General features: G+C 46.6%; 1 protein-coding gene across 2 annotated transcripts; it reads right to left on the bottom strand.

The window, feature by feature from the left end:
* Nucleotides 1–18,552: 18,552 nt before the first annotated feature.
* Nucleotides 18,553–70,957, bottom strand: LOC139374405 (rab11 family-interacting protein 5-like). 2 transcript variants are annotated; one of them, XM_071115456.1, is made up of 6 exons: nucleotides 70,267–70,957; nucleotides 34,965–35,482; nucleotides 32,124–32,628; nucleotides 22,891–24,270; nucleotides 20,528–20,672; nucleotides 18,553–19,177 (listed from the first exon to the last, which is right to left on the bottom strand). In XM_071115456.1, exons 1-6 carry the CDS (start codon nucleotides 70,650–70,652, stop codon nucleotides 18,920–18,922), a joined length of 3,192 nt encoding a protein of 1,063 aa, XP_070971557.1. In that variant the 5' UTR covers nucleotides 70,653–70,957; the 3' UTR covers nucleotides 18,553–18,919. The 2 variants fall into 2 exon arrangements, with proteins under 2 accessions (XP_070971557.1, XP_070971558.1); XM_071115457.1 differs by lacking the exon at nucleotides 22,891–24,270 and having other exon boundaries at nucleotides 70,267–70,847.
* Nucleotides 70,958–72,089: the final 1,132 nt, after the last annotated feature.

The following is a 72,089-nucleotide window of genomic DNA, read 5'->3' as shown; positions in this document are numbered from 1 at the left end:
ACCAGGGACGTTCTCTGTTTAGTGAGTCCTCCAGATCAGAGGCAGTAGGGATGACCAGGGATGTTCTCTGTTTAGTGAGACTGACAGATCAGAGGCAGTAGGGATGACCATGGATGTTCTCTGTTTAGTGAGTCCTCCAGATCAGAGGCAGTAGGGATGACCAGGGATGTTCTCTGTTTAGTGAGTCTGCCAGATCAGAGGCAGTATGGATGACCAGGGATGTTCTCTGTCTAGTGAGTCCTCCAGATCAAAGGCAGTAGGGATGACCAGGGATGTTCTCTGTTTAGTGAGTCCTCCAGATCAGAGGCAGTAGGGATGACCAGGGATGTTCTCTGTCTAGTGAGTCCTCCAGATCAAAGGCAGTAGGGATGACCAGGGATGTTCTCTGTTTAGTGAGTCCTCCAGATCAGAGGCAGTAGGGATGACCAGGGATGTTCTCTGTCTAGTGAGTCCTCCAGATCAAAGGCAGTAGGGATGACCAGGGATGTTCTCTGTTTAGTGAGTCCTCCAGATCAGAGGCAGTAGGGATGACCAGGGATGTTCTCTGTTTAGTGAGTCGTCCAGATTAGAGGCAGTAGGGATGACCAGGGATGTTCTCTGTTTAGTGAGTCCTCCAGATCAGAGGCAGTAGGGATGACCAGGGATGTTCTCTGTTTAGTGAGTCCTCCAGATCAGAGGCTGTAGGGATGACCAGGGATGTTCTCAGTTTAGTGAGTCCTCCAGATCAGAGGCAGTAGGGATGACCAGGGATGTTCTCTGTTTAGTGAGTCCTCCAGATCAGAGGCAGTAGGGATGACCAGGGATGTTCTCTGTTTAGTGAGTCCACCAGATCAGAGGCAGTAGGGATGACCAGGGATGTTCTCTGTTTAGTGAGTCCTCCAGATCAGAGGCAGTAGGGATGACCAGGGATGTTCTCTGTTTAGTGAGTCTGCCAGATCAGAGGCAGTATGGATGACCAGGGATGTTCTCTGTTCAGTGAGTCCTCCAGATCAGAGGCAGTAGGGATGACCAGGGATGTTCTCTGTTTAGTGAGTCCTCCAGATCAGAGGCAGTAGGGATGACCAGGGATGTTCTCTGTTTAGTGAGTCGTCCAGATTAGAGGCAGTAGGGATGACCAGGGATGTTCTCTGTTTAGTGAGTCCTCCAGATCAGAGGCAGTAGGGATGACCAGGGATGTTCTCTGTTTAGTGAGTCCTCCAGATCAGAGGCTGTAGGGATGACCAGGGATGTTCTCAGTTTAGTGAGTCCTCCAGATCAGAGGCAGTAGGGATGACCAGGGATGTTCTCTGTTTAGTGAGTCCTCCAGATCAGAGGCAGTAGGGATGACCAGGGATGTTCTCTGTTTAGTGAGTCCACCAGATCAGAGGCAGTAGGGATGACCAGGGATGTTCTCTGTTTAGTGAGTCCTCCAGATCAGAGGCAGTAGGGATGACCAGGGATGTTCTCTGTTTAGTGAGTCTGCCAGATCAGAGGCAGTATGGATGACCAGGGATGTTCTCTGTTCAGTGAGTCCTCCAGATCAGAGGCAGTAGGGATGACCAGGGATGTTCTCTGTTTAGTGAGTCCTCCAGATCAGAGGCAGTAGGGATGACCAGGGATGTTCTTTGTTTAGTGAGTCCTCCAGATTAGAGGCAGTAGGGATGACCAGGGATGTTCTCTGTTTAGTGAGTCCGCCAAATCAGAGGCAGTAGGGACGAACAGGGATGTTCTTTGTTTAGTGAGTCCTCCAGATCAGAGGCAGTAGGGACGACCAGGGATGTTCTCTGTTTAGTGAGTCCTCCAGATCAGAGGCTGTAGGGATGACCATGGATGTTCTCTGTTTAGTGAGTCCTCCAGATCAGAGGCAGTAGGGATGACCATGGATGTTCTCTGTTTAGTGAGTACTCCAGATCAGAGGCAGTAGGGATGACCAGGGATGTTCTCCGTTTAGTGAGTCCTCCAGATCAGAGGCAGTAGGGATGACCAGGGATGTTCTCTGTTTAGTGAGTCTGACAGATCAGAGGCAGTAGGGACGACCAGGGATGTTCTCTGTTTAGTGAGTCTGACAGATCAGAGGCAGTAGGGACGACCAGGGATGTTCTCTGTTTAGTGAGTCCTCCAGATCAGAGGCAGTAGGGACGACCAGGGATGTTCTCTGTTTAGTGAGTCCTCCAGATCAGAGGCAGTAGGGACGACCAGGGATGTTCTCTGTTTAGTGAGTCCTCCAGATCAGAGGCAGTAGGGATTACCAGGGATGTTCTCTGTTTAGTGAGTCCACCAGATCAGAGGCAGTAGGGATGACCAGGGATGTTCTCTGTTTAGTGGGTCCACCAGATCAGAGGCAGTAGGGATGACCAGGGATGTTCTCTGTTTAGTGAGTCCTCCAGATCAGAGGCAGTAGGGATGACCAGGGATGTTCTCTGTTTAGTGAGTCCTCCAGATCAGAGGCTGTAGGAATGACCAGGGATGTTCTCTGTTTAGTGAGTCCTCCAGATATGAGACAGTAGGGATGACCAGGGATGTTCTCTGTTTAGTGAGTCCTCCAGATCAGAGGCTGTAGGGATGACCAGGGATGTTCTCTGTTTAGTGAGTCCTCCAGATCAGAGGCTGTAGGGATGACCAGGGATGTTCTCTGTTTAGAGAGTCCTCCAGATCAGAGGCAGTAGGGATGACCAGTGATGTTCTCTGTTTAGTGAGTTCTCCAGATCAGAGGTAGTATGGATGACCAGGGACGTTCTCTGTTTAGTGAGTCCTCCAGATCAGAGGCAGTAGGGATGACCAGGGATGTTCTCTGTTTAGTGAGTCCTCCAGATCAGAGGCTGTAGGGATGACCAGGGATGTTCTCTGTTTAGTGAGTCCTCCAGATATGAGACAGTAGGGATGACCAGGGATGTTCTCTGTTTAGTGAGTCCTCCAGATCAGAGGCTGTAGGGATGACCAGGGATGTTCTCTGTTTAGTGAGTCCTCCAGATCAGCTGTAGGGATGACCAGGGATGTTCTCTGTTTAGAGAGTCCTCCAGATCAGAGGCAGTAGGGATGACCAGGGATGTTCTCTGTTTAGTGAGTTCTCCAGATCAGAGGTAGTAGGGATGACCAGGGACGTTCTCTGTTTAGTGAGTCCTCCAGATCAGAGGCAGTAGGAATGACCAGGGACGTTGTCTGTTTAGTGAGTCCTCCAGATCAGAGGCTGTAGGGATGACCAGGGACGTTCTCTGTTTAGTGAGTCCTCCAGATCAGAGGCAGTAGGGATGACCAGGGATGTTCTCTGTTTAGTGAGACTGACAGATCAGAGGCAGTAGGGATGACCATGGATGTTCTCTGTTTAGTGAGTCCTCCAGATCAGAGGCAGTAGGGATGACCAGGGATGTTCTCTGTTTAGTGAGTCCTCCAGATCAGAGGCAGTAGGGACAACCAGGGATGTTCTCTGTTTAGTGAGTCTGACAGATCAGAGGCAGTAGGGACGACCAGGGATGATCTCTGTTTAGTGAGTCTGACAGATCAGAGGCAGTAGGGACGACCAGGGATGTTCTCTGTTTAGTGAGTCCTCCAGATCAGAGGCAGTAGGGACGACCAGGGATGTTCTCTGTTTAGTGAGTCCTCCAGATCAGAGGCAGTAGGGATGACCAGGGATGTTCTCTGTTTAGTGAGTCCTCCAGATCAGAGGCTGTAGGGATGACCAGGGATGTTCTCTGTTTAGTGAGTCCTCCAGATCAGAGGCAGTAGGGATGACCAGGGATGTTCTCTGTTTAGTGAGTCCTCCAGATCAGAGGCAGTAGGCATGACCAGGGATGTTCTCTGTTTAGTGAGTCCACCAGATCAGAGGCAGTAGGGATGACCAGGGATGTTCTCTGTTTAGAGAGTCCTCCAGATCAGAGGCAGTAGGGATGACCAGGGATGTTCTCTGTTTAGTCAGTCCTCCAGATCAGAGGCAGTAGGGATGACCAGGGATGTTCTCTGTTTAGTGAGTCCTCCAGATCAGAGGCTGTAGGAATGACCAGGGATGTTCTCTGTTTAGTGAGTCCTCCAGATCAGAGACAGTAGGGATGACCAGGGATGTTCTCTGTTTAGTGAGTCCTCCAGATCAGAGGCTGTAGGGATGACCAGGGATGTTCTCTGTTTAGTGAGTCCTCCAGATCAGAGGCTGTAGGGATGACCAGGGATGTTCTCTGTTTAGAGAGTCCTCCAGATCAGAGGCAGTAGGGATGACCAGGGATGTTCTCTGTTTAGTGAGTCCTCCAGATCAGAGGTAGTAGGGATGACCAGGGACGTTCTCTGTTTAGTGAGTCCTCCAGATCAGAGGCAGTAGGGATGACCAGGGATGTTCTTTGTTTAGTGAGTCCTCCAGATCAGATGCTGTAGGGATGACCAGGGATGTTCTCTGTTTAGTGAGTCCTCCAGATCAGAGGCTGTAGGAATGACCAGGGATGTTCTCTGTTTAGTGAGTCCTCCAGATCAGAGACAGTAGGGATGACCAGGGATGTTCTCTGTTTAGTGAGTCCTCCAGATCAGAGGCTGTAGGGATGACCAGGGATGTTCTCTGTTTAGTGAGTCCTCCAGATCAGAGGCTGTAGGGATGACCAGGGATGTTCTCTGTTTAGAGAGTCCTCCAGATCAGAGGCAGTAGGGATGACCAGGGATGTTCTCTGTTTAGTGAGTCCTCCAGATCAGAGGTAGTAGGGATGACCAGGGACGTTCTCTGTTTAGTGAGTCCTCCAGATCAGAGGCAGTAGGGATGACCAGGGATGTTCTCTGTTTAGTGAGACCTCCAGATCAGAGGCTGTAGGGATGACCAGGGATGTTCTCTGTTTAGAGAGTCCTCCAGATCAGAGGCAGTAGGAATGACCAGGGACATTGTCTGTTTAGTGAGTCCTCCAGATCAGAGGCTGTAGGGATGACCAGGGACGTTCTCTGTTTAGTGAGTCCTCCAGATCAGAGGCAGTAGGGATGACCAGGGATGCTCTCTGTTTAGTGAGTCTGACAGATCAGAGGCAGTAGGGATGACCATGGATGTTCTCTGTTTAGTGAGTCCTCCAGATCAGAGGCAGTAGGGATGACCAGGGATGTTCTCTGTTTAGTGAGTCCTCCAGATCAGAGGCAGTAGGGACAACCAGGGATGTTCTCTGTTTAGTGAGTCTGACAGATCAGAGGCAGTAGGGACGACCAGGGATGTTCTCTGTTTAGTGAGTCTGACAGATCAGAGGCAGTAGGGACGACCAGGGATGTTCTCTGTTTAGTGAGTCCTCCAGATCAGAGGCAGTAGGGACGACCAGGGATGTTCTCTGTTTAGTGAGTCCTCCAGATCAGAGGCAGTAGGGATGACCAGGGATGTTCTCTGTTTAGTGAGTCCTCTAGATCAGAGGCTGTAGGGATGACCAGGGATGTTCTCTGTTTAGTGAGTCCTCCAGATCAGAGGCAGTAGGGATGACCAGGGATGTTCTCTGTTTAGTGAGTCCTCCAGATCAGAGGCAGTAGGCATGACCAGGGATGTTCTCTGTTTAGTGAGTCCACCAGATCAGAGGCAGTAGGGATGACCAGGGATGTTCTCTGTTTAGTGGGTCCACCAGATCAGAGGCAGTAGGGATGACCAGGGATGTTCTCTGTTTAGTGAGTCCTCCAGATCAGAGGCAGTAGGGATGACCAGGGATGTTCTCTGTTTAGTGAGTCCTCCAGATCAGAGGCTGTAGGAATGACCAGGGATGTTCTCTGTTTAGTGAGTCCTCCAGATCAGAGACAGTAGGGATGACCAGGGATGTTCTCTGTTTAGAGAGTCCTCCAGATCAGAGGCAGTAGGGATGACCAGGGATGTTCTCTGTTTAGTGAGTCCTCCAGATCAGAGGTAGTAGGGATGACCAGGGATGTTCTCTGTTTAGTCAGTCCACCAGATCAGAGGCAGTAGGGATGACCAGGGATGTTCTCTGTTTAGTGAGTCCTCCAGGTCAGAGGCAGTAGGGATGACCAGGGATGTTCTCTGTTTAGTCAGTCTGCCAGATCAGAGGCAGTAGGGATGACCAGGGATGTTCTCTGTTTAGTGAGTCCTCCAGATCAGAGGCAGTAGGGATGACCAGGGATGTTCTCTGTTTAGTCAGTCCACCAGATCAGAGGCAGTAGGGATGACCAGGGATGTTCTCTGTTTAGTGAGTGCTCCAGATCAGAGGCAGTAGGGATGACCAGGGATGTTCTCTGTTTAGTGAGTCCTCCAGATCAGAGGCAGTAGGGATGACCAGGGATGCTCTCTGTTTAGTGAGTACTCCAGATCAGAGGCAGTAGGGATGACCAGGGATGTTCTCTGTTTAGTCAGTCTACCAGATCAGAGGCAGTAGGGATGACCAGGGATGTTCTCTGTTTAGTGAGTGCTCCAGATCAGAGGCAGTAGGGATGACCAGGGATGTTCTCTGTTTAGTGAGTCCTCCAGATCAGAGGCAGAAGGGATGACCAGGGATGTTCTCTGTTCAGTGAGTCCTCCAGATCAGAGGCAGTAGGGATGACCAGGGATGTTCTCTGTTTAGTGAGTCCACCAGATCAGAGGCAGTAGGGATGACCAGGGATGTTCTCTGTTTAGTGGGTCCACCAGATCAGAGGCAGTAGGGATGACCAGGGATGTTCTCTGTTTAGTGAGTCCTCCAGATCAGAGGCAGTAGGGATGACCAGGGATGTTCTCTGTTTAGTGAGTCCTCCAGATCAGAGGCAGTAGGGATGACCAGGGATGTTCTCTGTTTAGTGAGTCCTCCAGATCAGAGGCAGTAGGGATGACCAGGGATGTTCTCTGTATAGTGAGTCCTCCAGATCAGAGGCTGTAGGGATGACCAGGGATGTTCTCTGTTTAGTGAGTCCTCCAGATCAGAGACAGTAGGGATGACCAGGGATGTTCTCTGTTTAGTGAGTCCTCCAGATCAGAGGATGTAGGGATGACCAGGGATGTTCTCTGTTTAGTGAGTCCTCCAGATCAGAGGCTGTAGGGATGACCAGGGATGTTCTCTGTTTAGTGAGTCCTCCAGATCAGAGGCAGTAGGGATGACCAGGGATGTTCTCTGTTTAGTGAGTCCTCCAGATCAGAGGTAGTAGGGATGACCAGGGACGTTCTCTGTTTAGTGAGTCCTCCAGATCAGAGGCAGTAGGGATGACCATGGATGTTCTCTGTTTAGTGAGTCCTCCAGATCAGAGGCAGTAGGGATGACCAGGGATGTTCTCTGTTTAGTGAGTCCTCCAGATAAGAGGCAGTAGGGACGACCAGGGATGTTCTCTGTTTAGTGAGTCCTCCAGATCAGAGGCTGTAGGGATGACCAGGGATGTTCTCTGTTTAGTGAGTCCTCCAGATCAGAGGCAGTAGGGATGACCAGGGATGTTCTCTGTTTAGTGAGTCCTCCAGATCAGAGGCAGTAGGGATGACCAGGGATGTTCTCTGTTTAGTCAGTCCACCAGATCAGAGGCAGTAGGGATGACCAGGGATGTTCTCTGTTTAGTGAGTGCTCCAGATCAGAGGCAGTAGGGATGACCAGGGATGTTCTCTGTTTAGTCAGTCCGCCAGATCAGAGGCAGTAGGGATGACCAGGGATGTTCTCTGTTTAGTGAGTCCGCCAGATCAGAGGCAGTAGGGATGACCAGGGATGTTCTCTGTTTAGTGAGTCCTCCAGATCAGAGGCACTAGGGATGACCAGGGATGTTCTCTGTTTAGTGAGTCCTCCAGATCAGAGGCAGTAGGGATGACCAGGGATGTTCTCTGTTTAGTGAGTCCTCCAGATCAGAGGCAGTAGGAATGACCAGGGATGTTCTCTGTTTAGTGAGTCCTCCAGATCAGAGGCTGTAGGGATGACCAGGGATGTTCTCTGTTTAGTGAGTCCTCCAGATCAGAGGCAGTAGGGATGACCAGGGATGTTCTCTGTTTAGTGAGTCCTCCAGATCAGAGGCAGTAGGGATGACCAGGGATGTTCTCTGTTTAGTGAGTCCTCCAGATCAGAGGCAGTAAGGATGACCAGGGATGTTCTCTGTTTAGTCAGTCCACCAGATCAGAGGCAGTAGGGATGACCAGGGATTTTCTCTGTTTAGTGAGTCCTCCAGATCAGAGGCAGTAGGGATGACCAGGGATGTTCTCTGTTTAGTGAGTCCTCCAGATCAGAGGCAGTAGGGATGACCAGGGATGTTCTCTGTTTAGTTAGTCCACCAGATCAGAGGCAGTAGGGATGAACCAGGGATGTTCTCTGTTTAGTGAGTCCTCCAGATCAGAGGCAGTAGATGACCAGGGATGTTCTCTGTTTAGTGAGTCCTCCAGATCAGAGGCAGTAGGGATGACCAGGGATGTTCTCTGTTTAGTGAGTCCTCCAGATCAGAGGCTGTAGGGATGACCAGGGATGTTATCTGTTTAGTGAGTCCTCCAGATCAGAGGCAGTAGGGATGACCAGGGATGTTCTCTGTTTAGTGAGTCCATGACGTACTATATGTTACACATTTGTTGTGGTTAACCTGACACTGTAGTGGTTACTACCAGTCTAAACCTCCTAACCTGACACTGTAGGGGTTACTACCAGTCTAACCTGACACTGTAGTGGTTACTACCAGTCTAACCTGACACTGTAGTGGTTACTACCAGTCTAACCTGACACTGTAGTGGTTACTACCAGTCTAAACCTCCTAACCTGACACTGTAGTGGTTACTACCAGTCTAAACCTGACACTGTAGTGGTTACTACCAGTCTAAACCTGACACTGTAGTGGTTACTACCAGTCTAAACCTGACACTGTAGTGGTTACTACCAGTCTAACCTGACACTGTAGTGGTTACAACCAGTCTAACCTGACACTGTAGTGGTTACTACCAGTCTAAACCTCCTAACCTGACACTGTAGTGGTTACTACCAGTCTAACCTGACACTGTAGTAGTTACTACCAGTCTAAACCTCCTAACCTGACACTGTAGTGGTTACTACCAGTATAACCTGACACCGTAGTGGTTACTACCAGTCTAACCTGACAAAGTAGTGGTTACTATCAGTCTAACCTGACACAGTAGTGGTTACTACCAGTCTAAAACTCCTAACCTGAAAATGTAGTGGTTACTACCAGTCTAACCTGACACTGTAGTGGTTACTACCAGTCTAAACCTCCTAACCTGACACTGTAGTGGTTACTACCAGTCTAACCTGACACTGTAGTGGCTACTACCAGTCTAACCTGACACTGTAGTGGCTACTACCAGTCTAACCTGACACTGTAGGGGTTACTACCAGTCTAACCTGACACTGTAGTGGTTACTACCAGTCTAACCTGACACTGTAGTGGTTACTACCAGTCTAACCTGACACTGTAGTGGTTACTACCAGTCTAACCTGACACTGTAGAGGTTACTACCAGTCTAACCTGACACTGTAGTGGTTACTACCAGTCTAAACCTCCTAACCTGACACTGTAGTGGTTACTACCAGTCTAAACCTGACACTGTAGTGGTTACTACCAGTCTAAACCTGACACTGTAGTGGTTACTACCAGTCTAAACCTGACACTGTAGGGTTACTACCAGTCTAACCTGACACTGTAGTGGTTAATTCCAGTCTAACCTGACACTGTAGTGGTTACTACCAGTCTAACCTGACACTGTAGTGGTTACTACCAGTCTAACCTGACACTGTAGAGGTTACTACCAGTCTAACCTGACACTGTAGTGGTTACTACCAGTCTAAACCTCCTAACCTGACACTGTAGTGGTTACTACCAGTCTAAACCTGACACTGTAGTGGTTACTACCAGTCTAAACCTGACACTGTAGTGGTTACTACCAGTCTAAACCTGACACTGTAGTGGTTACTACCAGTCTAACCTGACACTGTAGTGGTTACTACCAGTCTAACCTGACACTGTAGTGGTTACTACCAGTCTAAACCTCCTAACCTGACACTGTAGTGGTTACTACCAGTCTAACCTGACACTGTAGTAGTTACTACCAGTCTAAACCTCCTAACCTGACACTGTAGTGGTTACTACCAGTATAACCTGACACTGTAGTGGTTACTACCAGTCTAACCTGACAAAGTAGTGGTTACTACCAGTCTAACCTGACACAGTAGTGGTTACTACCAGTCTAAAACTCCTAACCTGAAAATGTAGTGGTTACTACCAGTCTAACCTGACACTGTAGTGGTTACTACCAGTCTAAACCTCCTAACCTGACACTGTAGTGGTTACTACCAGTCTAACCTGACACTGTAGTGGCTACTACCAGTCTAACCTGACACTGTAGTGGCTACTACCAGTCTAACCTGACACTGTAGGGGTTACTACCAGTCTAACCTGACACTGTAGTGGTTACTACCAGTCTAACCTGACACTGTAGTGGTTACTACCAGTCTAACCTGACACTGTAGTGGTTACTACCAGTCTAACCTGACACTGTAGAGGTTACTACCAGTCTAACCTGACACTGTAGTGGTTACTACCAGTCTAAACCTCCTAACCTGACACTGTAGTGGTTACTACCAGTCTAAACCTGACACTGTAGTGGTTACTACCAGTCTAAACCTGACACTGTAGTGGTTACTACCAGTCTAAACCTGACACTGTAGGGTTACTACCAGTCTAACCTGACACTGTAGTGGTTAATTCCAGTCTAACCTGACACTGTAGTGGTTACTACCAGTCTAACCTGACACTGTAGTGGTTACTACCAGTCTAACCTGACACTGTAGAGGTTACTACCAGTCTAACCTGACACTGTAGTGGTTACTACCAGTCTAAACCTCCTAACCTGACACTGTAGTGGTTACTACCAGTCTAAACCTGACACTGTAGTGGTTACTACCAGTCTAAACCTCCTAACCTGACACTGTAGTGGTTACTACCAGTCTAACCTGACACTGTAGTGGTTACTACCAGTCTAACCCTCCTAACCTGACACTGTAGTGGTTACTACCAGTCTAACCTGACACTGTAGTGGTTACTACCAGTCTAAACCTGACACTGTAGTGGTTACTACCAGTCTAACCTGACACTGTAGTGGTTACTACCAGTCTAACCTGACACTGTAGTGGTTACTACCAGTCTAACCTGACACTGTAGTAGTTACTACCAGTCTAAACCTCCTAACCTGACACTGTAGTGGTTACTACCAGTATAACCTGACACTGTAGTGGTTACTACCAGTCTAACCTGACAAAGTAGTGGTTACTACCAGTCTAACCTGACACAGTAGTGGTTACTACCAGTCTAAAACTCCTAACCTGAAAATGTAGTGGTTACTACCAGTCTAACCTGACACTGTAGTGGTTACTACCAGTCTAAACCTCCTAACCTGACACTGTAGTGGTTACTACCAGTCTAACCTGACACTGTAGTGGCTACTACCAGTCTAACCTGACACTGTAGTGGCTACTACCAGTCTAACCTGACACTGTAGGGGTTACTACCAGTCTAACCTGACACTGTAGTGGTTACTACCAGTCTAACCTGACACTGTAGTGGTTACTACCAGTCTAACCTGACACTGTAGTGGTTACTACCAGTCTAACCTGACACTGTAGAGGTTACTACCAGTCTAACCTGACACTGTAGTGGTTACTACCAGTCTAAACCTCCTAACCTGACACTGTAGTGGTTACTACCAGTCTAAACCTGACACTGTAGTGGTTACTACCAGTCTAAACCTGACACTGTAGTGGTTACTACCAGTCTAAACCTGACACTGTAGGGTTACTACCAGTCTAACCTGACACTGTAGTGGTTAATTCCAGTCTAACCTGACACTGTAGTGGTTACTACCAGTCTAACCTGACACTGTAGTGGTTACTACCAGTCTAACCTGACACTGTAGAGGTTACTACCAGTCTAACCTGACACTGTAGTGGTTACTACCAGTCTAAACCTCCTAACCTGACACTGTAGTGGTTACTACCAGTCTAAACCTGACACTGTAGTGGTTACTACCAGTCTAAACCTCCTAACCTGACACTGTAGTGGTTACTACCAGTCTAACCTGACACTGTAGTGGCTACTACCAGTCTAACCTGACACTGTAGTGGTTACTACCAGTCTAAACCTCCTAACCTGACACTGTAGTGGTTACTACCAGTCTAACCTGACACTGTAGTGGTTACTACCAGTCTAAACCTCCTAACCTGACACTGTAGTGGTTACTACCAGTCTAACCTGACACTGTAGTGGTTACTACCAGTATAACCTGACACTGTAGTGGTTACTACCAGTCTAACCTGACACAGTAGTGGTTACTACCAGTCTAACCTGACACTGTAGTGGTTACTACCAGTCTAACCTGACACTGTAGTGGTTACTACCAGTCTAACCTGATACTGTAGTGGTTACTACCAGTCTAAACCTCCTAACCTGACACTGTAGTGGTCACTACCAGTCTAACCTGACACTGTAGTGGTTACTACCAGTCTAAACCTCCTAACCTGACACTGAAGTGGTCACTACCAGTCTAAACCTCCTAACCTGACACTGTAGTGGTTACTACCAGTCTAACCTGACACTGTAGTGCTTACTACCAGTCTAACCTGACCCTGTAGTGGTTACTACCAGTCTAACCTGACACTGTAGTGGTTACTACCAGTCTAAACCTCCTAACCTGACACTGTAGTGGTTACTACCAGTCTAACCTGACACTGTAGTGGTTACTACCAGTCTAACCTGACACTGTAGTGGTTACTACCAGTCTAACCCTCCTAACCTGACACTGTAGTGGTTACTACCAGTCTAACCTGACACTGTAGTGGTTACTACCAGTCTAAACCTCCTAACGTGACACTGTAGTGGTTACTACCAGTCTAACCTGACACTGTAGTGGTTACTACCAGTCTAACCTGATACTGTAGTGGTTACTACCAGTCTAACCCTCCTAACCTGACACTGTAGTGGTTACTACCAGTCTAACCTGACACTGTAGTGGTTACTACCAGTCTAAACCTGACACTGTAGTGGTTACTACCAGTCTAACCTGACACTGTAGTGGTTACTACCAGTCTAACCTGACACTGTAGTGCTTACTACCAGTCTAAACCTCCTAACCTGACACTGTAGTGGTTACTACCAGTCTAACCTGACACTGTAGTGGTTACTACCAGTCTAAACCTCCTAACCTGACACTGTAGTGGTTACTACTGAGCAAAACCATCTCTTAAGTTTCACTATTTTAATTGTCCAAGCCTATCCATATTTTTCTGTCTGTGTGTGTGTGTGTGTGTGTGTTAAAATAAAGTTGAACAGCCAAACATATAGTGAGCAAGAAACACAAAATCATTTTATTAAATATATAAAATTTGTGAAACAATTGTATCACGAATTGTAAACTTTCCAATCTTTGACTAACTTATGCACATTCCACCAGCTAAAACAGAGACAAAATACACAATCAGTTGAAATGAACTTTAAAACGGAAGACAAGGAGGAAGACGAAACATTAGCAGTTTAGAAAAATGCAGAGTCACATTTAATGTCTGCAGCTAAAATGGCACCCTAAAATATAGTGCACTACTTTTTGCCAGGGCCTACAGGGCTCAGGCCAAAAGTAGTGCACTAGGGAATAGTGTAGACCCTGCATTCATAAAGCAGAACTTGAGATGAGGCATTATTATACTATTTCAGAATCAATGTGCTTTAAACTGGATAGAAACCTTTTTTTGGCTAAGCAACTTCTTGAGATGTCATGTCAAGAAGAAGAAGCCCAGTGAGACAGAGGGATCGGCAGGAAGTCGACCCATGAGTATTAATACAGGGCCTTCAGGAAGTATTCAACCCCCTTGACATTTTTCACATTTCGTTGTTACAGTCTGAATTTAAAATTGATTAATTGAGATGTTTGTGTCACTGATCTACACACACAATACCCCGTTAAGTCCAAGTGGAATTTTGTTTGTAGATTTTTGTTAAACAATTTAATATCACATTTAATATCTGAAATGTCTTGAGACAATAAGTATTCAACCCCTTTGTTAAGGCAAGCCTAAATAAGCTCAGAAGTAAAAATGTGCTCAACAAGTCACATAATAAGTTGCATGGACTCCGTGTGCAGTAAGTTTTTAACATGATGGTTGAATGACTACCTCATCTCTGTACTCCACACATACAATTACCTGTAAGATAGGTGCGGCAGGAGGCCTCGTGGTTAGAGCGTTGGACATTAACCGAAAGGTTGCAAGATCAAATCCCCGAGCTGACAAGGTACAAATCTGTTGTTCTGCCCCTGAACAGGTTAACCCACTGTTCCTATGCAGTCATTGTAAATAAGAATTTGTTCTTAACTGACTTGCCTAGTAAAAATAAAGGAAAAATTAAAAAAGACATTTGAGAAGTGAATTTCAAACACAGATACAACCACAAAGACCAGGGAGGTTTTCCTATTCAGGAAACCGCTCAGTGATTTCACCATGTGATATATATATTTTTTTTTTTTGAATTTTACCCCTTTTTCTCCCCAATTTCGTGGTATCCAATTGTTGTAGTAGCTACTATCTTGTCTCATCGCTACAACTCCCGTACGGGCTCGGGAGAGACGAAGGTTGAAAGTCATGCGTCCTCCGATACACAACCAACCAAGCCGCTGCTTCTTTAACACAGCGCACATCCAACCCGGAAGCCAGCCGCACCAATGCGCCGGAGGAAACACCGTGCACCTGGCCACCTTGGCTAGCGTACACTGCGCCCAGCCCGCCACAGGAGTCGCTGGTGCGCGATGAGACAAGGACACCCCTACCGACCAAGCCCTCCCTAACCCGGGCGACGCTAGGCCAATTGTGCGTCGCCCCACGGACCTCCCGGTCGCGGCCGGTTACGACAGAGCCTGGGCGCGAACCCAGGACTCTGATGCCACAGCTGGCGCTGCAGTACAGCGCCCTTAACCACTGCGCCACCCGGGAGGCCCTTGGCCAATGTGATTTTAAAAGAGTTTAATGGCTGTGATAGGAGAACTGAGGATGGATCAACAAGTGTGGTTACTCCACAATACTAACCTAACTGACAGAGTGAAAAGAAGGAAGCGTGTAGAGAATAGAACATATTCCAAAACATGCATCCTGTTTGCAATGAGGCACTGAAGTAATACTGCAAACAAATTGGTAAAGAAACAAACGTTTTGTTCTGAATCAAAAGCGTTTGGGGAAAATCCCACACATCACTGAGTATCACTCTTTATATTTTCAAGCATGGTGGTGGCTGCATCATGTTGTGGGTATGTTTGCCATAAACACAGGCAAAATCCTAGAGGAAAATCTGGTTCAGTCTGCTTTCCACCAGAAACTGGGAGATGAATTCACCTTTCAGCAGGACAATAACCTAAAACACAAGGCCAAATCTACAAGAGTTGCTTACCAAGACGACATTGAAGGTACTTGAGTGGCCAAGTTAAACCTTTTACTTAAATCAGCTTGGAAATTAATGGCAAGACTTAAATGGTTGTCTAGCAATGATCAACAACCAACTTGACAACCAACTTGACAGAGCTTGAAGAGTTTTTAAAAGGATAATGAGCAAAATGCTGAACAATCCAGGTGTGAAAAGATTTTAGAGACTCAAAGACTCCCAGCTGTAATCGCTGCCAAAGGTTATTCTAACATGCATTGACTCGGGGGGTTCAACACTTACCAAATCAAGATCGAAGGTTGAAAACTTTCTTAAGGCTCTGTATGTTCTGACCATTCTATTTCTACGCTTCTGAAGAGGAGGGTAGTGTAAGAACATCTAGAAATGCTGTAACAGTTTAGCCTGGAGAAATCCAGTCCGTTTGTGCTGACATTCCACTATGACAAGGAAAGGGAATGACAGCTCAACAAACTGGAACCCATTTAGCAACAGTGGCTTCATAATTCAATAACTACAGTGAATCAAACCTCCATATGTTCATTAGGGTTCAAGGTTTGGCTTTTTGGCATTCCACAGGTAATCATCATCTGCTCATACATAACCTGTTAGTATGCACACAATGGGGTTTCTGCTCATAACCTGTTAGTATGCACACAATGGGGTTTCTGCCCATAACCTATTAGTATGCACACAATGGGGTTTCTGCTCATAACCTATTAGTATGCACACAATGGGGTTTCTGCTCATAACCTCTTAGTATGCACACAATGGGGTTTCTGCTCATAACCTGTTAGTATGCACACAATGGGGTTTCTGCTCATAACCTCTTAGTATGCACACAATGGGGTTTCTGCTCATAACCTGTTAGTATGCACACAATGGGGTTTCTGCTCATAACCTGTTAGTATGCACACAATGGGGTTTCTGCTCATAACCTATTAGTATGCACACAATGTGGCTTCAGCTCATAACCTGTTAGTATGCACACAATGGGGTTTCTTCTTGTGTGATGAACTAAACAACAACTAAATAACATTGCAACAAAGCAAAGCGTTGTGTCCTGTGACAGAATAACAGTCACGGGACAATGGCTTGACTTTTTCTTCATGTGTCCCAATCTCCTTTAGGTGAAATGAAGTGCTATTCTGGAACCAAACTGTGAACTGGAACATTAAGGATAAACAATAAGGCAGCATTTGGCATTTCAATATGGCATATACAGCTGTAGATACGTTATATATCCCTTTAGTAACACACCTGACAGCATTATTAGTAGTAGTACGCATGCTTTAGCTCAAGCGCAGGGAATGGGGGGGACATACAGGGGCAGAGAGACAGGCAGAGGGGAGTCAAGTGCCAGTATGTTTCTAAGCATTGTTTTGTTGCTATAAGAAATCATGTTTCTAAGCATTATTTTGCCTCTATAATAAATTGTGTTGATTTAATAATGCACAGTGGAAGGAAGGAGAAGCGTGTTGGAGAAGCAGTGTCACCCAGACAGTTCTTAGCCTGGTATTAACAATACATCTGAAACAGTACAGAACATAGCCTGGTATTAACAATACATCTGAAACAGTACAGAACATAGCCTGGTATTAACAATACATCTGAAACAGTACAATACTTTTCCCGACCGTAACATCTGAAACTACGGTTTCCCAACATGCTTTTTATTTTCCAGAAGTCCTTGTTGGAGGATTCCGGATTTCCTACTTATTCCCTTCTGAATCCCGGAATTATCCAGCCTGGATTTCTGGAAAACCCGATCAGAATTTTTGCCACACTATCTGAAAAGGTACAATACTTAACCTGATCGTATCAATACATTCTGTGCACGTCTATCTGCACTACACAACACTCAATTTCTTAGCCTGGTAGTATCATCTGAAACAGTACAGTATCTAGCCGGGTAATAGGCCTAACACTGAGACCTACAGTACTTATCTTAATGGTATCAACACATTATGTCTGTCTGCCTGCCTGCCTGTCTGTCTGCCTGCCTGACTGTCTGTCTGTCTGTCTGCCTGCCTGTCTGCCTGCCTGCCTGTCTGTCTGTCTGTCTGTCTGTCTGTCTGCCTGCCTGTCTGCCTGCCTGTCTGTCTGTCTGTCTGTCTGCCTGCCTGTCTGCCTGTCTGTCTGTCTGTCTGCCTGCCTGTCTGCCTGCCTGCCTGTCTGTCTGCCTGTCTGTCTGCCTGTCTGTCTGTCTGCCTGCCTGTCTGTCTGTCTGTCTGCCTGTCTGTCTGCCTGTCTGTCTGCCTGTCTGTCTGTCTGCCTGCCTGTCTGTCTGCCTGTCTGTCTGTCTGCCTGTCTGTCTGCCTGTCTGTCTGCCTGCCTGTCTGTCTGTCTGTCTGCCTGTCTGTCTGTCTGCCTGTCTGCCTGTCTGTCTGTCTGCCTGCCTGCCTGTCTGTCTGCCTGTCTGCCTGTCTGTCTGTCTGCCTGTCTGCCTGCCTGTCTGCCTGTCTGTCTGTCTGTCTGTCTGCCTGCCTGTCTGCCTGTCTGCCTGTCTGTCTGCCTGTCTGTCTGCCTGCCTGCCTGCTTGTCTGCCTGTCTGCCTGTCTGCCTGCCTGTCTGCAATACACCACGTTAGAAGCAGCATATTGTAAGAAATGAAAGAAAAAGCAAATCAAGCTGAACTTCGCATCAAAGATCAAACTATTCATCTGTTTGTTTTTGTAAGAACACTTTTGAACCTAAAACCACTTCCCATCCATTCATTTGCACATCATTTTTTCATCCTAAATGGCACCCTATTCCCTACATAGTGCACTACTTTAGGGACACAGCCCATAACACATGAGTGATAGTTCCTATCTCTCATTTGGTTTGTAGCTTGACAACTGTGGTAGGTGCACTTGTCTGCAGGGCAAAATGTCTAGGTTGTGAAGTGACTGGGCCTGCATTCCAAATGGCACCCTATTCCCTATATAGTGCACTACTATTGACCAGAGCCCTATATGGGTTTCCCTTTGGGCCCTGATCAAAAGTAGTGCACTACACAGGATCTAGGGTGCCATTTTGGATGTAGCCTAGGTGATGAAGAGGAAGTCATTCAATATCGGAGTGATCTGGGTTTGATCTCTTAGCTCAATACCAACTGGGTATACCTGAAACAACCTGAGGAGACTCTTGTGTAACCCCACGACCTCTACCAAACCATAACCTTACAAACCACAACCCACCACCGCAACCCAAACCCAAACCCACCGCAACCCAAACCCCTTCAAAACCAGGGAGGGCACCTTCCAATACAAGTGAAGTCAATTCCAAACCATCCCCTTTGTCAGTGCTGTGTTCTCTAGCTACAGTATTATGTCAGAAGCACAGCAGTGAACAGACTAATAAAGAAGACAGCTATTGTTGTTGTGTTGTTATGGGGGCGGTCAGAGTAGAGGTTGTTATGGGGGGGTCAGAGTAGAGGTTGTTATGGGGGGGGGGGGGTCAGAGTAACGAGGTGCAAGCAGGGTTGCAAAATTGCGTCAAACAAAATTCTCAGGTTTTCCCAGAAATCCCAGTAAGAGTATTCCTGGATTCCGTGCTTATTCCCTCCGGATTCCGGGAATCTTCCAACCAGGATTTCTAGAAAACCTGGGAATGTCACAACCCTAGGTGCTAGTTACCCCCATTCCATCAGTCCCTCTCTCGGTCACTTGAGCTTGGTGCCGACCTGCAGGATGGTGGGAGTCTGCTCCATAATGCGAACCAGCAGCGTGTCTATGTAGTCCTCCAGATCCCTAACCTGAGGCTTCATCTTCTTCAACTCCGCCTCCCGCTTTGCTAGCAACGCCCCCTGGTGGTCAAACTCCACCCTCTGCCGGTGTAGGTCTGCCTCCCGTTGGAGGAGGAGGGCGACCAGCTCACTGTGGGTCAGGTGGTAGTAAGGTCCAGCTCCCTCCGTCAGAGACTTGGAGAGAAAGAAAGAGGGGGAGAGAGACGAGGTAAAGACAACGAGAGAGAGAGGGGGAGAAAGGCGAGGTAAAGACAACGAGAGAGAGAGGGGGAGAAAGGCGAGGTAAAGACAACGAGAGAGAGAGGGGGAGAAAGGCGAGGTAAAGACAACGAGAGAGAGAGGGGGAGAAAGGCGAGGTAAAGACAACGAGAGAGAGAGGGGGAGAAAGGCGAGGTAAAGACAACGAGAGAGGGGGAGAAAGGTGAGGTAAAGACAACGAGAGAGGGGGAGAAAGGAGAAGTAAAGACAACGAGAGAGGGGGAGAAAGGAGAGGTAAAGACAACGCGAGAGGGGGAGAAAGGCGAGGTAAAGACAACGAGAGAGAGAGGGGGAGAAAGGAGAGGTAAAGACAACGAGAGAGAGAGGGGGAGAAAGGAGAGGTAAAGACAACGAGAGAGAGAGGGGGAGAAAGGCAAGGTAAAGACAACGAGAGAGAGGGGGGAGAAAGGAGAGGTAAAGACAATGAGAGAGAGAGGGAGAAAGGAGAGGTAAAGAAAACGAGAGAGGGGGAGAAAGGAGAGGTAAAGACAACGAGAGAGGGGGAGAAAGGAGAGGTAAAGACAACGAGAGAAGGGGAGAAAGGAGAGGTAAAGACAACAAGAGAGAGAAGGGGAGAAAGGCAAGGTAAAGACAACGAGAGAGAGAGGGGGAGAAAGGAGAGGTAAAGACAATGAGAGAGAGAGGGAGAAAGGAGAGGTAAAGAAAACGAGAGAGGGGGAGAAAGGAGAGGTAAAGACAACGAGAGAGAGAGGGGGAGAAATGCGAGGTAAAGACAACGAGAGAGAGAGGGGGAGAAAGGAGAGGTAAAGACAACGAGAGAGAGAGGGGGAGAAAGGCGAGGCAAAGACAACGAGAGAGAAAGGGGGGAGAAAGGAGAGGTAAAGACAACGAGAGAGGGGGAGAGAGGAGAGGTAAAGACAACGAGAGAGGGGGAGAAAGGAGAGGTAAAGACAACGAGAGAGAGAGGGGGAGAAAGGAGAGGTAAGACAACGAGAGAGAGAGGGGGGAGAAAGGAGAGGTAAAGACAACGAGAGAGGGGGAGAAAGGAGAGGTAAAGACAACGAGAGAGAGAGGGGGGGAAAGGAGAGGTAAAGACAACAAGAGAGAGAGGGGGAGAAAGGAGAGGTAAAGACAAAGAGAGAGGGGGGATTAAGTTAAACAGAGAAACTGCCAATTGCTTCAGTTTGTGCTTTCTGTGTGGTAGTTCTGTGTGGTAGTTCTGTATGGTAGTTCTGTGTGGTAGTTCTGTGTGGTAGTTATGTGTGGTAGTTCTGTGTGGTGTGTGCCAGCTAGTCACTGCTGTACCTTTTTCTTCTCAGGCTGCTGCTCGGTGGGCTGGCTGCTCCTCCCCGGGTGGATAGAGGACTTAAGTTTGTCCAGCACCGACCGCCCCTCGGAAAGTTCCGCCCGCCTCTTCTCCTCTGGGGTCAGGGGCTTCACTGGGTGAGGACTGTAAAAGGGACATACAGTAAGACGCGTCACTGATAGAAAAGGGTACAAAAATAAAAGTCCACCTTTCAGTCTCCAGACTTGAACCTGTCCACTTTGAGACGACATACTGAAGATGTCACAGAGAAAGCTGTTATTGAACCCTGTGCTCCAGTACTCTCCCTCCTAGCTGTTATTGAACCCTGTCCTCCAGTACTCTCCCTCCTAGCTGTTATTGAACCCTGTCCTCCAGTACTCTCCCTCCTAGCTGTTATTGAACCCTGTCCTCCAGTACTCTCCCTCCTAGCTGTTATTGAACCCTGTCCTCCAGTACTCTCCCTCCTAGCTGTTATTGAACCCTGTCCTCCAGTACTCTCCCTCCTAGCTGTTATTGAACCCTGTCCTCCAGTACTCTCCCTCCTAGCTGTTTTTGGTACCTGTCCTCCAGTACTCTCCCTCCTAACTGTTATTGAACCCTGTCCTCCAGTACTCTCCCTCCTAGCTGTTATTGAACCCTGTCCTCCAGTACTCTCCCTCCTAGCTGTTATTGAACCCTGTCCTCCAGTACTCTCCCTCCTAGCTGTTATTGAACCCTGTCCTCCAGTACTCTCCATCCTAGCTGTTATTGAACCCTGTCCTCCAGTACTCTCCCTCCTAGCTGTTATTGAACCCTGTCCTCCAGTACTCTCCCTCCTAGCTGTTATTGAACCCTGTCCTCCAGTACTCTCCCTCCTAGCTGTTATTGAACCCTGTCCTCCAGTACTCTCCCTCCTAGCTGTTATTGAACCCTGTCCTCCAGTACTCTCCCTCCTAGCTGTTATTGAACCCTGTCCTCCAGTACTCTCCCTCCTAGCTGTTATTGAACCCTGTCCTCCAGTACTCTCCCTCCTAGCTGTTATTGAACCCTGTCCTCCAGTACTCTCCCTCCTAGCTGTTATTTAACCCTGGCCTCCATTACTCTCCCTCCTCGCTGTTATTGAAGCCTGTCCTCCAGTACTCCCCCCCTAGCTGTTATTGAACCCTGTCCTCCAGTACTCCAGCTCCTAGCTGTTATTGAACCCTGTCCTCCAGTGCTCTCCCTCCTAGCTGTTATTGAACCCTGTCCTCCAGTACTCCAGCTCCTAGCTGTTATTGAACCCTGTCCTCCAGTACTCCAGCTCCTAGCTGTTATTGAACCCTGTCCTCCAGTACTCTCCCTCCTAACCCTGTCCTCCAGTACTCTCCCTCCTAACCCTGTCCTCCAGTACACTCCCTCCTAGCTGTTATTGAACCCTGTCCTCCAGTACTCCCCCTCCTAACCCTGTCCTCCAGTACTCTCCCTCCTAACCCTGTCCTCCAGTACTCTCCCTCCTAGCTGTTATTGACAGGTCTGTGAGTGTGAATAGACCCTTTTCCAGTAGACAACACAATGACGTCAGGCACAGATGTCCACGACTCTTGGCTGCAGTAAGAAAGACATCGCCATCTGTGCCCATTCAAGATGTACATTAGATTACGTGATTACTTCTAAACAAAATCACTTTTGGGTTCTCATACGCTTACAATGATGCTTTGATTCTTGCTTGAACAGTCACTAAGATTATACTTGGATGTGATCTTTGCAAAATAACTATTTTGGATGTAGCAGTTGTTAGCTAGAATGCTAACGCTCATATGATATAGGATGTAGCAAACGCTAGCCGAAGAGCCATTTTACTGGTTGAAGTGTATTTTAAGTATAATGCAGTTGATTTGCGATGATGACACAAACATTATGTTAAGGACATTCACACGAGCCTGAAAATCCCATTATAATCCAAAAGAAGTGTGAAATGCACTCATAAGCACCATGTAAATACAGACTTTTTTGCTGGCTTTCTACAGAATAACTCCCCCTTGTTCTGCCACCAACTTGTGCGTGTGTAACAAACACATAAAGGAGTCTATACTACCTTTCATTGGGGGGGGGGGGGGTTAACTTCAGGACCCATCACACTGACCATAGAGAGAAGAAACACAGGAGTATGGTGTGTGTTGACAAATAAGAGTAGAAGATTTTCAGACAGAAGAAAATGAAGAACCCCAAGACAGGTTGCAGAGGAGAGGCAGTGGAAGCAACGGGAGAACCCCAGATCGTCAATCGCCATAGAAATAAGTAGAGGGCTCATCTTTGCATCAACTATGGCAGTCGCTGAGAGAAGGAGAAGAACTTGAGGCCCTGTTGAGACACCCCCCACTTCCCAGTAAACATGTGACCTCACCTGATCTGCTGATTGGCTGGCGGATGTGTCTCCTGGGGCAAGCCAGCATGCGATGCACCAATCACTGGCTGTGCAGTGGAGAAAAGGGTTGCGGCCGAGACAGTGCTTACTGATGACCTCACAGTAGCAGGGGGCGGGGCAGGGAGAGAGGAGAGAGCTGGAGAGGAAGATGTGTTACGTTCAGCAGTTAGAGAGGAAGGAGCGGAGAAGGAGGAGGCAGCGAGGAGGTCAGAAGTGTCATGCTGCTGGACAAAGGACAACGACCCCAGGGTTACAACGCCAGGGTCGCTGCCGAACGACAGAGTCAGGTCCTCAACGCTGTTCCTCCTTGTGCCCTCTGAGAGGGACCGTTGGAGAGGGTGTTCTTCTGAGAGAGAATGTTGGACTACAACGGACTCCACACGAGGGTGTTCTGAGTATTGGTCCTCTGATCTGTAATCCTCAATGTCTTCATTGACCTTCTCACCACTAGATGTCCCAGTAGTGGACTGAACTGTTTTTAGTGGACTGTGAGCTTGAGACCTGACAGAGTGTAGAAGTGCATTGGAAAGTTCTGCTGAGTTATATGATTCTAAGTCCATGCCGATTGGCCAGTCTATCCTTGCTTCAGGGGATGTGGTCTTCTCTTTAACAACACAGGTGGCTCCCAGATGGGATGTGGCTCGATCTATTGTGTCTGACCGGATGACATCATCACAAGTGGCCCAGCATCGATCGTCAGAGAACTCCCGCATCAGGTCTAAAGCAGCGATGTTGTCTGGGCCAGTGGCAGAGTAGAATGATGCAGTCTCAGCCTTAGCGTAGGACATGTCTTCCTCACAGAGGGGAGAGTTAGCAGAGGGCACCGTCTCAGTCTTTGGGAGCGGAGGGAGCGGTCTCTGGCTCGTTTTGACTGCTTCTTCTTCTTCTTTATCCTTAGTGTTGGCGCTCTTCTCTTCTGGAGGAAGTTTCAGGGAGGCTCTTTGTTCCTTCATACCAGTGTTAGTGCAGTCTGGTGTGACTGGGCTGTCTTGGGTTGGGGGCAGGATGGGTACGGGGTTAGTGTTGGTAGACCAGGTTTGGGGTGCTACTGAGATATAGGAGGTAAAGCTAGAACAACAGGGAGGCAGATGGGGCTGGGCAGAGTTAAGGTTTAGAGCTTGGTCAGCTAGGAGCTCCTCATAGAAAGGGTTACACTGGAGGAGAGAGAGGAACGGGTTGGAGGGAGACATGAGGGGAGGAGACGGGCTGAAGGGGTTAGTGTGATGGAGTGGGGTGCCCAGTGAGTTAGGATCTACAGGGAGGTGAGAGGGGCCCCAGGACAGCAGACCAGGGGTAAGGGGGGTGAGACCAGGGGTATGGGGGGTGAGGTGAGAGCCTGAGCTAGGTGACACCACCGGGCTGTGAAAGGAAGGCACACAGTCCTCTTGATTAGTGATGTTTGTTTACAAGGCTAACCTCAGACCTGCAGTTCTACTGGACATAGTCAGTGGTAACACCAAACAACTGCAAATGTTGGGGGATAATACCTTCAATTCTGAATTTAAAAATAATAATAATGTATTTTTTAGCATCTAAAACTCTGAGGCGTTATCCCCTGACAGACTAAACCAACCAGTGGTTGGCCTGATATAGTAAAACTGAGTAGCTTCCAACGTCCCTCATACCTGTACCTCAACCCCTAATCAACATCAGTCTGGCTTTAAATCCAGTCCTGCGACAACACGTTGAGCTAGACAGACGACGTAATGTTTAGCCTGAGAGACGATGCACCAGACTGAGTGGCACCACTGAATATGGGTCCGTGTAGTTGTAGACCCGTTGTAGCCTGGTGCCAGATCGGTTTGTGTTGTCTAGCCAGATGGAGTCAACATACAGGACCCTCATCCATCTGACCTTCGCTGTATTAGAAACAGGTCTTATCAAAAAAAAGTACACACCTCATTAGGAACCGATTCAGGAATTTACGCCTTTGCTATGCACTTCTCAGTAGTTGGTATTCAGACCTGTCAGACCTGTCAGATACCTTCGGCCGGTGCCTAACAGGCTCTGCAGGCGTGGTTCCCTTCTATTCAGACATACCTTCTGCAGCTGCCTAACAGGCTCTGCAGGCGTGGTTCCCTTCTATTCAGACATACCTTCTGCCGGTGCCTAACAGGCTCTGCAGGCGTGGTTCCCTTCTATTCAGACATACAGTGCCTTGCGAAAGTATTCGGCCCCCTTGAATTTTGCGACCTTTTGCCACATTTCAGGCTTCAAACATAAAGATATAAAACTGTATTTTTTTGTGAAGAATCAACAACAAGTGGGACACAATCATAAAGTGGAACGACATTTATTGGATATTTCAAACTTTTTTAACAAATCAAAAACTGAAAAATTGGGCGTGCAAAATTATTCAGCCCCCTTAAGTTAATACTTTGTAGCGCCACCTTTTGCTGCGATTACAGCTGTAAGTCGCTTGGGGTATGTCTCTATCAGTTTTGCACATTGAGAGACTGACATTTTTTCCCATTCCTCCTTGCAAAACAGCTCGAGCTCAGTGAGGTTGGATGGAGAGCATTTGTGAACAGCAGTTTTCAGTTCTTTCCACAGATTCTCGATTGGATTCAGGTCTGGACTTTGACTTGGCCATTCTAACACCTGGATATGTTTATTTTTGAACCATTCCATTGTAGATTTTGCTTTATAATTTGGATCATTGTCTTGTTGGAAGACAAATCTCCGTCCCAGTCTCAGGTCTTTTGCAGACTCCATCAGGTTTTCTTCCAGAATGGTCCTGTATTTGGCTCCATCCATCTTCCCATCAATTTTAACCATCTTCCCTGTCCCTGCTGAAGAAAAGCAGGCCCAAGCCATGATGCTGCCACCACCATGTTTGACAGTGGGGATGGTGTGTTCAGGGTGATGAGCTGTGTTGCTTTTACGCCAAACATAACGTTTTGCATTGTTGCCAAAAAGTTCAATTTTGGTTTCATCTGACCAGAGCACCTTCTTCCACATGTTTGGTGTGTCTCCCAGGTGGCTTGTGGCAAACTTTAAACAACACTTTTTATGGATATCTTTAAGAAATGGCTTTCTTCTTGCCACTCTTCCATAAAGGCCAGATTTGTGCAATATACGACTGATTGTTGTCCTATGGACAGAGTCTCCCACCTCAGCTGTAGATCTCTGCAGTTCATCCAGAGTGATCATGGGCCTCTTGGCTGCATCTCTGATCAGTCTTCTCCTTGTATGAGCTGAAAGTTTAGAGGGACGGCCAGGTCTTGGTAGATTTGCAGTGGTCTGATACTCCTTCCATTTCAATATTATCGCTTGCACAGTGCTCCTTGGGATGTTTAAAGCTTGGGAAATATTTTTGTATCCAAATCCGGCTTTAAACTTCTTCACAACAGTATCTCGCCCCTGCCTTGTGTGTTCCTTGTTCTTCATGATGCTCTCTGCGCTTTTAACGGACCTCTGAGACTATCACAGTGCAGGTGCATTTATACGGAGACTTGATTACACACAGGTGGATTGTATTTATCATCATTAGTCATTTAGGTCAACATTGGATCATTCAGAGATCCTCACTGAACTTCTAGAGAGAGTTTGCTGCACTGAAAGTAAAGGGGCTGAATAATTTTGCACGCCCAATTTTTCAGTTTTTGATTTGTTAAAAAAGTTTGAAATATCCAATAAATGTCGTTCCACTTCATGATTGTGTCCCACTTGTTGTTGATTCTTCACAAAAAAATACAGTTTTATATCTTTATGTTTGAAGCCTGAAATGTGGCAAAAGGTCGCAAAGTTCAAGGGGGCCGAATACTTTCGTAAGGCACTGTACCTTCTGCAGGTGCCTAACAGGCTCTGCAGGTGTGGCTACCTTGCGCTCTGAATAAAGTCATTCAACCGAGGAAAACCCTCCCACTTGCTGCCCAACAGATTTTCTCATGGAGTTTTTATTCAATAGGGTTTTCAACAAACACTAAAACTGGACCGTTTTATCTCAATCTCTTCATTCAAAGACTCAAATCATGGACACTCTTACTGAGCGCTGTGGCTGCTTTGTGTGATGGATTGTTGTCTCTACCTTTTTGACCTTTGTGCTGTTGTATGTGCCCAAAAATATTTGTACCATGTTTTGTGTTGCTGTCATGTTGTGTTGCAATCATGTTGTTCTGCTACCATGTTGTTGTCATGTTGTGTTTCTACCATGTGTTGCTACCATGTTATGCTGCTACCATGTTATGCTGCTACCATGTTGTTGTCATGTTGTGTTGCTACCATGTTGTGTTGCTACCATGTTGTTCTGCTACCATGTTGTTGTCATGTTGTGTTGCTACCATGTGTTGCTACCATGTTATGCTGCTACCATGTTATGCTGCTACCATGTTGTTGTCATGTTGTGTTGCTGCCATGTTGTGTTGCTACCATGTTGTTGTCATGTTGTGTTGCTACCATGTTGTGTTGCTACCATGTTGTTCTGCTACCATGTTGTTGTCATGTTGTGTTGCTACCATGTGTTGCTACCATGTTATGCTGCTACCATGTTATGCTGCTACCATATTGTTGTCAAGTTGTGCTGCTACCATGTTGTTGTCATGTTGTGCTGCTACCATGTTGTGTTGCTACCATGTTGTTGTCATGTTGTGTTGCTACCATGTTGTGTTGCTACCATGTTGTTGTCATGTTGTGTTGCTACCATGTTGTTGTAATGTTGTGCTGCTACCATGTTGTGCTGCTACCATGTTGTGTTGCTACCATGTTGTTGTCATGTTGTGTTGCTACCATGTTGTGTTGCTACCATGTTGTTGTCATGTTGTGTTGCTACCATGTTGTGTTGCTACCATGTTGTTGTCATGTTGTGTTGCTACCATGTTGTTGTCATGTTGTGTTGCTACCATGTTGTTGTCATGTTGTGATGCTACCATGTTGTTGTCATGTTGTGTTGCTACCATGTTGTGTTGCTACCATGTTGTTGTCATGTTGTGTTGCTACCATGTTGTGTTGTCATGTGTTGCTGCCTTGCTATGTTGTTGTCTTAGGTCTCTTTATGTAGTGTTGTGGTGTCTTTTGTTGTTGTGGTGTCATGTGTTGCTGCCTTGCTATGTTGTTGTCTTAGGTCTCTCTTTATGTAGTGTTGTGGTGTCTCTTGTTGTTGTGGTGTCATGTGTTGCTACCATGTTGTTGTCATGTTGTGTTGCTACCATGTTGTGTTGCTACCATGTTGTGTTGTTGTCATGTTGTGTTGTTGTCATGTTGTGTTGTCATGTGTTGCTGCCTTGCTATGTTGTTGTCTTAGGTCTCTCTTTATGTAGTGTTGTGGTGTCTCTTGTTGTTGTGGTGTCATGTGTTGCTACCATGTTGTTGTCATGTTGTGTTGCTACCATGTTGTTGTCATGTTGTGTTGCTACCATGTTGTGTTGCTACCATGTTGTGTTGTTGTCATGTTGTGTTGTTGTCATGTTGTGTTGTCATGTGTTGCTGCCTTGCTATGTTGTTGTTTTAGGTCTCTCTTTATGTAGTGTTGTGGTGTCTCTTGTTGTTGTGGTGTCATGTGTTGCTACCATGTTGTTGTCATGTTGTGTTGCTACCATGTTGTGTTGTCATGTGCTATGTTGTTGTCTTGGGTCTCTCTTTATGTAGTGTTGTGTTGTCTCTCTTGTTGTGATGTCATGTGCTATGTTGTTGTCTTGGGTCTCTCTTTATGTAGTGTTGTGTCGTCTCTCTTGTTGTGACGTGTGTTTTGTCCTGTATTTTTATTATATTTATTGATTGATTGATTTTTTCATCCCAGCCCCCCGTCCCCTCAGGAGGCCTTTTGCCTTTTGGTAGGCCGTCATTGTAAATAAGAATTTGTTCTTAACTGACTTGCCTAGTTAAATAAAGGAGAAATAAAAGTACAACATAAATCAAATGTGCATAGTTGTCTCTGTCTCAGCACCAAAATACTCTGATCTAGTAGATGATTTAGGTTGACCATAAAAACATGCTATTCTTCAGTTCAAAGTTCAAAGTTCAGAAAACCCATAGAGAGAACAGAGCATGAAAAGGAATAACATTCCATTTCTGTGATCTGGGGCCATAATGCTCAGTGTACAGGAAGTAGGCTTCAAGCCCATTATGAAACCAGGGGACATATCCACAGTCTCAGAGTGATGATGTTATGGGATCAGTAACTTATATGGAGAAGGAGGGGACCTGACCCCAGATCAGCTTTCTACAGAGGATTGATATGAAGCATATGAGGAGATTTCAGTGGTGGGGGGTCTGTTACCACCGGTCTCAAGAATGTACCAATGGGAAACAACACACTGAGTAAAGGAATAACTAAATTAATTTCTTCCATTAATAAAGTAAACACTCACAACAATAATCAGACGAGGCATGAAGGTCAGTAAATTAGGCGTCAACTGCCAACGCCACAACGAAACAACCAAATGGTACCTGTATGCATGGAGAGAGGAATCTCTTGCTGAATGGGGAAACAGTGGCTTTATCCCACAGGTGTACCCCATCAGCACTGCCCACCCTCCCAACTCCGCCCACCTCTCCTACTCCGCCCAACTCTCCTACTCCGCCCACCTCTCCTACTCCGCCCACCTCTCCTACTCCGCCCACCAATCTGCTGCAGGAAGTAAGCACAGCAAAACACAGCAGACAGAGCAGGGAGGGACGGTCACACCACCACCCATAAAAACGGGGACCTCCCATGTCCCCGAAACAAATGTTTTAATAAACACAAGCAATAAACAATTCAAATATACTTGCACACCCTGGACATCCAACCAGACAGGTCCACCACTTAACTCAACCCACACCACCAGCTCCAGCAACCATGGCGCCTGGATGCAAATTAAGAAAAGGAGAGGAAGAGAGAGACCAAGAGACAGGAGACCAAATTGTCGGAGAACAGACAACACAGTATTAAACAGGACGACTAAGAAGAGGGCACACGGGACAACGAATCCGCCAAAAACATTGTCCACCCCGTTAATATGACGAATCTCGAGGGGAAAAGCTTGAATGTACAACCGCATCAACCTCCTAGTTCGGACACTGCAACGAGCATAAAAAAAGTGCGTGGTATGTGATCAGTATATACAACTAGAGGCACTACACCCAAAGTGTTGTAGAGCCCAGATCAGGCCAAAGGCCTCCTTCCAGTCACGGTCCAACTGAATCCAGTAACCAGGCAACAACGACTTCAAGATCTGATGGAACAACTCCATGGCTCCGCTAACGCCGTAGGATTTACGGGCGCATTTACCCCAGAAGGCCTAGCTTTAACTCTAAGGACAGGGCATTCACTTTTCCAATGACCTTTACCACAGCAGTAATAGCAGATTTTGCCATGATCGGATTTCACATGGGAACAATAGTCAATCCTTGAGACAAGATCAGGCCCAGTAGGAAAGAATTTAGTCTAAAAATGTAGTCTCCCTGCGACCGTCGCTGTGAAGACGGGGTTCCCCAAAGTGATATTTATGCATCAGCACATATTCATCAGCCAACACTGCAGCCTCCGAGACGGTCTGCACTTTATGCTCATTTATGTATGTACCAAGGCGGTCAGAGACAGAATCTTTGAAATGCTCCAGCACAACTAAACTGCACAATTGCTCGTAGGTTGGAACAACCAACAAAGTGCACCATCAGTTAAACTGGGTGTGCAAGTCCCGTGCAAACTCAACATAAGTCGGTTTGTCAGTTTTTTTCCAGGTTCTAAACCGCTGGTGACACACTTCAGGAACTAACTCATAGTCGTGCAACACAGCAGCTTTAACTTTGCCATATTTTTGTCTATCAGCAACGTTAAGAGCTGAGTAGACTTGTGATTTCCCAGATCGCACACATTGCAACATCAACGTACGGTCGGTGTCAGGCCAATTCCTGGAATCTGTTACCCTTTCAAACAGTGAAAAAAAAACTCAGGTTCCTTTTCCCTGAATTTTGGCAGGCGCCTCAAGTTTCCAGCTACGTCGAAGGAAAGCTGAGCACGACCTCCGGAGAAATCACCGTAACTGTCATTAAGAGACATGTCAGACAGGTTACCATCTCTGACCAAATCTAAAACGGACTTGTTGCAGCGTCAGCTTGCCGCCGTTTCTTGTTTAAACCTTTTGACCTCCAACACCAACGTCTACATACACCATAGACAAATACCAGTTTAGATGGATCCAGCTCAGACAGGCCCAGCTCAGAGAGGCCGAGCTCAGAGAGGCCCAGCTCAGACAGGCCCAGCTCAGAGAGGCCCAGCTCAGAGAGGCCCAGCTCAGACAGGCCCAGCTCATGAGCTCCATCAGCAACAGATTTTCACACTGAACAAAAACGTCAGCTCAATATGCAACAATTTCAAATATTTTACGAAGTTACAGTTCATAGAAGGAAATCAGTCAATTGAAAGAAATTCATTAGGCTCTAATCTATGGATTTCACATTACAGATGCACATCTGTAATCAGTCATCACACATAAAGAAAGGTAGGGGCGTGGATCAGAACCAGTCAGTATCTGGTGTGACCACCATTTGCCTCATGCAGAGCAACACATCTCCATCACATAGAGTGTATCAGGCTGTTGATTGTGGCCTGTGGAACGTTGTCCCACTCCTCTTCAATGGCTGTGTGAAGTTGCTGGATATTGGCGGGAACTGGAACACGCTGTCATACAGATCGATCCAGAGCATCCCAAACATGCTCAATTGGTGACATGTCCGGTGAGTATGCAGGCCAAGGAAGAACTGGGACATTTTCAGCTTCCAGGAATTGTGTACAGATCCTTGAGACATGGCCGTGCCTTATCATGCTGAAACTTTACGTAACTCCCAAGTTAACTTCAATATTTGTGCATAAAGGCATTTCCACCGCCATTTCTCGCATAATTAATTTTGATCCGTCTGCATTTATAAAATTGCACCAAAAACGTCCTGTTTCGGTCATGCTTTATTTTTATATGGTATGACTGCTAGCAATAAAACTGTGGATGGAAACATGGTTACTAACTCCAACCTGCCCTGTGTAGAAACCTCTGGCACTTCAACCAGTTGTCAACGGTCTAATAAGGCTAACCATCCCTTGCACATCATACGATTTAAATCCTTTGGTTTTCTAGCAACATGACACAAACGTATCCTGGGTTGTGGTGGACATCTTTGAGACAAACCAGTTGTCATCTATAATATAGTCAGTGGAGGTCACTTATCTTTCTGAGCTGTCTACGTCACCCTGCGTTCTAACCTGGTAACACCCAGTAGTGCTCATTCTTTCTCACCTGGGTTTGTTATGGTTGTCCTTTGATCCAAACCATCCTTTGTGTTTTTCGCCTGGGCCAGAGTCAGAGTTCGAGGCCTGTTCAGACTCATCCAGACAGTTCCTGCTCCGGCTGTCTCTGTCTGACTCCTCCCTGGCCCCCTCGCCCATCCCTTGGCCAGCCTGCTCCAGGGCGGCTGCGATGGCCACCTTTTCCTCCTTCCCTGCCTTGTCAAAGGACCAGCGCCGGCCATCCGCAGCCGGACCTTTAGGGAGGAGGACAGGGAGCTCCTCTTTCCGCTGGTTGAGGTTCTGGAGGGATTGGGACAGAGGCAGGTTCTTCTTCACCAGGGCTAGAGGATCTAAGGGTACTACAGGGTTCCCCGGGCAAGGGTCCAAGGTGGTGTTGTACACATGGCTTCCATTGATGTAGACAGGCTGAGGCACAGGGATGTTGATCTCTCCAGACTCGTCAGTGAACTCACATGTATAGGAGGCCAGCTTGGGAGACGACTCTGCCGTATGATCTGTGGAGGGGAAAGAGAGAGAGATGCTAGTGCTTGAATAGCATGTCTTTTCATGACAGGAAAAGTCAAGCAAAGAGCGACAATGTATGCAATAAAACAATTAAAGTAGGGGGATGGGGATGGGAAAGTGGAGTGGTAGTGGAAGTGGGGTGGTAGATGGGGGATGGGGTAGTGGGGTGGTAGTGGAGTGGTAGATGGGGGATGGGGTGGTAGATGGCGTATTGGGGTGGTAGATAGGGTAGTGGGATGGTAGATGGGGTAGTGGAGTGGTAGATGGGGGATGGGGTAGTGGGGTGGTAGTGGAGTGGTAGATGGGGGATGGGGTAGTGGGGTGGTAGTGGAGTGGTAGATGGGGGATGGGGTAGTGGGGTGGTAGATAGGGTAGATGGGGTAGTAGGGTGGTGGTGGGGTGGTAGATGGGGTAGAGGGGTGGTAGATAGGGTAGTGGGGTGGTAGATGGGGTAGTGGGTGGTAGATGGGGGATGGGGTAGTGAGGTGGTAGTGGAGTGGTAGATGGGGGATGGGGTAGTGGGGTGGTAGATAGGGTAGTGGCGTGGTAGTGGGGTGGTAGATGGGGTAGATGGGGTAGTGGGGTGGTAGATAGGGTAGTGGGGTGGTAGATGGGGTAGTGGGGTGGTAGATGGGGTAGTGGGGTGGTAGATGGGGTAGTGGGGTGGTAGTGGAGTGGTAGTGGAGTGGTAGATGGGGTAGTGGGGTGGTAGATGGGGTAGTGGAGTGGTAGATGGGGTAGTGGGGTGGTAGACCACTCCACTACCACCCCACTACCCCATCCCTCAGTGGAGTGGTAGATGGGGTAGTGGAGTGGTAGATGGGGTAGTGGGGTGGTAGTGGGGTGGTAGATGGGGTAGTGGGGTGGTAGATGGGGGATGGTGTAGTGGGGTGGTAGTGGGATGGTAGATGGGGTAGTGGGGTGGTAGATGGTCGGATGGTGTAGTGGGGTGGTAGTGGAGTGGTAGATGGGGTAGTGGGGTGGTAGATGGGGTAGTGGGGTGGTAGATGGGGGATGGGGTAGTGGGTGGCAGTGGAGTGGTAGATGGGGTAGTGGGGTGGTAGATGGGGTAGTTGAGTAGAAGATGGTGGTAGTGGGGTGGTAGATGGGGAAGTGGGGTGGAAGATGGTGGTAGTGGGGTGGTAGATGGGGTAGTGGGGTGGTAGATGGTGTTAGTGGGGTGGTAGTGGAGTAGAAGATGGTGGCAGTGGGATGGTAGTGGAGTAGAAGATGGTGGTAGTGGGGTGGAAGATGGTGGTAGTGGGGTGGTAGATGGGGTAGTGGGGTGGTAGATGGGGTAGTGGGTGGTAGATGGTGGTAGTGGGGTGGTAGATGGTGGTAGTGGGGTGGTAGATGGTGGTAGTGGGGTGGTAGATGGTGGTGGAGTGGTAGATGGTGGTAGTGTGGTGGTGGATGGGGGATGGGGTAGTGGGGTGGTAGATGGTGGTAGAGTATCTATCTCTCAGTGGAGGCTGGTGGGGAAGAGCGACAAACTTTCAACCGGTTATCCCCATTAAGCAACGAATCGGAGGCTGAGCCTTCTCAGGTCTCTCTTTCTCCCGTTATTGGGTCTGAGCCGCCGAAGCCTCCCACCATTAGCTCTGGCAAATTGAAAACCCTAGTCATTGGCGATTCCATTACCCGCAGTATTAGACTTAAAACGAATCATCCAGCGATCATACACTGTTTACCAGGGGGCAGGGCTACCGACGTTAAGGATAATCTGAAGAGAGTGCTGGCTAAAACTGCAGAGTGTAGAGTTTAGGAATATTGTTATCCACGTTGGCACCAACGATGTTAGGATAAAACAGTCAGAGGTCACCAAGCACAACATAGCTTCAGCGTGTAAATTAGCTAGAAAGATGTGTTGGAATCGAGAAATTGCCTCTGGCCCCCTACCAGTTAGGGGGAGTGATGAGCTCTACAGCAGTCTCTCACAACTCTCTCCCTCCCGGAGGACCTGAGGACCATGCCTCAGCACTACCTGGCCTGATGACTCCTTGCTGTCTCCAGTCCACCTCCAACTGTTCTGCCTGCGGCTATAGAACCCTGACCTGTTCACCGGACGTGCTACCTTGTCCAGGACCTGCTGTTTTTGACTGAGTCTCTCTCTCTCTACCTCGCGAATGCTCGGCTATGATAAGCCTATGGACATTTACTCCTGAGGTACTGACCTGTTGCACCCTCTACAACCACTGATTATTATTTGACCCTGCTGGTCATCTATAAACATTTGAACATATTGAAGAACTATCTGGCCTTAATGGCCATGTACTCTTATTATATTCCACTGTAACTAGGTATATATATGATGTTTTCCTCTCACCAGGGCTGTCTGCTGTGAAGTTGCTGCTGTTGCTAGGCGAGTTAGACAGGTCAGACACCACTACAGAGATCCCAGCGGTGGGACTGAGACTCCCTCCCCTCGACGACGACTCACTACTCTCCGACCCTAGCGACGTGCTCGACCTCGTATCGGACGACTTCCTCAGTTTCCCTCGCAGGAAGAAGTTCCTCATCTTACTCCTCCGCCCCTCCCCCCCTTCATCGTCCTCGTAGTCTTCCTCCCCGCCGCCATCGCTCGGCAACCGGTTCCTCATGCGGGAAACGGGGCCGTAGCCGCCCACAACAGTGGAGGCGGAGTCTTCATCAGAGTCCTTGCTGCTCCTCTTCTTACCCTTGATGCGGTCCTTGATCTTGCCGAAGGTGGACCGGGGCTTGTCCTTACCCAGGGAGAGGTCGTACATGCTGGCTGTCAGGTTGTTCTTGGTGAACTGCACCGTCACCTGAATGTCCCCTCGCTCCTTCTCCTTCTTCCCAGTCTTGGAGTTCAGCTTGTACCACCTGGAACAGAGACAAGAACAAGATCACTTCAGACTGGATCATATATAGAGATGGCAAAAGAGATTTCTAAACATACAATACCAGTCAAATGTTTGGACAAACCTACTCATTCAAGGTTTTTTTCTTGATTTATTACTAGAATAATATTGAAGACATCAAAACTGTGAACTAACACATATGGAAACATGTAGTAACCAGGAAAGTATTAAACAAATCCAAATATATTTTAGATTGTTTAAAGTAGCCACCCTTTGCCTTGATGACAGCTTTGCACAGTCTCAGCATTCTCTCAACCAGCTTCACCTGGAATGCTTTTCCAACAGTCTTGAAGGAGTTCCCACATGCTGAGCACTTGTTGGCTGCTTTTCCTTCACTCTGCGGTCATCCCAAACCATCTCTATTGGGTTGAGGTCGGGTGATTGTGGAGACAAGGTCATCTGATGCAGCCTGGAGCCTTTCACAGCCTGGAGATGTGTTGCGTGATTATCTTGTTGAAAAACAAATGATAGTGCCACAAAGCGCAAACTAGATGGGATGCAAAGCACCCATCACACCTCCTCCTCCATGCTTCACGGTGGGAACCACACATGCAGAGATCATCCGTTCACCTACTCTGCTTCTCACAAATACACAGCAATTGGAACCAAAAATCTCAAATTTGTTCTCATCAGACGAAAAAGGACAGATTTCCACCGGTCTAATGTCCATTGCTCGTGTTTCTTGGCCCAAGCAAGTCTCTTATTATTGATGTCCTTTAGTAGTGGTTTCTTTGCAGCAATTCGACCATGAAGGCCTGATTCACGCAGTCTCCTCTGAACAGTTGATGTTGAGATGTGTCTGTTACTTGAACTCTGTGAAGCATTCATTTGGGTTGCAATTTCTGAGGCTCTGCAGCAGAGGTAACTCTGGGTCTTCATTTCCTGTGACGGTCCTCATTAAGGCACACCTGATAATACCTTATGAAGCTGGTTGAGAGAATTCCTAGTTTGCACAGTTGTCAACAAGGGTGGCTACTTTGAAGAATCTCAAATATAAAATATATTTTGATTTGTTCAACACTGTTTTGGCTACTACATGATTCCATGTGTGTTATTTCATAGTTTTGATGTCTTCACTATTATTCTACAATCTGGTCTTAAAACAATGACATAACTATGCAAACAAATACCCCAATAGACTCCAATCGAGTGGATTAATGGACTGTTTCCTTGAGCTGGAGACATAAAGGTGTCAGGTGAGACCGAGGAGAGACTGAATTAACCTATTGTTCATCTGAATGAGGTTAATCTGGCCTCACGTCCAGGGAGGGACTACACACACACCCCGGGACCACGCTCCAGTGTGTGTGTGTGTGTGTGTGTGTGTGTGTGTGCTCAGATTTCCCATGATACATTCTGGCACCTTGTTATTGTTATCAGGCATGTTTTCCTCACCCAGACATATTGTGCATCCCAAATGGCACCCTATTCCCTACATAGGGCTCTGGTAAAAACAAAAGTAGTGAAGGGCACTAAATAGAGAATAAGGTGCCATTTGGGACACATCATCTTCTAAACCCTGGCAAAACAACCACCAGGAAAACACTAACAATGAGTGGCTACTGGCTGGCCTTGATACAATGGCCATGTCAAAACAGCATAACACGGTCACCGTCATTGGCAGGCCATTCATAGACATGCCGCTGTGCTGCTGAAAACATCCCCAAAAAGGTAGTAGCTTCAAACAGGAGACGACTTAACCATTCACATATAGGCTGCTGCTAATAAAATATAGAGTTTTAAAAACAGCTACAGGTCGTAGCTCTAAACAGGCAGTAGCTCTAAACAGGCAGTGGCTCTAAACAGGCAGTAGCTTTAAAAGGGGCAGTAGCTCTAAAACAGGCAGTAGCTCTAAAACGGGCAGTAGCTCTAAAACGGGCAGTAGGTCCAAAACGGGCAGTAGCTCCAAAACGGGCAGTAGCTCCAAAACGGGCAGTAGCTCCAAAACGGGCAGTAGCTCCAAAACGGGCAGTAGCTCCAAAACGGGCAGTAGCTCCAAAACGGGCAGTAGCTCCAAAACGGGCAGTAGCTCCAAAACGGGCAGTAGCTCCAAAAGGGGCAGTAGCTCCAAAAGGGGCAGTAGCTCTAAAACAGGCAGTAGCTCTAAAACGGGCAGTAGCTCTAAACAGGCAGTAGCTCTAAAACGGGCAGTAGCTCTAAAACGGGCAGTAGCTCTAAAACGGGCAGTAGCTCTAAAACAGGCAGTAGCTTTAAAACAGGCAGTAGCTTTAAAAAGGGGCAGTAGCTCTAAAACAGGCAGTAGCTCTAAAACGGGCAGTAGCTCTAAAACAGGCAGTAGCTTTAAAACAGGCAGTAGCTTTAAAAAGGGGCAGTAGCTCTAAAACAGGCAGTAGCTTTAAAACAGGCAGTAGCTTTAAAACAGGCAGTAGCTTTAAAAAGGGGCAGTAGCTCTAAACAGGCAGTAGCTCTAAAACGGGCAGTAGCTCTAAAACGGGCAGTAGCTCTAAAACAGGCAGTAGCTTTAAAACAGGCAGTAGCTTTAAAAAGGGGCAGTAGCTCTAAAACAGGCAGTAGCTTTAAAACAGGCAGTAGCTTTAAAAAGGGGCAGTAGCTCTAAAACAGGCAGTAGCTCTAAAACATATAGTAGCCTTGAACTGTGTCAGGCACTGAATGACTCATGGGAAATTCTTACATTCATTGTGTAGATATGCTGCTGTTGAAACCAGACCAACTGCTATTAGCTAGTGTTATAGTAATTGGCAGGTAGATCTGAACCACTTAAATTAGATGCTAGGTGTGGACTAGCAGTGAAATGCTTACGCCCGGGCCCTTCCCAAAAAAGTAGAGAGAAAACAAAAAGATAAATAATAGAAAAGTAAAGCATGTAATAATAAATACACAATGAGTCAATGATAACATGGATCTATACACAGAGTACCAGTACTGAGTCAATGATAACATGGATCTATACACAGAGTACCAGTACTGAGTCAATGATAACATGGATCTATACACAGAGTACCAGTACTGAGTCAATAATAACATGGATCTATACACAGAGTACCAGTACTGAGTCAATGATAACATGGATCTATACACAGAGTACCAGTACTGAGTCAATGATAACATGGATATATACACAGAGTACCAGTACTGAGTCAATAATAACATGGATCTATACACAGAGTACCAGTACTGAGTCAATAATAACATGGATCTATACACAGAGTACCAGTACTGAGTCAATGATAACATGGATCTATACACAGAGTACCAGTACTGAGTCAATGATAACATGGATATATACACAGAGTACCAGTACTGAGTCAATGATATCATGGATCTATACACAGAGTACCTGTACTGAGTCAATGATAACATGGTACTATACACAGAGTACCAGTACTGAGTCAATGATAACATGGATCTATACACAGAGTACCAGTACTGAGTCAATAATAACATGGATCTATACACAGAGTACCAGTACTGAGTCAATGATAACATGGATCTATACACAGAGTACCAGTACTGAGTCAATGATAACATGGATATATACACAGAGTACCAGTACTGAGTCAATAATAACATGGATCTATACACAGAGTACCAGTACTGAGTCAATGATAACATGGCTCTATACACAGAGTACCAGTACTGAGTCAATGATAACATGGATATATACACAGAGTACCAGTACTGAGTCAATGATAACATGGCTCCTCTATACACAGAGTACCAGTACTGAGTGAATGATAACATGGATCTATACACAGAGTACCAGTACTGAGTCAATGATAACATGGATCTATACACAGAGTACCAGTACTGAGTCAATGATAACATGGCTCTACACACAGAATACCAGTACTGAGTCAATGATAGCATGGCTCTATACACAGAGTACCAGTACTGAGTCAATGATAACATGGCTCTATACACAGAGTACCAGTACTGAGTCAATGATAACATGGATCTATACACAGAGTACCAGTACTGAGTCAATGATAACATGGATCTATACACAGAGTACCAGTACTGAGTCAATGATAACATGGATCTATACACAGAGTACCTGTACTGAGTCAATGATAACATGGATCTATACACAGAGTACCAGTACTGAGTCAATGATAACATGGCTCTACACACAGAATACCAGTACTGAGTCAATGATAGCATGGCTCTATACACAGAGTACCAGTACTGAGTCAATGATAACATGGCTCTATACACAGAGTACCAGTACTGAGTCAATGATAACATGGATCTATACACAGAGTACCAGTACTGAGTCAATGATATCATGGATCTATACACAGAGTACCTGTACTGAGTCAATGATAACATGGTACTATACACAGAGTACCAGTACTGAGTCAATGATAACATGGATCTATACACAGAGTACCAGTACTGAGTCAATAATAACATGGATCTATACACAGAGTACCAGTACTGAGTCAATGATAACATGGATCTATACACAGAGTACCAGTACTGAGTCAATGATAACATGGATATATACACAGAGTACCAGTACTGAGTCAATAATAACATGGATCTATACACAGAGTACCAGTACTGAGTCAATAATAACATGGATCTATACACAGAGTACCAGTACTGAGTCAATGATAACATGGATCTATACACAGAGTACCAGTACTGAGTCAATGATAACATGGATATATACACAGAGTACCAGTACTGAGTCAATGATATCATGGATCTATACACAGAGTACCTGTACTGAGTCAATGATAACATGGTACTATACACAGAGTACCAGTACTGAGTCAATGATAACATGGATCTATACACAGAGTACCAGTACTGAGTCAATAATAACATGGATCTATACACAGAGTACCAGTACTGAGTCAATGATAACATGGATCTATACACAGAGTACCAGTACTGAGTCAATGATAACATGGATATATACACAGAGTACCAGTACTGAGTCAATAATAACATGGATCTATACACAGAGTACCAGTACTGAGTCAATGATAACATGGCTCTATACACAGAGTACCAGTACTGAGTCAATGATAACATGGATATATACACAGAGTACCAGTACTGAGTCAATGATAACATGGCTCCTCTATACACAGAGTACCAGTACTGAGTGAATGATAACATGGATCTATACACAGAGTACCAGTACTGAGTCAATGATAACATGGCTCCTCTATACACAGAGTACCAGTACTGAGTCAATGATATCATGGATCTATACACAGAGTACCTGTACTGAGTCAATGATAACATGGCTCCTCTATACACAGAGTACCAGTACTGAGTCAATGATATCATGGATCTATACACAGAGTACCTGTACTGAGTCAATGATAACATGGCTCCTCTATACACAGAGTACCAGTACTGAGTCAATGATATCATGGATCTATACACAGAGTACCAGTACTGAGTCAATGATAACATGGCTCTATACACAGAGTACCAGTACTGAGTCAATGATAACATGGCTCTACACACAGAGTACCAGTACTGAGTCAATGATAACATGGCTCTACACACAGAGTACCAGTACTGAGTCAATGATAACATGGCTCTATACACAGAGTACCAGTACTGAGTCAATGATAACATGGCTCAATACACAGAGTACCAGTACTGAGTCAATGATATCATGGATCTATACACAGAGTACCAGTACTGAGTCAATGATAACATGGCTCTATACACAGAGTACCAGTACTGAGTCAATGATAACATGGCTCTATACACAGAGTACCAGTACTGAGTCAATGATAACATGGCTCTATACACAGAGTACCAGTACTGAGTCAATGATAACATGGCTCTATACACAGAGTACCAGTACTGAGTCAATGATAACATGGCTCTATACACAGAGTACCAGTACTGAGTCAATGATAACATGGCTCTATACACAGAGTACCAGTACTGAGTCAATGATAACATGGCTCTATACACAGAGTACCAGTACTGAGTCAATAATAACATGGCTCTATACACAGAGTACCAGTACTGAGTCAATGATAACATGGCTCTATACACAGAGTACCAGTACTGAGTCAATGATAACATGGCTCTATACACAGAGTACCAGTACTGAGTCAATGATAACATGGCTCTATACACAGAGTACCAGTACTGAGTCAATGATAACATGGCTCTATACACAGAGTACCAGTACTGAGTCAATGATAACATGGCTCTATACACAGAGTACCAGTACTGAGTCAATGATAACATGGCTCTATACACAGAGTACCAGTACTGAGTCAATGATAACATGGCTCTATACACAGAGTACCAGTACTGAGTCAATGATAACATGGCTCCTCTATACACAGAGTACCAGTACTGAGTCAATGATAACATGGCTCTATACACAGAGTACCAGTACTGAGTCAATGATAACATGGCTCTATACACAGAGTACCAGTACTGAGTCAATGATAACATGGCTCTATACACAGAGTTTCAGTACTGAGTCAATGATAACATGGCTCTATACACAGAGTACCAGTACTGAGTCAATGATAACATGGCTCTATACACAGAGTACCAGTACTGAGTCAATGATAACATGGCTCTATACACAGAGTACCAGTACTGAGTCAATGATAACATGGCTCTATACACAGAGTACTAGTACTGAGTCAATGATAACATGGCTCTATACACAGAGTACCAGTACTGAGTCAATGATAACATGGATCTATACACAGAGTACCAGTACTGAGTCAATGATAACATGGATATATACACAGAGTACCAGTACTGAGTCAATGATGTCATGGATCTATACACAGAGTAACTGTACTGAGTCAATGATAACATGGTACTATACACAGAGTACCAGTACTGAGTCAATGATAACATGGATCTATACACAGAGTACCAGTACTGAGTCAATAATAACATGGATCTATACACAGAGTACCAGTACTGAGTCAATGATAACATGGATCTATACACAGAGTACCAGTACTGAGTCAATGATGTCATGGATCTATACACAGAGTAACTGTACTGAGTCAATGATAACATGGATCTATACACAGAGTACCAGTACTGAGTCAATGATAACATGGCTCTATACACAGAGTACCAGTACTGAGTCAATGATAACATGGCTCTATACACAGAGTACCAGTACTGAGTCAATGATAACATGGCTATATACACAGAGTACCAGTACTGAGTCAATGATAACATGGCTCTATACACAGAGTACCAGTACTGAGTCAATGATAACATGGCTCTATACACAGAGTACCAGTACTGAGTCAATGATAACATGGCTCTATACACAGAGTACCAGTACTGAGTCAATGATAACATGGATCTATACACAGAGTACCAGTACTGAGTCAATGATAACATGGATCTACACACAGAGTACCAGTACTGAGTCAATGATAGCATGGCTCTATACACAGAGTACCAGTACTGAGTCAATGATAGCATGGCTCTATACACAGAGTACCAGTACTGAGTCAATGATAGCATGGCTCTATACACAGAGTACCAGTACTGAGTCAATGATAGCATGGCTCTACACACAGAGTACCAGTACTGAGTCAATGATAACATGGCTCTATATAAAGAGTACCAGTACTGAGTCAATGATAACATGGCTCTATACACAGAGTACCAGTACTGAGTCAATGATAGCATGGCTCTATACACAGAGTACCAGTACTGAGTCAATGATAACATGGCTCTATACACAGAGTACCAGTACTGAGTCAATGATAACATGGCTCTACACACATAGTACCAGTACTGAGTCAATGATAACATGGCTCTATACACAGAGTACCAGTACTGAGTCAATGATAACATGGCTCTATACACAGAGTACCAGTACTGAGTCAATGTGCAGGGGTACGAGGTAATAACATGGCTATATACACAGAGTACCAGTACTGAGTCGATGTGCAGGGGTACGAGGTAATAACATGGCTATATACACATGGTAACAGAGTCGATGTGCAGGGGTACGAGGTAATAACATGGCTATATACACAGGGTACAAGGTAATAACATGGCTATATACACAGGGTAACATAGTCAAGGTGCAGGGGTACCAGGTGATTGAGGTAAATACTGTATAACTAGGTATAAAGTGACAGATAAACAGTATCAGCAGTGTATGTGATGAGGTAAAAAGTTTGTGCAAAAATGCAGATTGGTTAACTATTTAATTAATAGCTACCAGAACTAACTATATGGAACAAAAATATAAACGCAATATGCAACAATTTAAATTGAAATAAATGAATGAGGCCCTAATCTATGGATTTCACATGACTGGGTAGGGGCGCAACCATGGGAGCCAGGCCCACCCACTTGGCAGCTAGCTCAGCAAATCAGATTTAGTTTTTCCCCACAAAAGGGCTTTATTACAGACAGAAATACTTCTCAGTTTCATCAGCTGTCCGGGTGGCTTGTCTCAGATTATACCGGTGTTGATGTGAGCAATGACCAGCCTTTCAAAAGCATTTAATGGTTGCAGATGTGAGTGCTACGGGGCGATAGTCAATTAGACAGATTACCTTGACGTTCTTCTGTACAGGGACTATGGTGGTCTGCTTGAAACATGTAGGTACTGGGTCAAGAAGAGGTTGAAAATGTCAGTGAAGACACTTGCCAGTTGGTCAGCGCATGCTCGCAGTACACGTCTTGGTAATCCGTCTGGCCCCGCAGCCTTGTGAACGTTGACCTGTTTAAAGTCTTACTCATGTTGTACTCATGTTGACTACAGAGCGTGATCACAGTCGTCCGGAACAGCTGGTGCTCTCATGCATTGTTCAGTGTTGCTTGAGTGAGCATAGAAGGCATTTAGCATTCAATCTTAATAATTTGTCTGAGGGCATACGGGACTTCTTATAAGCGTCCGGATTAGTCTCCCACTCCTTGAAAGCTGCAGCTCTCGCCTTTAGCTCAGTGCGGATGCTGCCTGTAATCCATGGCTTCTGGTTGGGATATGTACGTACGGTCACTGTAGAGACGACGTCGTCGATGCACTCATTGATGAAGCAGATGACTGAGGTGGTGTACTCCTCAATTCCATCGGATGAATCCTGGAATATATTCCAGTCTGCGCTAGAGAAACAGTCCTGTACTTTGCTTCTGCTTCATCGGACCAGTTTCGTATTGAGCGCGCATCACTGGTACTTCCTGTTTGAGTTTTTGCATGTAAGCAGGAATCAGGAGGATAGAGTTATGGTCAGATGGAGGGCGAGGAAGAGCTTTGTATGCGTTTGGAGTTTTTTCACCTCTAATTGCACGTGACATGGTAGAAATGAGTTAAACTGATTTCAGTTTCCCTGCATTAAAATCCCCGGCCACTAGGAGCGCTGCCTCTGGATGAGCATTTTCCTGTTTGCTTATACAGCTCAGTGAGTGCGGTCTTAGTGCCATCATCGGTCTGTGGTGGTAAATAGACACCTACGAAGAATATAGATGAAAACTCTCTTGGTAATAGTATGGTCTACTGCTTATCATGAGGTATTCTAACTCAGAAGAGCAGAACCTCAAGACTTACGGTTGAGGGCGGTGCAGTTGCCATACCAGGCGGTGATACAGCCCGCCAGGATGCTCTCGATTGTGCATCTGTAGAAGTTTGTGAGTGCTTTTGGTGACAAGCCAAATTTCTTCAGCCTCCTGAGGTTGAAGAGGCGCTGCTGCGCCTTCTTCACGATGCTGTCTGTGTGAGTGGACCAATTCAGTTTGTCTGTGATGTGTATGCCGAGGAACTTAAAACTTGCTACCCTCTCCACTACTGTTCCATCGATGTGGATAGGGGGGTGTTCCCTCTGCTGTTTCCTGAAGTCCACAATCATCTCCTTAGTTTTGTTGACGTTGAGTGTGAGGTTATTTTCCTGACACCACACTCCGAGGGCCCTCACCTCCTCCCTGTAGGCCGTCTCGTCGTTGTTGGTAATCAAGCCTACCACTGTTGTGTCGTCCGCAAACTTGATGGTTGAGTTGGAGGCGTGCGTGGCCACGCAGTCGTGGGTGAACAGGGAGTACAGGAGAGGGCTCAGAACGCACCCTTGTGGGGCCCCAGTGTTGAGGATCAGCGGGGAGGAGATGTTGTTGCCTACCCTCACCACCTGGGGGCGGCCCGTCAGGAAGTCCAGTACCCAGTTGCACAGGGCGGGGTCGAGACCCAGGTTCTCGAGCTTGATTACGAGCTTGGAGGGTACTATGGTGTTGAATGCCGAGCTGTAGTCGATGAACAGCATTCTCACATAGGTATTCCTCTTGTCCAGATGGGTTAGGGCAGTGTGCAGTGTGGTTGAGATTGCATCGTCTGTGGACCTATTTGGGCGGTAAGCAAATTGGAGTGGGTCTAGGGTGTCAGGTAGGGTGGAGGTGATATGGTCCTTGACTAGTCTCTCAAAGCACTTCATGATGACGGATGTGAGTGCTACGGGGCGGTAGTCGTTTAGCTCAGTTACCTTAGCTTTCTTGGGAACAGGAACAATGGTGGCCCTCTTGAAGCATGTGGGAACAGCAGATTGGTATAGGGATTGATTGAATATGTCCGTAAACACACCGGCCAGCTGGTCTGCGCATGCTCTGAGGGCGCGGCTGGGGATGCCGTCTGGGCCTGCAGCCTTGCGAGGGTTAACACGTTTAAATGTCTTACTCACCTCGGCTGCAGTGAAGGAGAGACCGCATGTTTTCGTTGCAGGCCGTGTCAGTGGCACTGTATTGTCCTCAAAGCGGGAAAAAAAGTTATTTAGTCTGCCTGGGAGCAAGACATCCTGGTCCGTGACTGGGCTGGATTTCTTCCTGTAGTCCGTGATTGACTGTAGACCCTGCCACATGCCTCTTGTGTCTGAGCCGTTGAATTGAGATTCTACTTTGTCTCTGTACTGGCGCTTAGCTTGTTTGATAGCCTTGCGGAGGGAATAGCTGCACTGTTTGTATTCGGTCATGTTACCAGACACCTTGCCCTGATTAAAAGCAGTGGTTCGCGCTTTCAGTTTCACACGAATGCTGCCATCAATCCACGGTTTCTGGTTAGGGAATGTTTTAATCGTTGCTATGGGAACGACATCTTCAACGCACGTTCTAATGAACTCGCACACCGAATCAGCGTATTCGTCAATGTTGTTATCTGACGCAATACGAAACATCTCCCAGTCCACGTGATGGAAGCAGTCTTGGAGTGTGGAGTCAGCTTGGTCGGACCAGCGTTGGACAGACCTCAGCGTGGGAGCCTCTTGTTTTAGTTTCTGTCTGTAGGCAGGGATCAACAAAATGGAGTCGTGGTCAGCTTTTCCGAAAGGGGGGCGGGGCAGGGCCTTATATGCGTCGCGGAAGTTAGAGTAACAATGATCCAAGGTCTTTCCACTCCTGGTTGCGCAATCGATATGCTGATAAAATTTGGGGAGTCTTGTTTTCAGATTAGCCTTGTTAAAATCCCCAGCTACAATGAATGCAGCCTCCGGATAAATCGTTTCCAGTTTGCAGAGAGTTAAATAAAGTTTGTTCAGAGCCATCGATGTGTCTGCTTGGGGGGGGGGATATATACGGCTGTGATTATAATCGAAGAGAATTCTCTTGGTAGATAATGCGGTCTACATTTGATTGTGAGGAATTCTAAATCAGGTGAACAGAAGGATTTGAGTTCCTGTATGTTTCTTTCATCACACCATGTCACGTTGGCCATGAGGCATACGCCCCCGCCCCTCTTCTTACCAGAAAGATGTTTGTTTCTGTCAGCGCGATGCGTGGAGAAACCCGTTGGCTGCACCGCTTCGGATAGAGTCTCTCCAGTGAGCCATGTTTCAGTGAAGCAAAGGACGTTACAGTCTCTGATGTCCCTCTGGAATGCTACCCTTGCTCGGATTTCATCAACCTTGTTGTCAAGAGACTGGACATTGGCAAGAAGAATGCTAGGGTGTGGTGCGCGGTGTGCCCGTCTCCGGAGTCTGACCAGAAGACCGCCTCGTTTCCCTCTCTTTCGGAGTCGTTTTTTTGGGTCGCTGCATAGGATCCACTCCGTTGTCCTGTTTGTAAGGCAGACCACAGGGTCCGCGTCGCGAAAAACATATTCTTGGTCGTACTGATGGTGAGTTGACGCTGATCTTATATTCAGTGTGTATGTGACAAATAAAATTTGATTTGATTTGATTTTGATTTGATTTGACTTCCTTAATATTAGAGATCAATCACCAGCTGTTGTTAACAAAAAGACACACACTTCCTCCTTGAGCCCAACGCTGCTGTTCTGACCGTCCGATGCATACAAAAACCAGCTAGATGTACCCAGTTTATTATTAGGTACACCTATCTAGTACAGGGTTGGACCCCTCTGTCTCCAGAATGGCCCGAATTCTTCATTGTTCAATTGGTTTAAAGAAATCGAACGTGTGCCAGGAAAACATTCCACAAACCATTACACCACCGCCACCATTGACACCAGGCGGGATGGGGCCATGGACAGCCAAATCCTTCATCAGCATGATGCAACAGGAGCCGGGATTCGTTGGACCAGGCAAGGTTTATCCACTGCTCAATTGTTGGTGAACCCCCCTGGAGCCAATTCTTCTTGTTTTTAGATGATAAGAGTGGAACCCGGGGTGGTCACCTGCTGCAATAGCCCATCTGTACGAGTTGTGCGTTCCGAGATGCCGTTATTTGCCTGTTTGTAGCCCACATTTTAGCTTGCAAAATTCTTGCCATTCTCTTTTGACCTCTCATCGCCCACAGGACTGCCGCTGACTGGATATTTCTGAGATACTGGAACAGGCACGCCTGGCACCGACGATCATACCACGCTCAAATTCGCGTAGGTCACTTGTTTTGCCCCATTCTAACGTTCAATCGAATAGTACCTGGATGGCTGTCTGCCTGTTTCATGTAGCAAGTCACGTGACTCACTGTCTGTACGCAAACCATTTCTGTGTTAACGAGATGGTATACCTAATAAACTGGTGTGATACAGTTAAACTCAGTGACATACAGAATGACTCATGGGAAAGTATCATCTGCTCTAATATGACTGGCTGACAGCCAGGACACAGGATTATGACTGGTAAAGAAAATTACCCCACCAGAAATACACCTCTGACACATAACCTCCCTAAAAATATACTTTGCATGTTTCAAGTTTGTTACGTGCACAAGTACAATGAAATGCCTTTCTTGCTAACTCTTTCCCAACAATCAATAAAATACACACAAAAAAGTCAAGTAGAACAAAAACACAAGAGAAATAAGAACATGAGAAAGTAAACCATAGATGTACAGGGCCAGTTCCAGAGTCAGTGCCATATTTCCAATGGATAATGGAGTGGCAGGGTTAGATAAGTATAGGGGTAAGGTGACTAGGCATCAGGATAGATAAACAGAGTAGCAGCAGCGTAAATTAAGATGGTATATTAGCGTGTGTATAGAGTCAGCATGAAGAGCCATTTCCACCTGAGGTGGGAAGAGGTGCAGGTGCGCCTTCTTCACGACTGTTTGCGTGTGTGTGGACCATTTTAAGTCCATAGTGATTTCGACACCAAGGAACTTGAAGCTCTCGACCAGCTCCAATGCAGCCCCGTCGTACTCGCCTTCCTTTCCTGTAGTCCACGATCAGCTCCTTGGTCTTACTGACAGGTCACCGAACTTCCCTGTAGGCTGTCCCATCGTCACCAGTGGTCAGGCCTACCACCATCGTGTCGTCAGTAGATTTGATGGTGTTGGAGTCATGCGTGGCCACGTAGTTGTGGGTGAGCAGGGAGTACAGGAGGGGACTAAGCACACACCCCTGTGGGGCCCCCGTGTTGAGGGTCAGTGTGGAGGAGGTGATGTTCGCTACCCTTGTGGTCAGCCCATCAGGAAGTCTAGGATCTAGTTGCAGAGGGAGGTGTTCAGTCCCAGGGTCAAGCTTGGTGACGAGCTTGGAGGGGACTATGGTGTTGAACACCGAGCTATAGTCAATGAACAGCATTCTCACATAGGTATTCATCTCATCTAAGTGGGTGAAGGCAGTGTGGAGAGCAATAGGCTATCTGGGATGATGAAGTTGATGTGTCATAACCAACCTTTCAAAGCACTTAATGATTACAGATGTGAAAACGTCGGTTAAATCGCTCAGCACTAATGTTTTCCTTCTTGTTTATAGCTTTGTACAGTTTGTTAAGTGCCAGCTTGTTGTTTTTCTTGTCCTGAGGTGGAATGTATACAGAAATCATGATAACAGATGAAAACTCTCTCGGGAGGATAGAAGGGTCGGCATTTGACCATCTGGTATTCCAAGACGAGTGAACAATGGTCAGCACACCATTGCGAGGGCGATCAGCTGTCCGTCCTGTCTCCCTGTAGCGCTGTCTTAGGCGTCTCACAGTACGGACATTGCAATTGATTGCCCTGGCCACATCTGCAGTCCTCATGCCTCCTTGCAGCATGCCTAAGGCACGTTCACACAGATGAGCAGGGACCCTGGGCATCTTTCTTTTGGTGTTTTTCATAGTCAGTAGAAAGGCCCCTTTAGTGTCCTAAGTTTTCATAACTGTGACCTGAATTGCCTACCGTCTGTAAGCTGTTTGAGTCTTAAGGACCGTTCCACAGGTGCATGTTCATTAATTGTTTATTGTTCATTGAACAAGCATGGGAAACCGTGTTTAAACCCTTTACAATGAGGATCTGTGAAGTTTTGGATTTTTACAAATTATCTTTGAAAGACAGGGTCCTGAAAAAAAAAATACTTTTTTTTTTTTTTGCTTGTGAATTGTTGCATTATTCAAGTGCCACATGCATTACAAAAAAGGTTTAAATCTTAGCTAATAGTTTAATGCTCATAGCCTACTGACTCCTCTAGGCGCATTACATTCCCTTCACAAATGTCAATTGAAAAGTTTATCTACATATCATGTCATGTTTCATCCCAGTCCCTCTAGTCAATGACAAAAGCCCCTAAAGGCCCAGTTAGAATGAAAACTGCCTGAAAAACCTCTAATAGATGTTCTAAAGATCGGTCTTCTGTATTCAGACAAAAATAGAAGCCGTGTTGTCATTGTAATCAAGGTGTGGTGGAAGAACAAGTCATGCAGCGTGTCATTGCATACCATCATATACTGGGCCTTTAGGAAGTATTAACACCCTTTGACATATTTCACATTTTGTTGTGTTACAGCCTGAATTTAAAATAGTTTAAATTGAGATTGTGTCACTGATCTACACACACAATACTCCACAATACTCCACAAAGTAGATTCATGTTTTAGAATGTTTTTTTACAAATGAATTACAAAAGAAAAGCTGAAATGTATTTTGAGTCAATAAGTATTCAATCCCTTTATTAAGCAAGTCTACAATTAGCTAAATAAGTTCAGGAGTAAAAATGTGTTTAACAAGTCACATAATACGTTGTATGGACTCACTCCGTGTGCAATAAGTGTTTAACATGATGGTTGAATGACTACCTCATCTCTGTACCCCACACATACAATTATCTGTAAAGTCCCTCAGTCTAGCAGTGAATTTCTAACTCAGTTGCCAGAGAGGAAGGAAACCACTCAGGGACTTCACCATGAGGCCAATGGTGACTTTAAAACAGTTACAGAGTTTAATGATTGTGATAGGAGAAAACTGAGGATGGATCAACAAGTGTGGTTACTCCACAATACTAACCTAACTGACAGAGTGAAAAGAAGGAAGCGTGTAGAGAATAGAACATATTCCAAAACATGCATCCTGTTTGCAATGAGGCACTGAAGCAATACTGCAAACAAATTGGTAAAGAAACAAAAGTTTTGTTCTGAATAAAAAGCGGTACGTTTGGGGAAAATCCAACACATCACTGAGTACCACTCTTTATATTTTCAAGCATGGTGGTGGCTGCATCATGTTGTGGGTATGCTTGCCATAAACACAGGCAAAATCCTAGAGGAAAATCTGGTTCAGTCTGCTTTCCACCAGAAACTGGGAGATGAATTCACCTTTCAGCAGGACAATAACCTAAAACACAAGGCCAAATCTACAAGAGTTGCTTACCAAGACGACACTGAAGGTTCCTGAGTGGCCTAGTTAAACCTTTTACTTAAATCAGCTTGGAAATCTATGGCAAGACTTAAATGGTTGTCTATCAATGATCAACAACCAACTAGACAACCAACTTGACAGAGCTTGAAGAGTTTTTAAAGGGATAATGGGCAAAATGCTGAACAATCCAGGTGTGAAAAGCTTTTAGAGACTCAAAGACTCCCAGCTGTAATCGCTGCCAAAGGTGATTCTAACATGCATTGACTCGGGGGGTTCAACACTTACCAAATCAAGATCGAAGGTTGAAAACTTTCTTAAGGCTCTGTATGTTCTGACCATTCTATTTCTACGCTTCTGAACAGGAGGGTAGTGTAAGAACATCTAGAAATGTTGTAACAGTTTAGCCTGGAGAAATCCAGTCCGTTTGGGCTGACATTCCACTATGACAAGGAAAGGGAATGACAGCTCAACAAACTGGAACCCATTTAGCAACAGTGGCTTCATAATTCAATAACTACAGTAAATCAAACCTCCATATGTTCATTAGGGTTCAAGGTTTGGCTTTTTGGCATTCCACAGGTAATCATGAACTAAACAACAACTAAATAACATTGCAACAAAGCAAAGCGTTGTGTCCTGTGACAGAATAACAGTCACGGGACAATGGCTTGACTTTTTCTTCATGTGTCCCAATCTCCTTTAGGTGAAATTAAGTGCTATTCTGGAACCAAACTGTGAACTGGAGCATTAAGTAAAAACAATAAGGCAGCATTTGGCATTTCAATATGACATATACAGTTGAAGTCGGAAGTTTACATACATCTTAGCCAAATACATTTAAACTCAGTTTTTCACAATCCCTGGCATTTAATCAGAGTAAAAATTCCCTGTTTTAGGTCAGTTAGGATCACCAAATTATTTTAAGAATGTGAAATGTCAGAATAATAGTAGAGAGAATGATTTAATTCAGCTTTTATTTATTTCATCACATTCCCAGTGGGTCAGAAGTTTACATACACTCAATTAGTATTTGGTAGCATTGCCTTTAAATTGTTTAACTTGGGTCAAACGTTTCAGGTAGCCTTCCACAAGCTTCCCACAATAAGTTGGGGGAATTTTGGCCCATTCCTCCCGACAGAGCTGTGGTGTAACTGAGTCAGGTTTGTAGGCCTCCTTGTCCTTAAGCCATTTTGCCACAACTTTGGAAGTATGCTTGGGGTCATTGTCCATTTGGAAGACCCATTTGCAACCAAGCTTTATCTTCCTGACTGATGTCTTAAACCAGTCCCTCCTGCAGCAAAGCACCCCCACAACATGATGTTGCCACCCCCATGCTTCACGGTTGGGATGGTGTTCTTCGGTTTGCAAGCATCCCCCTTTTTCCTCCAGACATTATGGTCATTATGGCCAAACAGTTCTATTTTTGTTTCATCAGACCAGAGGACATTTCTCCAAAAAGTACGATCTTCGTCCCCATGTGCAGTTGCAAACCGTAGCCTGGCTTTTTTATTGGGGTTTTGGAGCAGCGGCTTCTTCCTTGCTGAGCGGCCTTTCGGGTTATGTCGATATAGGACTCGTTTTTACTGTGGATATAGATACTTTTGTACCTGTTTCCTCCAGCATCTTCACAAGGTCCTTTGCTGTTGTTCTGGGATTGATTTGCACTTTTCGCACCAAAATACGTTCATCCCTAGGAGACAGAACACGTCTCCTTCTTCAGCGGTATGACGGCTGCGTGGTCCCATGGTGTTTATACTTGCGTACTATTGTTTGTACAGATGAACGTGGTACCTTCAGGCATTTGGAAATTGCTCCCAAGGATGAACGAGACTTGTGGAGGTCTTGGCTGATTTCTTTTGATATTCCCATGGTGTCAAGCAAGGAGGCACTGAGTTTGAAGGTAGGCCTTGAAACATCCACTCAAATGATGTCAATTAGCCTATCAGAAGCTTCTAAAGCCATGACATAATTTTCTGGAATTTTCTAAGCTGATTTAAAGGCACAGTCAACTTAGTGCATGTAAACTTCTGACCCACTGGAATTGTGGTACAGTGAATTATAAGTGAAATAATCTGTCTGTAAACAATTGTTGGAAAAATTACTTATGCCATGCACAAAGTAGATGTCCTAAACAACTTGCCCAAACTATTGTTTGTTAACAAGACATTTGTGGAGTGGTTGAAAAACGAGTTAATGACTGCAACCTAAGTGTATGTAAACTTCCGACTTCAACTGTAAATGTAGATACGTTATATATCCGTTTAGTAACACACCTGACAGCATTAGTAGTAGTAGTACGCATGCTTTAGCTCAAGCGCAGGGAATGGGGGGGACATACAGGGGCAGAGAGACAGGCAGAGGGGAGTCAAGTACCAGTATGTTTCTAAGCATTGTTCTGTTGCTATAAGAAATCATGTTTCTAAGCATTATTTTGCCTCTATAATAAATTGTGTTGATTTAATAATGCACAGTGGAAGGAAGGAGAAGCGTGTTGGAGAAGCAGTGTCACCCAGACAGTTCTTAGCCTGGTATTAACAATACATCTGAAACAGTACAGAACATAGCCTGGTATTAACAATACATCTGAAACAGTACAGAACATAGCCTGGTATTAACAATACATCTGAAACAGTACAGAACATAGCCTGGTATTAACAATACATCTGAAACAGTACAGAACATAGCCTGGTATTAACAATACATCTGAAACAGTACAGAACATAGCCTGGTATTAACAATACATCTGAAACAGTACAGAACATAGCCTGGTATTAACAATACATCTGAAACAGTACAGAACATAGCCTGGTATTAACAATACATCTGAAACAGTACAATACTTTTCCCGACCGTAACATCTGAAACTAGGGTTTCCCAACATGCTTTTTCTTTTCCAGAAGTCCTTGTTGGAGGATTCCGGATTTCCTACTTATTGAATGAATGAGATATTTCTGTGTTTCATTTTCAATAAAAGCGCAAACAAATTATACTTGAGTGTGGATCAACATGGTCTACAGCTTCTGTTCTCCATGTTGTTCAAATAGTTGCAATCTTTGCTATGTGCAAAATAAAGCTGCATAGTCTATTTGTGGCCTTGCAGCTGCATAGAATCATGTGATGCTTGAATAAAATGTTTTTCAAAAACTCACAAAACTCAAATGTAATCGAAAGTAGAACTGCTTGTTAAGGCAAATAGTTTTGGAACTGGAACACACAGGAGAGACAGTATAGGTCTGTAGTGGGGCAGAAGGACGGGTATGGGGCAGACACACAGGAGAGAGACAGTACAGGTCTGTAGTGGAGCAGAAGGACGGGTATGGGTCAGACACACAGGAGAGAGACAGTACATGTCTGTAGTGGAGCAGAAGGACGGGTATGGGGCAGACACACAGGAGAGACAGTACAGGTCTGTAGTGGGGCAGAAGCACGCGTGTGGGGCAGCAGGATGGGTGTGGGGCAGAAGGACGGGTATGGGGCAGACACACAGGAGAGAGACAGTACAGGTCTGTAGTGGGGCAGAAGCACGCGTGTGGGGCAGAAGGATGGGTGTGGGGCAGAAGGACGGGTATGGGCAGACACACAGGAGAGAGACAGTACAGGTCTGTAGTGGGGCAGAAGGACGGGTATGGGGCAGACACACAGGAGAGACAGTACAGGTCTGTAGTGGAGCAGAAGGATGGGTATGGGGCAGACACACAGGAGAGAGACAGTACAGGTCTGTAGTGGGGCAGAAGGACGGGTATGGGTCAGACACACAGGAGAGACAGTATAGGTCTGTAGTGGGGCAGAAGGACGGGTATGGGGCAGACACACAGGAGAGACAGTATAGGTCTGTAGTGGGGCAGAAGGATGGGTATGGGGCAGACACACAGGAGAGAGACAGTACATGTCTGTAGTGGAGCAGAAGGACGGGTATGGGGCAGACACACAGGAGAGACAGTACAGGTCTGTAGTGGGGCAGAAGCACGCGTGTGGGGCAGCAGGATGGGTGTGGGGCAGAAGGACGGGTATGGGGCAGACACACAGGAGAGAGACAGTACAGGTCTGTAGTGGGGCAGAAGCACGCGTGTGGGGCAGAAGGATGGGTGTGGGGCAGAAGGACGGGTATGGGCAGACACACAGGAGAGAGACAGTACAGGTCTGTAGTGGGGCAGAAGGACGGGTATGGGGCAGACACACAGGAGAGACAGTACAGGTCTGTAGTGGAGCAGAAGGATGGGTATGGGGCAGACACACAGGAGAGAGACAGTACAGGTCTGTAGTGGGGCAGAAGGACGGGTATGGGTCAGACACACAGGAGAGACAGTATAGGTCTGTAGTGGGGCAGAAGGACGGGTATGGGGCAGACACACAGGAGAGACAGTATAGGTCTGTAGTGGGGCAGAAGGATGGGTATGGGGCAGACACACAGGAGAGAGACAGTACAGGTCTGTAGTGGGGCAGAAGGACGGGTATGGGGCAGACACACAGGAGAGACAGTACAGGTCTGTAGTGGAGCAGAAGGACGGGTATGGGGCAGACACACAGGAGAGACAGTACAGGTCTGTAGTGGGGCAGAAGGACGGGTATGGGGCAGACACACAGGAGAGACAGTACAGGTCTGTAGTGGAGCAGAAGGACGGGTATGGGGTAGACACACAGGAGAGACAGTACAGGTCTGTAGTGGGGCAGAAGGACGGGTATGGGGCAGACACACAGGAGAGACAGTACAGGTCTGTAGTGGAGCAGAAGGACGGGTATGGGGCAGACACATAGGAGAGACAGTACAGGTCTGTAGTGGGGCAGAAGGACGGGTATGGGGCAGACACACAGGAGAGAGACAGTACAGGTCTGTAGTGGGGCAGAAGGACGGGTATGGGGCAGACACACAGGAGAGACAGTACAGGTCTGTAGTGGAGCAGAAGGACGGGTATGGGTCAGACACACAGGAGAGACAGTATAGGTCTGTAGTGGGGCAGAAGGACGGGTATGGGGCAGACACACAGGAGACAGTACAGGTCTGTAGTGGGGCAGAAGCACGCGTGTGGGGCAGAAGGATGGGTGTGGGGCAGAAGGACGGGTATGGGGCTGCCTGCTCCTGGGCATTTCTGGGAGTCTGTACAGACAGATTGTAAAACACTCCCCCATCTGTTCCGGAATCTCCCTAAAACAGGAAACCACAACACTCCACCCTGTCCCCATCTCCCCATCCGAGACCATCTCCTGTCTGCGTGCCAAATAGCACTTTTCCCTTTATAGTGCACTACTTCTGACGTGCACTTTATAAGGAACAGGGTGCCAATTGGGACGCAGGCTCCTCACTCCCTCTCTGATCCACACCGAAGGGAGAAAACTACCATTCACTGGGCGTCGCGGTTTAACATTGACGCTACAGCCCGTCTAACAGAGATAGTTTAATAAATGCAAATATAACTGCCACTAATGAGCAGCATCCAGAGGTATTTAACTAAGGGGAAATGTGGAAATGTTCCACTATTGAATTATTTGTGTGTATTTTTCCATAGACACACCCTGTTTTAATAAAATCAAGTAACAATTTTTAGATTGCCTGACCTACAGGGGCCCCCTTTGATTTTGTTAGTCACTCGTGCACAGATGTAATTAACACGGCAAAATGTGTAGAATTGCAGATTTGCTGTAAAAGTGCAAACATTTCTCACCGCCCATGGAGAAATGTGTAAAATTGCAGGAAATTCACTTTAAAAACTGCAAAAATGTATCATTGCCCCATGGCAAAATGAATAGAATTGCATGAAACTTGTCTTTAAAATGTTCGTATGCACTTTTGAGAGGAAGTGTTTAATTTTAATTACAATAACATCTTCATGTCTCATCTGGTTCATCTAAATTATATCTAAAACAAATATAAAAGTTACTTCTATTGCCAACTAGATAAAAATAGCAAAAAATAAATTAAATTCTATAAATTAAATTGGCGTTTCCCGGCTGCAAATAATTTCAACTATCAACTGGGTCTGGCCCATAGCAAACTAACTATCAACTGGGTCTAGCCCATAGCAAACTAACTATCAACTGGGTCTGGCCCATAGCAAACTAACTATCAACTGGGTCTGGCCCATAGCAAACTAACTATCAACTGGGTCTGGCCCATAGCAAACTAATTATCAACTGGGTCTGGCCCATAGCAAACTAACTTCAACTATCAACTGGGTCTGGCCCATAACAAACTAACTATCAACTGGGTCTGGCCCATAGCAAACTAACTATCAACTGGGTCTGGCCCATAGCAAACTAACTATCAACTAGGTCTGGCCCATAGCAAACTAACTATCAACTGGGTCTGGCCCATAGCAAACTAATTATCAACTGGGTCTGGCCCATAGCAAACTAACTTCAACTATCAACTGGGTCTGGCCCATAGCAAACTAACTATCAACTGGGTCTGGCCCATAACAAACTAACACCTCACTCTGTATAGCAGGGGTTGGTAGAACAGTAGGATCAGTCAGGGGTTGGTAGAACAGTAAGATCAGTCGGACATACTGCTTCCACCTCACTCTGTATAGCAGGGTTGGTAGAACAGTAGGATCAGTCAGGGTTGGTAGAACAGTAAGATCAGTCAGACATACTGCTTCCACCTCACTCTGTATAGCAGGGGTTGGTAGAACAGTAGGATCAGTCAGGGGTTGGTAGAACAGTAAGATCAGTCGGACATACTGCTTCCACCTCACTCTGTATAGCAGGGTTGGTAGAACAGTAGGATCAGTCAGACATACTGCTTCCACCTCACTCTGTATAGCAGGGGTTGGTAGAACAGTAGGATCAGTCAGGGGTTGGTAGAACAGTAGGATCAGTCAGACATACTGCTTCCACCTCACTCTGTATAGCAGGGGTTGGTAGAACAGTAGGATCAGTCAGGGGTTGGTAGAACAGTAGGATCAGTCAGGGGTTGGTAGAACAGTAGGATCAGTCAGGGGTTGGTAGAACAGTAGGTTCAGTCAGGGGTTGGTAGAACAGTAGGATCAGTCAGACATACTGCTTCCACCTCACTCTGTATAGCAGGGGTTGGTAGAACAGTAAGATCAGTCAGACATACTGCTTCCACCTCACTCTGTATAGCAGGGTTGGTAGAACAGTAGGATCAGTCAGGGGTTGGTAGAACAGTAGGATCAGTCAGACATACTGCTTCCACCTCACTCTGTATAGCAGGGGTTGGTAGAACAGTAGGATCAGTCAGACATACTGCTTCCACCTCACTCTGTATAGCAGGGGTTGGTAGAACAGTAGGATCAGTCAGGGGTTGGTAGAACAGTAGGATCAGTCAGACATACTGCTTCCACCTCACTCTGTATAGCAGGGGTTGGTAGAACAGTTGGATCAGTCAGACATACTGCTTCCACCTCACTCTGTATAGCAGGGGTTGGTAGAACAGTAGGATCAGTCAGACATACTGCTTCCACCTCACTCTGTATAGCAGGGGTTGGTAGAACAGTAGGTTCAGTCAGACATACTGCTTCCACCTCACTCTGTATAGCAGGGGTTGGTAGAACAGTAAGATCAGTCAGACATACTGCTTCCACCTCACTCTGTATAGCAGGGGTTGGTAGAACAGTAGGATCAGTCAGGGGTTGGTAGAACAGTAGGATCAGTCAGACATACTGCTTCCACCTCACTCTGTATAGCAGGGGTTGGTAGAACAGTAGGATCAGTCAGACATACTGCTTCCACCTCACTCTGTATAGCAGGGGTTGGTAGAACAGTAGGATCAGTCAGACATACTGCTTCCACCTCACTCTGTATAGCAGGGGTTGGTAGAACAGTAGGTTCAGTCAGACATACTGCTTCCACCTCACTCTGTATAGCAGGGTTGGTAGAACAGTAAGATCAGTCAGGGGTTGGTAGAACAGTAGGATCAGTCAGACATACTGCTTCCACCTCACTCTGTATAGCAGGGGTTGGTAGAACAGTAGGTTCAGTCAGACATACTGCTTCCACCTCACTCTGTATAGCAGGGGTTGGTAGAACAGTAAGATCAGTCAGACATACTGCTTCCACCTCACTCTGTATAGCAGGGGTTGGTAGAACAGTAGGTTCAGTCAGACATACTGCTTCCACCTCACTCTGTATAGCAGGGTTGGTAGAACAGTAAGATCAGTCAGGGGTTGGTAGAACAGTAGGATCAGTCAGACATACTGCTTCCACCTCACTCTGTATAGCAGGGGTTGGTAGAACAGTAGGATCAGTCAGACATACTGCTTCCACCTCACTCTGTATAGCAGGGGTTGGTAGAACAGTAGGTTCAGTCAGACATACTGCTTCCACCTCACTCTGTATAGCAGGGGTTGGTAGAACAGTTGGATCAGTCAGACATACTGCTTCCACCTCACTCTGTATAGCAGGGGTTGGTAGAACAGTAGGATCAGTCAGACATACTGCTTCCACCTCACTCTGTATAGCAGGGGTTGGTAGAACAGTAGGATCAGTCAGGGGTTGGTAGAACAGTAGGATCAGTCAGACATACTGCTTCCACCTCACTCTGTATAGCAGGGGTTGGTAGAACAGTAGGATCAGTCAGGGGTTGGTAGAACAGTAGGATCAGTCAGACATACTGCTTCCACCTCACTCTGTATAGCAGGGTTGGTAGAACAGTAGGATCAGTCAGGGGTTGGTAGAACAGTAGGATCAGTCAGACATACTGCTTCCACCTCACTCTGTATAGCAGGGGTTGGTAGAACAGTAGGATCAGTCAGACATACTGCTTCCACCTCACTCTGTATAGCAGGGGTTGGTAGAACAGTAGGATCAGTCAGACATACTGCTTCCACCTCACTCTGTATAGCAGGGGTTGGTAGAACAGTAGGATCAGTCAGACATACTGCTTCCACCTCACTCTGTATAGCAGGGGTTGGTAGAACAGTAGGATCAGTCAGGGGTTGGTAGAACAGTAGGATCAGTCAGATATCCTGTAGTCCTGTAGGTACAGTAGTTTTACATTGTTCTTGGAGTAAGCAGAGCTGGAGACCTCACGTCTCCGTCCCAAATGGCTCCCTTTATAGTGCCCTACTGTTAACCAGTCCTATACAGTATAGTGCCCTACTGGTGAACAGAGTCATTTACAGTATAGTGCCCTACTGTTGACCAGAGTCCTTTACAGTATAGTGCCCTACTGTTGACCAGAGTCCTCTACAGTATAGTGCCCTACTGTTGACCAGAGTCCTATACAGTATAGTTGACCAGAGTAGTACACTATGAAGGCAATAGGCTGTAAACTACAGCCTCCTCAGCGGGACAGGCTGTAAACTACAGCCTCCTCAGCGGGACAGGCTGTAAACTACAGCCTCCTCAGCGGGACAGGCTGTAAACTATAGCCTCCTCAGCGGGACAGGCTGTAAACTACAGCCTCCTCAGCGGGACAGGCTGTAAACTACAGCCTCCTCAGCGGGACAGGCTGTAAACTACAGCCTCCTCAGCGGGACAGGCTGTAAACTACAGCCTCCTCAGCGGGACAGGCTGTAAACTACAGCCTCCTCACCAGGACAGGCTGTAAACTACAGCCTCCTCACCAGGACAGGCTGTAAACTACAGCCTCCTCAGCGGGACAGGCTGTAAACTACAGCCTCCTCAGTGGGACAGGCTGTAAAGTCAGAAACCACAATGGACATGGGAGGAGAAACACATTCCACATCTGGATGTGATGAGAGCCCCTCCCCCACTACTATCCAGGCTGTATCCCAGCCGGCCGTAACCGGGAGTCCCGTAGGGCGCTGCACCATTGGCCCAGCGTCGTCCAGGTTTGGCCGGTGTAGGCCGTCATTATAAATAAGAATTTGTTCTTCACTGACTTGCCTAGTTAAACTAGTTAACTACTGTTCACCACTCTCACAATATAGTTAGTTATGTTATATCATGTAATGGACTAGTGGTCAAGTCTTTCAAAAGACTGGCTAGTTAATTGCAAATGCTAGTTCATGTTGTTAAGCAGTCTAGAAATGGAGGACAGACAGACAGGATTGATTAATAAACTACATCTCTCTCGACCTCAACCTGCACTATGAAGATGCATTGCATCGTTCTGTTCTGCATGATGCATATAGAGCAGCACGTACATCTACAACATCCTCCTCCTTCTATAAACCATCTACAACATCCTCTTCCCTCCTTATATAAACCATCTACAACATCCCCCTCCTTCCTACTCTCCCTCATTCTATAAATCATCTAAAACATCCTCCTCCCTCATTCTATAAATCATCTACAACATCCTCCTCCTTCTATAAACCATCTACAACATCCTCTTCCCTCCTTATATAAACCATCTACAACATCCCCCTCCTTCCTACTCTCCCTCATTCTATAAATCATCTAAAACATCCTCCTCCCTCATTCTATAAATCATCTACAACATCCTCCTCCCTCATTCTATAAACCATCTACAACATCCTCCTCCTTCCTCATCTCCCTCATTCTATAAACCATCTATAACATCCTCTCCTCCCTCATTCTATAAACCATCTACAACATCCTCCTCCTTCCTCATCTCCCTCATTCTATAAACCATCTATAACATCCTCCTCTCCCTCATCCTATAAACCATCTATAACATCCTCCTCCCTCATTCTATAAACCATCTACAACATCCTCCTCTCTCTCATTCTATAAACCATCTAAAACATCCTCCTCTCCCTCATTCTATAAACCATCTACAACATCCTCCTCTCCCTCATTCTATAAACCATCTACAACATCCTCCTCTTTCCTCCTCTCCTTCATTCTATAAACCATCTACAACATCCTCCTCCTCCCTCATTCTATAAACCATCTACAACATCCTCCTCTCCCTCATTCTATAAACCATCTACAACATCCTCCTCCTCCCTCATTCTATAAACCATCTACAACATCCTCCGCCCTCTTATTCTCTAAACCAGTGGTTCCCAAACTGTTCATAGTCCCGTAACCCTTCAAACATTCAACCTCCAGCTGTACCCCCTCTAGCACCAGGGTCAGCACACCTTCAAATGTAGTTTTTTTGACATCATTGTAAGCCTGCCACACACACACAGATTAATTGAACATAAGAATGAGTGTGTTTTTTTTTGCCACAACCCGGCTCGTGGGAAGTGACAAAGAGCTCTTATAGGACCAGGGCACAAATAATAAAATAATAATAATCAATCATTTTGCTCTTTATTAAACCATCTTATATATAAAACAGTATTTCTTCATAGAAAATTGTGAATAACTCACCACAGGTTAATGAGAAGTGTGTGCTTGAAAGGATGCACATAACTCTGCAATGTTGGGTTGTATTGGAGAGAGTCTCAGTCTTAAATCATTTTCCACACACAGTCTGTGCCTGTATTTAGTTTTCATGCTAGTGAGGGCCGAGAATCCGCTCTCACATCGGCACGTGGTTGTAAAGGGCATCAGTGTCTTAACAGCACGATTTGCCAAGGCAGGATACACTGAGCGCAGCCCTATCAGGAAATCTGTCAGTGGCTTCTGATGAAATTGAGTTAATATGCACGCAAAAACAACAACAAAAATCACACAATGATGGAAAGACCTGTGTGTTGTCCTTGTTAATGTAGACAGAGAAGAGCTCCAACTTCCTAATCATAGCCTCGATTTTATCAATTTTATCCCGCACATTGAATATAGTTGTGGAGAGTCCCTGTAATCCTAGATTCAGATCATTCAGGCGATAAAAACATCACCCAGATAGGCCAGTCGTGTGAGAAACTGGTCATCATCAAGCGGTCAGACAAGAGAATATTATGGTCAGTTAAGAACTCTACGAACTCGTCTCTCAATTTAAAACCAGGCTAGTCAGTTAAGAACTCTACGGACAATTCCTTCGACCTTCCAAATCATGTCCAATCAATTGAATTTACCACAGGTGGACTCCAATCAAGTTGTAGAAACATCTCAAGGATGATCAATGGAAACAGGATGCACTGAAGCTCAATTTAGAGTCTCATAGCAAAGAGTATGAATAATGAAAAAATAATGTTAAACCTTACATTACATTTGCTAAACTTTCTAAAAACCCGTTTCACTTCGTTATTATGGGGTATTGTGTGTAGGTTGAGGATTTTTAAAAGTAATTTTACAATAAGGGTGTAACACAACAAAATGTGGGAAAAGAAAAGGGGTCTGAAAACTTTCCGAATGCACTTTATATCACCTAATAGTATGAGGCAGGCCCGGGTCGTCACTACGTCTATCACCTAATAGTATGAGGCAGGCCCGGGTCGTCACTACGTCTATCACCTAATAGTATGAGGCAGGCCCGGGTCGTCACTACGTCTATCACCTAATAGTATGAGACAGGCCCGGGTCGTCACTACGTCTATCACCTAATAGTATGAGGCAGGCCCGGGTCGTCACTACGTCTATCACCTAATAGTATGAGACAGGCCCGGGTCGTCACTACGTCTATCACCTAATAGTATGAGGCAGGCCCGGGTCGTCACTACGTCTATCACCTAATAGTATGAGGCAGGCCCGGGTCGTCACTACGTCTATCACCTAATAGTATGAGACAGGCCCGGGTCGTCACTACGTCTATCACCTAATAGTATGAGGCAGGCCCGGGTCATCACTACGTCTATCACCTAATAGTATGAGGCAGGCCCGGGTCGTCACTACGTCTATCACCTAATAGTATGAGGCAGGCCCGGGTCGTCACTACGTCTATCACCTAATAGTATGAGGCAGGCCCGGGTCGTCACTACGTCTATCACCTAATAGTATGAGGCAGGCCCGGGTCGTCACTACGTCTATCACCTAATAGTATGAGGCAGGCCCGGGTCGTCACTACGTCTATCACCTAATAGTATGAGACAGGCCCGGGTCGTCACTCACACCTAATAGTATGAGGCAGGCCCGGGTCGTATCATCACCTAATAGTATGAGACAGGCCCGGGTCGTCACTACGTCTATCACCTAATAGTATGAGGCAGGCCCGGGTCGTCACTACGTCTATCACCTAATAGTATGAGACAGGCCCGGGTCATCACTACGTCTATCACCTAATAGTATGAGACAGGCCCGGGTCGTCACTACGTCTATCACCTAATAGTATGAGGCAGGCCCGGGTCGTCACTACGTCTATCACCTAATAGTATGAGGCAGGCCCGGGTCGTCACTACGTCTATCACCTAATAGTATGAGGCAGGCCCGGGTCGTCACTACGTCTATCACCTAATAGTATGAGACAGGCCCGGGTCGTCACTACGTCTATCACCTAATAGTATGAGGCAGGCCCGGGTCGTCACTACGTCTATCACCTAATAGTATGAGACAGGCCCGGGTCATCACTACGTCTATCACCTAATAGTATGAGACAGGCCCGGGTCGTCACTACGTCTATCACCTAATAGTATGAGGCAGGCCCGGGTCGACACTACGTCTATCACCTAATAGTATGAGGCAGGCCCGGGTTGTCACTACGTCTATCACCTAATAGTATGAGGCAGGCCCGGGTCGTCACTACGTCTATCACCTAATAGTATGAGGCAGGCCCGGGTCGTCACTACGTCTATCACCTAATAGTATGAGGCAGGCCCGGGTCGTCACTACGTCTATCACCTAATAGTATGAGACAGGCCCGGGTCGTCACTACGTCTATCACCTAATAGTATGAGACAGGCCCGGGTCATCACTACGTCTATCACCTAATAGTATGAGGCAGGCCCGGGTCGTCACTACGTCTATCACCTAATAGTATGAGGCAGGCCCGGGTCGTCACTACGTCTATCACCTAATAGTATGAGGCAGGCCCGGGTCGTCACTACGTCTATCACCTAATAGTATGAGGCAGGCCCGGGTCGTCACTACGTCTATCACCTAATAGTATGAGGCAGGCCCGGGTCGTCACTACGTCTATCACCTAATAGTATGAGGCAGGCCCGGGTCGTCACTACGTCTATCACCTAATAGTATGAGGCAGGCCCGGGTCGTCACTACGTCTATCACCTAATAGTATGAGACAGGCCCGGGTCGTCACTACGTCTATCACCTAATAGTATGAGGCAGGCCCGGGTCGTCACTACGTCTATCACCTAATAGTATGAGGCAGGCCCGGGTCGTCACTACGTCTATCACCTAATAGTATGAGACAGGCCCGGGTCGTCACTACGTCTATCACCTAATAGTATGAGACAGGCCCGGGTCGTCACTACGTCTATCACCTAATAGTATGAGACAGGCCCGGGTCGTCACTACGTCTATCACCTAATAGTATGAGGCAGGCCCGGGTCGTCACTACGTCTATCACCTAATAGTATGAGGCAGGCCCGGGTCGTCACTACGTCTATCACCTAATAGTATGAGGCAGGCCCGGGTCGTCACTACGTCTATCACCTAATAGTATGAGGCAGGCCCGGGTCGTCACTACGTCTATCACCTAATAGTATGAGGCAGGCCCGGGTCGTCACTACGTCTATCACCTAATAGTATGAGGCAGGCCCGGGTCGTCACTACGTCTATCACCTAATAGTATGAGACAGGCCCGGGTCGTCACTACGTCTATCACCTAATAGTATGAGACAGGCCCGGGTCGTCACTACGTCTATCACCTAATAGTATGAGACAGGCCCGGGTCGTCACTACGTCTATCACCTAATAGTATGAGGCAGGCCCGGGTCGTCACTACGTCTATCACCTAATAGTATGAGACAGGCCCGGGTCGTCACTACGTCTATCACCTAATAGTATGAGGCAGGCCCGGGTCGTCACTACGTCTATCACCTAATAGTATGAGGCAGGCCCGGGTCGTCACTACGTCTATCACCTAATAGTATGAGGCAGGCCCGGGTCGTCACTACGTCTATCACCTAATAGTATGAGGCAGGCCCGGGTCGTCACTACGTCTATCACCTAATAGTATGAGGCAGGCCCGGGTCGTCACTACGTCTATCACCTAATAGTATGAGGCAGGCCCGGGTCGTCACTACGTCTATCACCTAATAGTATGAGGCAGGCCCGGGTCGTCACTACGTCTATCACCTAATAGTATGAGACAGGCCCGGGTCGTCACTACGTCTATCACCTAATAGTATGAGGCAGGCCCGGGTCGTCACTACGTCTATCACCTAATAGTATGAGGCAGGCCCGGGTCGTCACTACGTCTATCACCTAATAGTATGAGACAGGCCCGGGTCGTCACTACGTCTATCACCTAATAGTATGAGACAGGCCCGGGTCGTCACTACGTCTATCACCTAATAGTATGAGGCAGGCCCGGGTCGTCACTACGTCTATCACCTAATAGTATGAGACAGGCCCAGGTCATCACTACGTCTATCACCTAATAGTATGAGGCAGGCCCGGGTCGTCACTACGTCTATCACCTAATAGTATGAGACAGGCCCGGGTCGTCACTACGTCTATCACCTAATAGTATGAGGCAGGCCCGGGTCGTCACTACGTCTATCACCTAATAGTATGAGACAGGCCCGGGTCGTCACTACGTCTATCAGCTAATAGTATGAGGCACGCCCGGGTCGTCACTACAACTATGCACAACAATGACAACTGACCTCTCAATAAACTCTTTAGGATTATCCTCTCGTGCCATTTCATGTAGCCTGAATGCCAGTCTGTTACTGATTGTCATGCCAAACGTGACACAAACAAGAACACATTCTTATTTACAATGACAGCCTACCCCAGGCCAAACCAGGACGACGCTGGGCCAATTGTGATTCCCAAATCACAATGAGCACAAACAGATCCCGAACCAGGCTACATTTCATCTCCAGTTGTGGTAAATGGTACAGCCTGCACATTCTGTAATGTTGTTTACAAGGACGGACAGACTGAAGGGACAAGAAAGAGAGAGGTTTCCCCTCATCATTCAGATATCCTTCCTATGGACTTCTATCATATGTTAACATATGCAGAAAGAGACACTGCTACCCAGATACCAAACTAACAGACCACTGTATAAAAGGTTTGTCTACCAGCCTAACAGACCACTGTATAAAAGGTTTGTCTACATATTTATCTTAAAGTCCATCGGTGTGTAGTCAATGACATGTCAAAAACAAGACGTCAGCTTTTCACAACGAATGGTCTCCTAAATTAGTGACCAAAACTCCTCAAACAGTGGACAGCTGATATGACAGGCCTGAGCACAAATAACTGAATGGGAGGTGACAATATTACTGGAATGTTCATAGAGGGAGTTCTTCGCTGTTCATCACTAAACTACAGCACTCTGTCTGTGATCCATCGAAGGAAGGATAGGCTTTACAACAACACTATGTTGTAAATAGGCTCCAACAACACAGAGGATCCATCCCACCCACGGGTCCTGGTCAGGCTCCATCCCCCCCACGAGCCCTGGTCAGGCTCCATCCTCCCCATGGGTCCTGGTCAGGCTCCATCCCCCCCATGGGTCCTGGTCAGGCTCCATCCCCCCCATGGGTCCTGGTCAGGCTCCATCCCCAACGGGCCCTGGTCAGGCTCCATCCTCCCCACGGGCCCTGTTCAGGGTCCATCCCCCCCACGGGCCGTGGTCAGGCTCCATCCTCCCCATGGGTCCTGGTCAGGCTCCATCCCCCCCATGGGTCCTGGTCAGGCTCCATCCCTCCCACGGGTCCTGGTCAGGCTCCACCCCCCACGGGCCCTGGTCAGGCCCCACCCCCCACGGGCCCTGGTCAACAGTATTCCGCTATAAACTAAATAGCGTGCCATTTGGGATGCCAATCAGAGCTTTCAGGCCATGAGACCAGTGGATTATCCTGAGAACTGGGACAAACTCTAATCCCCAGTAATTTCACATCCTGCCATAGTCCTGCCTGGGGCCACAATACAGACTACAGAGAATAACATGTTATTCCACCTCTGGAATTTAGAATTACTCTCTGCATAGAAGAACAGAATTAGGACCACATTTCCGGTAAGAAAAGCAGACCACCCTCAGTCCAGCTCTGTAGTCTAACCTCCCTCATCATAGCCCAGCTCTGTAGGCTAACCTCCCTCATCATAGCCCAGCTCTGTAGTCTAACCTCCCTCATCATAGCCCAGCTCTGTAGTCTAACCTCCCTCATCATAGCCCAGCTCTGTAGTCTAACCCCCCTCATCATAGCCCAGCTCTGTAGGCTAACCCCCCTCATCATAGCTCACCTCTGTAGACTAACCTCCCTCATCATAGCCCAGCTCTGTAGGCTAACCTCCCTCATCATAGTCCAGCTCTGTAGGCTAACCTCCCTCATCATAGCCCAGCTCTGTAGGCTAACCTCCCTCATCATAGCCCAGCTCTGTAGGCTAACCTCCCTCATCATAGCCCAGCTCTGTAGGCTAACCTCCCTCATCATAGCCCAGCTCTGTAGTCTAACCTCCCTCATCATAGCCCAGCTCTGTAGGCTAACCTCCCTCATCATAGCCCAGCTCTGTAGTCTAACCTCCCTCATCATAGCTCACCTCTGTAGGCTAACCTCCCTCATCATAGCTCACCTCTGTAGGCTAACCTCCCTCATCATAGCCCAGCTCTGTAGGCTAACCTCCCTCATCATAGCCCAGCTCTGTAGGTTAACCTCTTGTAGCCTAACCTCCCTGATCATAGCCCAGCTCTTTAGGCTAACCTCCTGGAGCCTAACCTCCCTCATCATAGCCCAGTTCTGTAGGCTAGCCTCCCTCACCATTGCCCAGCTCTGTTGGCTAACCTCCTGTAGCCTAACCTCCCTCATCATAGCCCAGTTCTGTAGGCTAGCATCATGTAGCCTAGCCCAACTCTGGAGGCTAACCTCCTGTAGCCTAACCTCCCTCATCATAGCCCAGTTATGTAGGCTAACCTCCTGTAGCCTAACCAAGCTCTGTAGGCTAACCTCCCTCAGCCCAGCTCTGTAGGCTAACCTCCCTCAGGCCAGCTCTGTAGGCTAACCTCCCTCATCATAGCTCACCTCTGTAGGCTAACCTCCCTCATCATAGTCCAGCTCTGTAGGCTAACCTCCCTCACCATAGCCCAGCTCTGTAGGCTAACCTCCCTCATCATAGCACAGCTCTGTAGTCTAACCTCCCTCATCATAGCCCAGCTCTGTAGGCTAACCTCCCTCATCATAGCACAGCTCTGTAGGCCAACCTCCCTCATCATAGCCCAGCTCTGTAGGCTAACCTCCCTCATCATAGTCCAGCTCTGTAGGCTAACCTCCCTCATCATAGCCCAGCTCTGTAGGTTAACCTCCCTCATCATAGCCCAGCTCTGTAGGCTAACCTCCCTCATCATAGCCCAGCTCTGTAGTCTAACCTCCCTCATCATAGTCCAGCTCTGTAGGCTAACCTCCCTCATCATAGCCCAGCTCTGTAGGCTAACCTCCCTCATCATAGCCCAGCTCTGTAGGCTAACCTCCCTCATCATAGCCCAGCTCTGTAGGCTAACCTCATGTAGCCTTACACAGCCTGAAAAGTATTAGCCATTCTAGACAGCCGTGTTATCAAATAACATAGTCCCCTCTTCATAGTCTGTTTGACAAACTAGTTGTGATGTCTGGCTGCATGTAGAGGGCGTGTCTGGTAGTGCAGAGGCCCTGGGTTGAAGCTGCAGAATGATCTGACAGTTGTTGTGTTTATAGAAGTCAACTTTAGAATAAACCCTCTAAACCCCATTAAAAGAAACGTAAAGTTGACTAATGTTGTCGTACAATGCAAGGCTTTGGGAGTTAAAAAAAAAATCTCTCTCTTTGATACACTGCGAGACTGTTTCTAGAACAGACCACCATGCAGGACAGGGCCGGTGTTCTCTTGTTTCCCTGAAGCGCTGAAATCAAATGGAATATACAGCAAAAAGACTTCAAACCTCAAAAAAATGAAACCTACTCGTTTTTCATGCATATTCTGTCCTGAAACACCTTATCCAGGTGGATCACGGCTTGGCCCAGAAACACGTCCAGTCCCATGAGCGCCCGGTGCATCACCGTCAGGACCAAGTCGCTGCTCCCGGGGGGGTATGCGCCCCCGTCACCAACCTGCTCCAGAACACCCGGTAACAACTCGAAAGAACATTCCTCCTTCCATTCGGGAACAGTGGTCTTTTCCAGAACACAAGTGGAGTATTTCTCCTTGCCCACCTGGATAATGGTGTAGACGTCGCTGGTACCGTGTTTGCCCTTCGCCCGCAAGCCCCTGCCCCGCAGAACGGTGACCTGGACGTGTGTAGGAACCCATCTCTGGTCTTCGTCGTAGTCTATATTTAGCGAGGACATGTCCAAAGAAACACAACAGAGAGTGAGGACAGGCTCAAATGTAAACGTGGAAATGGGAGGATACCCCTGCCGTTTCCCTCAGCGTCTCTCAGAGATGCACCGCTAGCCGTCCAGCCTAGTCGCGGGGTGGACGGCTCGGCATTATTGTATCCTTTAAGTTGTCGGTATTGTCCGGTCTGTCTGTAGTGTCTTCACTGTTCGTTGCCCCAGCATGTGTATCGTGGCGTATGCTCGGCTATGCTAATAAGGCTATCGACGGTACGACGCGCGTCTCCGCGTCCCCCTCTCTGCAGTCAGAATTGTTCAAACCATAGACAATGATAGAGGTCTCTAGTGGCAAAAAGGCCGTCGTCAAAATGCGCAGCACCATTGAGGGCTTCCACCATTTCAACTGGGTGGGACATTTCAACTTCATTGGCTCACCAGGAGGGATCAGCCAATCGTAAAAATAAAATAAAAAAATGGACTCCTTTAAAATGGAGATTGCCTCATTGGCGTTTCCCATGCACTTACAGACGCCATAATAGAACTATATAAGGATGTTTTCTCTATCATTCTCTATGGTTGAAACCAAGGCAGTGCCAATGTCACGCCTTTATCCTCTCTCTACAGGAAGAGGGTAGTAGAAAACAGCTTCCACCACAATACCCGAGGCTCAGTTTATCAGAATCTCTAGTAATATGATAACGTGAAACGTATATTACAAAGATCCTTTGTTTTTAAAGAGTTGCAGTGTTAACTATCCTGTCCAGACTGCGGCCTGTCTCTCAGATCAGACCCATTGGAAGTAGGGAAACCACCTTCCCCTCCGGGGTACTGCGCTGTGAGAACAGTTCTAGAGTACACACAGCCCTGGGATGACATAACATTGCAGATGCTCTGTTGCTCCCCACTGGGCAGAAAATGGGTTGAATCAACATTGTTTCCACGTCATTTCAACTGGAGTAAAGAATCTATGTGTTGATGACATTGAATCAAAGTGTATATCTAATTGGATTTGAAAAAAGGCATCAATGTTAGGGCATTTACTCTTTTTTTACTCAACTTTTAACTTAAAGTAAAAAATAATTGATTTCACGTTAGTTGACAACTCTAGATGTCTGTGCCCAGTGGGTCCGCCAGATGATCGGTAGGAAAGACAAACTCTCTGTCACTCCTTCTGCAGGGCCAACATGGGTACTCTGTCACTCCTTCCGCAGGGCCAACATGGGTACTCTGTCACTCCTTCTGCAGGGCCAACATGGGTACTCTCTGTCACTCCTTCTGCAGGGCCAACATGGGTACTCTCTGTCACTCCTTCTGCAGGGCCAACATGGGTACTCTGTCTCTCCTTCCACAGGGCCAACATGGGTACTCTGTCACTCCTTCTGCATGGCCAACATGGGTACTCTCTGTCTCTCCTTCTGCAGGGCCAACATGGGTACTCTCTGTCAACTC

The sequence above is a fragment of the Oncorhynchus clarkii genome, chromosome 19, assembly GCF_045791955.1.
Source record: "Oncorhynchus clarkii lewisi isolate Uvic-CL-2024 chromosome 19, UVic_Ocla_1.0, whole genome shotgun sequence".
Taxonomy (NCBI): Eukaryota; Metazoa; Chordata; class Actinopteri; order Salmoniformes; family Salmonidae; genus Oncorhynchus; species Oncorhynchus clarkii.
This window is presented reverse-complemented; position numbering and strand designations above follow the sequence as displayed.

Excerpts from the sequence above, each read along its gene's own strand:
- LOC139374405 (XM_071115456.1), bottom strand. The coding sequence starts at position 70,652 with ATGTCCTCGCTAAATATAGACTACGACGAAGACCAGAGATGGGTTCCT. Across the intron at positions 24,271-32,123 it reads GACAACCATAACAAACCCAG|CCCGGTGGTGTCACCTAGCT; the intron begins GTGAGAAAGAAT and ends TTCCTTTCACAG. Across the intron at positions 20,673-22,890 it reads CCAGCCAATCAGCAGATCAG|TCCTCACCCAGTGAAGCCCC; the intron begins GTGAGGTCACAT and ends TCCCTTTTACAG.